This window comes from Gorilla gorilla, chromosome 8, assembly GCF_029281585.2.
Source record: "Gorilla gorilla gorilla isolate KB3781 chromosome 8, NHGRI_mGorGor1-v2.1_pri, whole genome shotgun sequence".
Taxonomy (NCBI): domain Eukaryota; kingdom Metazoa; phylum Chordata; class Mammalia; order Primates; family Hominidae; genus Gorilla; species Gorilla gorilla.
In genome coordinates, this window is record NC_073232.2 from 66553082 (window position 1) to 66624585 (window position 71504).

Genomic DNA, 71504 nt, shown 5'->3' on the forward strand with positions numbered 1-71504 from the left:
GCAGTGCAAGAATGGACTAATACACTTTGACTACAATTTTTTAAATTTATCCTTGTCATTTTATAAGTTTTCACCCCATGTATTTTGAAGCTTTGTTTTTACTTAGGATCCCTATATTATCACCTTCACTCTTTGTAATATTTGTTTCTCTGAAGCCTGTTTGTTCAATTCTGATGTAGGCAAGTTAGTTTTATTTTTATTGGTGTTAGCATAATACGTCTTTTTCTATGCTTTTACTTTTAAAACTGTTTGTGACTTTACATTGAATTTGAATGTCTATTGACAGGTTATAATTGGGTTTTTCTTTTTCAATCTAATCTGACCATCTCTCTCTCTCATTTATGTTTAATATAGTTATCTATTTTGGATTTAAATCTACCATCTTGATATTTGTCTCATATCCTCTTTCTTTCTTTTTTCTGTCTTTCCCTCTCTTCTTTTGGAAACATTATTTTCTATAATTTCATTTCACTCCACTGTTGGTTTAATCTCATGTCTTTTTTTTTGTAGTTGCTCTAGAATTTACAATTTAATCCTAATTTAAAGCAACCTTCCAATATTATCATACTTCTTATAAAAACCTTACAACAATGTTTTTGTCTACCTCCTTTTATCCCTTGTGCTATTGTTGACATATATTTTGTTTCTGTTTACATAAATCCCACATGCGTTGACATTATTTTTGCTTTAAACAAATATCTTTAAGTATGCTAAATGTAAAAAAATGGCTGTTTTACTTACCCACATATTTCCCATTTTTATGGTTCATTAATCTCTAGTGTATATTCAGATTCTCAGCTTGCCATCAGATATCATTTTCCTTCTGCCTAAAGAACTTACTTTTATATTTCTTGAGGTACATATCTTCCAGAGATAAGTTGTCCTAGAATTTTTTGTCTGATTTTATTTAATCTTTATTTTTGTGTGACATTTTTGCTGGCCAAACAATTACACATTGGCAGAGTATTTCTTTTAATACTCTAAAGATGTTGCTACACTGTCTTCTAACTTGCATAGATTCTGGTGATAGGTCTGTTGTGATCCTTATCTTTGATCTTTTGAACGCAATATGTCTTCTTTTCCTAGAGCCGCTTTAAAAATTTTCTCTTAATCACTGGTTAGTTAGCATGGTTGTCTTCAGATTTATTCTGCATAGCATTTGTTGAACTTCTTGGATTTCTGGATATATATTTATTACCAAATTTGTGTTATGCCATTCTTACATCACTATAAAGAAATACCTAAGACTGGGTAATTTATAAAGAAAAGAAGTTTATTTGGCTCACAGTCCTGCAGGCTGTAAAGGAAGCATGGCACCTGCATCTGCAGGGCTTCTGGGGAGGCCTAAGGAAGCTTACAATTGTGGTGGAAAGCAAAAGGTAAGCAGGCACATCACATGGCAAGAGCAGGAGCAAGAGCGAGTGTGGGAGGAAAGGTGCCACAAACTTAAACAACCAGATCTCATGAGTACTCACTCACTCATACTACTGTGAGGATGGCACCAAGCCATGAGGGATCCGCCCCATGATCCAATCACCTCCCAGCAGGCCTCACTTCCAACACTGGGGATTACAATTTAACATGAGATTTGGAGGGGACATCCAAACTGTATCACCAAATCTGGAAAAAATCAACCATTATTTCTTGAATTTTTTTCCTTATCTCTTTCTTCCTCACTTTGATTCCAATTAAGTGTATATTAAACCCATTGACATTGTCCCACAAGCCACTAATGCTATTAACTTTTTAAAAGTTCTTTTCTATGTGTCTTATTTTATATTGTTTCTCTTGCTATATCTTCTAGTTCACTGGCATTTTCTTCTAATTGTCTAATCTGCTGTTAATTTGATCCAGTATATTCTTCATTTCAGATATTGTAATATTTATCTCCAGAAGTTACATTTGGATTATTTCTTATATCTTACATTTGTCTCCTTACCATGCTCATGTTTTTCTCTACATTCTGGAATGTATAGAACATGTTTATTATAGTCGTTTGAATGCTTTTGTCTGGTTGTTTATTATTTCTTTCATTTAGGGTATGTTTCTATTGAGTGAATTCTTTTACCTGATTACGAGTTGTGTTTTTCTGCTTTTTGCATGCCTGGTAATATTTGATTGGCTACTGAAAATTGCTGGATTTTGTTGTATTCTTCTAAATGGAGTCATATTTTGTATGGTGAAACAACTAAGTTACTTGAAGTTAGTTGGATCCTTTAGAACTTATTTTGATAAATGTTCTATAAACTGTCCAGAAGGATAGCCACTACTCACATGTGTCTTGTGAACACTTTTTATTTAGCTAGTACAACTGAGTAACTAAACTTTGAATTTCATTTAATTTAAAACAGCCACATTTGGCTAGTGGCTACCCTATAGGACACTGCAGATTTCAAGCTTGCTTTCAAGCTTTCTAAAAGGTAGAGCCAGTAAGCCTTTATTCTAAGACTTATTTAGCTTCATTCCAAAGTGATACCCTTCTGAAGATTCTAGTCAATGACCTGTGTCTTGTGAGGTATTTCCACTCTGATGGATGGGACATGAACTATTCCCAGCTTTGTATGAGCCCTGGGGATTATTCTGCATATGCATTACTGGTACTTCACTTCCTAGCAGTTTCTTCTCACATATATGTATATCACTACTAAGCCCAAGACTTGAGAAGACCCCTCTGCATATTTCCAAAGCTTTCCTTCTGTGACGCTTCCTTCTCCCCAGCATTCTGCCCTGCAGATTCTGGCTTTTTGGGTCTCTTCAAACTCTGATCTCTGTGGCTACAAAGACAAACCACCAGGCTTTTGTTGGGTTTCCCCTCCCTGCATCGCAGCCTGAAAATTTCCTTCAGATAATAAGCTGGTAAAATCCTGGGACTTACCTTGTGCTTGTGCCCTCTCTTCAGGATTCCAGTCCTATGCTGCCTATTGCCCAATATCTAAAAATTGTTTAGTTTTTTCATGCAGAAGGAAGGGAAGACAGAAGAGACATGCCTTCGTGATGTATAGTTCAGTTAGTTTTGGTGGTTAATTTTAGTGACTGGTAAATTCAGCTAAGAGCTTATTCATGGAGTATGATAAAATTATTCATATCCTTTTGATACAAAATTCCCATTAACGGTTGAAAAGGCTTTTGGCGTAAATCAGAATGACCCAATTTTATGGGTCTACTGATGATGATACCTTGAAAGGACACATCTCACCTGGGTTGCTGGAGTCCCTGCCTAAGTGGCAGAGAGGAAAGACTCATACCTAGTAAATCCTCTCTACAGCCATCAACATAGGGCTCAGGTTTACTTAGAAAAACCCTTACCCTTAGCTTCTTAGTCCATTTTGTGCTGCTATAACAAAATACCACAGACTTGATAATTTGTAAACAATAGAGTTTATTTGGCTCATAGTTCTGGAGGCTAGGAAGTTCAAGATCAAGGGGCTGCATCTGCTAAGGGCCTTCTTGCAGCATCATAGCATAGCAGAAGGCATCACCTGGCTCAGGGGCCATGTGTGTGAGAGAGGAAAGGGGGCCACACTCATCCTTTCATCAGGAACCAACTCCTGAGGTAACAGTATTAATCCATTCATGAGGGTAGAGCCCTCATGACCTAATCACTTCCTAAATGTTCCACCTTTCAACATAGTTGCATTGGGCAATAAATTGCCAACACATGGACTTTGGGGGCCATAATCAAACCATAGCCTTTAGCATCTTCTGCCAACAGTCTGGAGGACTGAGACTAGAATGTAATATGATGTCGGCATTTTTTGGAGGGAATTTCTTCCTACTTTCTCCTTGCTTCTGGTGGCTTCTGCCCCACCCCTGACCCTTGCAGAGTGTGGGAGCTGGGTGGGCCCATCCTTGTCAGTAATGATAATATGCTGTAGGAACTCAGAGTGGTCTGGGTTCCTTCAACAAATTCATTTAGCTGGGTCAGCTGGTTTAAAGTTTTTGGAGCCTCAAGAACTTGCTCAAAGGAAGCTGTTGGAATTTTCTGGGACATTAAAAAATTCTTAGCGGCTAATTTGGCTTCCTAAAAGCCACCCGATTTGACCTTTAAAGCCACCTGTTTCAAAAACTCATAGAAAAATTGATTGAGATATGAACATGTAAAGCATCCTTTAGATGCTCTAGAAGTTTTGAAAGCTCCTCTGTGCTTCATAGTGTTCAAATTCTACCCACAGATTTAAACATGTGTGTGTGGATGTTTTGGGTAGTGATGCCGTTTACCTTTTGGAGCCATTTTTCCTGTGATAATATTTATTTCTCCATCTATGAAACTAAAATTAGATTCATTGGATTGAATGAGAAGAGAAATAAAATAACTATCTTAATTTACCCTCCTGGTCCTGAAGAATAGCACCCCTGTTTTTTCTTAGGTGACTTAAAAGTTAAAAGCACATCTGTACTAACCTGGCCTTCCCACTTGGTAAACAAACACAATGAAGACTGTAGTCTGAAGCTGAATTATCCCTGTGGTAATAAACACAGAATTCAGGCATATCCACCACTTTCACTTAATACAATTTGCCTAATGTCTTCATCATTTCATCGTAACAAAACCAAATAATACTTCAGTTCTAATTTGAGCTTTGGATGTTGTTGTGAGTGCTGGGCAAGACTTTTGGCCTCCTTTTCTTGGCAGGCATGACATTTCTCATCAAAGAACATTAGTTAGATGTAAGTACTTACGTAGGGGTTACATTGCAGGACGCCTGTTCTTGGATACCTGAGATCTCATCTGTGGGGTTCAGTCTAGAAACCACATGGGGGTTTGGGGGAAAGCACTCACTGTGACTTGGAACCGGAGCTCATCTACATGGTGTCCAACAGCTAGTTGGGTAAAGTGAAGAAACACAATCAATATGGCATTGGTTACTCTTCCAAAAAATTCTTCTTACTGGCTTCAACCTAACAATTTAAAATAAGAAAATAAAAACTCGACATAAGAGTTGAAAGATGTTTACTAGTTGCCTACCTTGTACCTGGCACTGTGTTAGCCTCTGGGGATACAACATGATGTGGATAGGCAAGATTGCTTCCTCCAAAACTGACCATTGCCTGAGTTAGGAAGACAAACACTTAAATAGGCAATGACAATATGTCCAATGATGGGAGAAGTACACAGTGCTGGTGGACTAAGAAGGTGAGGTGCGTGGTTAGGAGTTAAGGCATCAGGGACAGCCTCCTAGAGGGACATGACATCTAATCAGGGTACTTTAAGGTACATAATAGATATACAAGAGAAGGCTATCTGTTTTGGGTCTCTAGAAATTAGAAAAGACTGCAAGGTTAAACTCTGGAGAAATTAGACAAGAGAAGGTTATAAGGTTGGGATCTGTAAGAATTAGGCCAGAGAGGGCTGTAAGATTAGGATCTGTAGAAATAAGACATTAAAGACTGTAAGGTTAGGATGTGTAGAAATCAGACAAAAGGAAGCTGTAGGGTTAGGATCCACAGGAGGTAGAAAAGAGAGGGCTATAAAGTTAGGATCCTTAGGAAGTAAATAAGAGAAAGTTGTAAGATTAGGATCCATATAGTTTAGAAAAAAGAAGGCTGTAGATTAGAATCCACAGGGAACAGACAAGAGAAGGCTGTATGTTAGAATCTACAAGAAGTGAACAAAAGAAAGCTGTAAGTCATGACCCACAGGAAGTAGTCAAGAGAATGTTGTAGGTCAGGATCCACAGGAAGTAGTCAAGAGAAGGCTGTAGGTCAGGACCTACAGGAAGTAGTCAAGAGAAGGCTGTAGGTCAGGACCCACAGGAAGTAGTCAAGAGAAGGCTGTATGTAGGTCATGACTCAAGGGAAATAGTCAGGAGAAGGCTCTATGCAGGTCAGGACCCACAGGAAGTAGTCAAGAGAATGTTGTAGGTCAGGACCCACAGGAAGTAGTCAAGAGAAGGTTGTAGGTCAGGACCCACAGGAAGTAGACAAGAGGAGGCTGCAGGTCAGGACCCACAGGAAGCAGATAAGAGAAGGCAGTAGGTCAGGACCCACAGGAAGTAGTCAAGAGAAGGCTGTAGGTCAGGACCCACAGGGAGTGGACAAGAGAAGGCTGGAAGAGGGTGAGGTTTCAGGGACTGTGTGAGGGTAGAGAGGGAAGGGAGACTGGGAGAAAGAGAGGGCTCTGGTTATCTGTTGCTGTGTCATAAAGCACTCTAAAACCTAGTGGCTTAGAGTAAAAATAACAACAATCTTCATTGCTTTTCACAGCTTTGTGAGCCAGGAACCTGGTCTCTGTCAGCCCATGGATGGAGCTGAAACAGTATGGATGAGCATGCCTAACTGGCTGGCCACCTCTCCTTCTGATATGCTTTGAATATATGTCCCCACCCAAATCTCATGTTGAATTGTAATCCTCAGTGTTGGAGATGGGGCCTGGTGGGAAGTGTTTGGGTCATGGGGGCAGATCCCTCATGGCTTGGTGTTGTCTTCATGATAGTGAGGTCTCGTGAGATCTAGTCACTTAAATGTGTGTGGCATCTCCCCCACCACTCTCTCTCTTGCTTCTGCCTTTGCCATGTGACGTGCCTGCCCCTGCTTTGCCTTCTGCCATGACTGGAAACTTCCTTAGATCCCCCACCTCACTGTCCAGAAGCAGATACTGCTATGCTTCCTGTACAGCCTGCAGAACTGTGAGCCAATTAAACCTCTTTTCTTTATAAATGACCCAGCCCCAGGTATTTCTTCATAGCAATCATCACACCTGTAATCCCAGCAATTTGGGAAGGTGAAGTGGGTGGATCACTTGAGATCAGGAGTTCGAGACCAGCTTGGCCAACATGGTGAAACTCTACTAAAAATACAAAACTTACCTGGCCATCGTGGCTCCTGCCTGTAGTCCCAGCTACTCAGGAAGCTGAGGCAGGAGAATCACTTGAACCCAGGAGGCGGAGGTTGCAATAAGCCAAGATTGAGCCACTGCACTCCAGTCTGGGCAAAGAGTGAGACTCCTTCTCAAAACAAAAACAAAAACAGAAAACCAAAAAACCAAAAAACACACACACACAAAACCAGCCTAGTATACCCTCTCGTACAAACGGTCCCAGGGCCCCTCCAGACCATCTCTCCATATGGGCTGATGTGGCTTTCCTTATGGTGGAGTGACCTAGGATACACAGACTGCCTCTGTGGCCACTGGGACTTCAGAAGTGTGTATCCCAGAGGACCAGCAGAAGTGGCATGGTGTTTTCCCACCTTTGACGGAGGGGGTCAAAGTTTCTCACCTTCTGAGGCAGGGGGAGTTTAACACAGCCACAGAAGAAAGGGCATGTGGAAAGGGCTGGAAATGGTCTGTTTGGTCATCTTGGAGAAGCTCCAGGAAGCCGAGGTGTAAAGAAGCTGTACGGACAGGCAGGCGATGAGGCTGGAGAGGATGGAGACTCCAATGCATGATGACCTTGCAAGCTGTGCCCTGGAGCCCAGCTCTATCCTGAGGTGAGCAGGAACATTTTGGTACTTCCTGGATCAGGAAGGTGCATTAATCAGGACCTCAGGCTACCCTGTGGGAGCAGTTGGGAAGGAGGTCGTAATAGAAGTGGGAGCAGTGAAGAGATGCCAGCAACAGTCCTGTGAGGGATGATGGTGGGTGCAGATGGATGATGGACTGATAAATACCTGGAGGTATAATTGACAGGTTTGAGGCCTAACTGAATTGGGGGGCAAGAGATTGGGAGCAGGTAGGATGGCAACCAGGACTATGGCTTGGACCACCAGGCAGTGTACAATTTCTCTACACCCTCGCCAACACTTGCTATTTTCCATTTTCTTTTTGATAGTAGCCATCCATTGGGTATAAGGTGGTATCTTATTGTGGTTCTGATTTACATTTCCCTAATGATTAGTGATGTGGAGCATTGGTCAAAAGATTTCAATCAAGAGGTATCCGCCTTTTGGGAAACCAGCACATTGGACAGTGGAGATGTGGTAACTGTGTGTGGGTCAGAACAGATGGGGGCGCCCACTGAGATCAACTTGCCCTGTGCATGGAGATGTAGTAACTGTGTGTGAGTCAGGACAGATGGGGGGTGGGGGCACTGCGATCATCTTGCCCTGTGCAGGGGTCACTCCTCACACAAGTACATGAAGACTACAAGTGCAAGAAAGCAGCAACGAGGTCTCCACTACTGTCAGCACTGGCTGGCAGTCTCTGCTAGAAGCCAACTGTTCGATTAACTATTGACTTGGCCTGCTGACTCTTTCAGGCTACATCAGTGAGGAGGAATGGGCTTGTGAAAGCACGGGAATGCCGAAGGAGACTGGTGACATATATGGCCTTTGTAAATGGGAAAGAGGACCACACGAGCCAAAGGTTTCCAAATTCAGAGGAAAATAGAAGAATGATCACGAATGACAGGAAGGCAGGTGCTGACAATGTTCTCATGAAGGGGCCTAAGGGAGGGCTCTAAAGCTCAGGAAGGATGGCCACAAGGGATGGGAGTTGGGGCTGGGACCCAGGAGCAGGACTGATGCCAGACAAGGACCCAGGGAAATGGCATCCATGTGACAGTGCCCAGAGCAAGCTGAGGCTCGAGGAAAATTCTGAGACAATGCAAAGACTTAAAAACTAAACCACAGTTTGGCAAATGATGAGCACAAGAAGGTTAACTCCCGGTTTGGGGATAGTGGTTAGTGGAGCACCTTCATCCTCGGACATCTACTTGCGTAGGTCAGAGCCCCAGGCTTCACCCAGTTTAAAGTGTTACCCTAAAGTGTGGTGCGTTGACATGCTGAATACTTTGAACTGAAAAAGCAGCCCCAGAACCAAAGTCCCTCTGACCTTCTCTAGACCCTGTCCCACACCTCTTTGCCTCTCCCAAAGGGCAAGGAGGGGTTTTCTTGACTAAGGGAAGTTCCTCCAGAAGGAATGCAGTTGTCTTGGACTCCCTTCCCTAGCTTGTCAAACAGAGATGAACTTACAGGAAAGAAGGCTTGGAAAGAAGACTGGAGTGGATACCACACCCAGGACCCAGGGGAACTTTGCTCTAGGCCATTGTCTGTTCTTTGGACCCATTTATCTTCCCTAAAAAATCATTTACTCTTCCTCAGAATTGCAACCCCCAACTCCCTCTCCTCTACGAAGAGGATATTTAAGTTTCAACCATCTGGTTTTTCTTAGAGTTGCACACTTCGTGCAACTCCCCTGGGCTTGCATGTTAATAAATTTGTAGGCCTTTTCTCTGGTTAATCTGTCTATTGTCAGTTTATCTCAGCAGATTCAATTATGGAACCTTCAGAGGGAAAGTTTGAACTTTCCTTCAAAGGGAAGTCTTTATTTCTAACAATGCCCCTCCTCCCTTCTGTGGAAGAGTAGCCTCCTGATAGAGCTTTGGGGCACACCTGGAGGAGGAGAGGAAAGTGTGGCAGCAGGAAGCAGGCCAGGTGGCTCTGCACAGGGCTGGAGGCTGCACTGGGTGGCCCTCAAGGGCTGTCATGCCTTTCCCTGTTCACCGCTTCCACATGGAGAAAGTAATGCCTCTGAGTTCTTCTTGCCCCAGGTCCTACCTCCACATAACCTTCCACAGGAGGGTGTCTCCTGAGCAGAACTCTGGGCCTGGCAGCTCCTGGCCAGTATGTGGGGCCCAGATGTGGAACTGTGCTCCGGAGTGGCATTTGTGAGACTGGTTTAACCAGAAATTCCCGGGAATTTGCACCTCTGCATTGACTCTTTCCCACACTTGGAGAATCTGATGAGGTGAATTGGAAATAGGGCTGGGATGAATAACAAGTGTTAACAAGTGCACAGATGATTCTGAGGCCCAGGCAGGCTGGAGCATTCTGCTAGAAGCCAGCAGCTAAGGGAGGAGCCCACCCATCCACCTGGTGGAAGGGAAGAGCCCTCTGCTCAGGCGGCTCTGTGAGGTGACACTGAGGAAGCCTAAACAAGACTCTGGTGGTGACAAGCTCAAGGATGTGGCTCCGAGTTTGCTCCACTCACTTTGGACTTCACATCTGAATGATTTGGAAGACCTGTACAAACAGGTGTGTTCAACTTCATGGTGTATCTAGGCCAAAATGTTTCCTACATGCACAGAGTTCAGGTTTTGCCACAGAGCTCCCCTTTTGTATGCAAATGTTTTCCATCGTGTGCCTATGGCCACCCCTTGTTGAGACCTTGCATCCTTGCCGGTGGCATACTGGGGCCCCAAAAGTAGCCTGGGGTCCCAAAAGATAGTTAGGTCCCTTCTGATACCTGAGTCCATCCTTGTCTTAGGAAAGGCGTCATCAGCTTCCATTGTACATTTCCAGTGGCAGGGAGGTCAGTTATCCCTAGCAGTTGACATAATGTCAAGACGATCCTAGTGGCTGGATGTCGTGGCTCACGCCTGTACTCCCAGCACTTAGGGTGGCCAGTGTGGGTGGATCACTTGAGGTCAGGAGTTCGAGACCAGCCTGGCAACATGGCAAAACCTCGTCACTACTAAAAATACAAAAATTAGCCAGGTGCGGTAGTACGCACTTGTAATCTCAACTACTCAGGAAGCTGAGGCAGCAGAATTGCTTGAATCTGGGAGGCAGAGGTTGCAGTGAGCTGAGATCGAGCCACTGCACTCCAGCCTGGGCAACAGAGTGAGACTCTGTCTCAAATTAAAAAAAAAAAGATGATGCTCGTCCTCAGAGATGCCTTTCTCACATTGAGTGTCAATCATCTCCCTGCAACTCCCCCACCTAGATGTGCTGCTCTCTTCCTTTGCACAAGACATTGCTGTGGAGACATGAAGACATCCAATGCACCTCCCCAAAATTTATACAGGCTAAGCAGAGACTGACAGCACTTAGAATTCAATGCACAAATGGATCAACCACCCAGGGAAGCTTGTGAAGATGGAGATAGGGATTCTGGACTTCTCACAAGCCCCTGGTGATGTGGAGGCTGCTGCTCCAGGGACCGCACTTACGAAGTACTGGTTGAGTATTAAAGAGTCCACCTAGAAGTAAGAGGGGCCCAAGACCCTGGCATGGCCCCTCACTTAGTGGCTCTGTGACCGTGGGCAGTTACATCCCATCCTGGCACCTTTGTTTCCTTTACAGTAAAATGAGGCTAATGAGGGCCTCTCTCAAGGGTTTGCTGGGAGGACCAAGTCCAGGCTCAAGCTCCCCACTCATGGGCCAGCGCATGGTACATGCTTGACAATGTGCGCCCTTGGTCATGTTTAGTTGAACAACCCGGGACCTTCAACTGTTTCCTGGAGGTGCTCCACCTCCATGTCCTCTCCCCAGGAGACATTTAGAGGGGTCATACTCATAGAAAAGGGCCAGGGTACTACACAGAAGATGCAGACAACATCTGTAATTTCCACAAACAACATGTTCTCATAAATCTCACCACTGTCCTACTAAACACAATGGCAGAAATAGTGGTTTTGCTGGGCAACCTCTGTGAGTGAAATATCAATTCAGAAGCTGAAGGACGTATCAACCAAGGTCTATCCTGTGAGGCTACACTGGTTCAGCTTTTGTGCTGATTAGAAATGCTGATGAACAGTTAGCTAAATTAATATGCTTTGATATGGCAAGACAAATCTATTAGTATTTAATCAATGTCATCTTTGATAGATTAAAGCTGGGGAAATTCTGAATTTTTTCATAAATTAATGGACAGCTTTGTGTTTCTTGACTTGGCTCAGGTGCCAACCCCTGAAGCCAGAGCAAGTTAGGTGTTCCTCAGAGCAACCTATTAAATTACATAACATGTGGGATTGTAATTATCTTTCTTCTCTGTTAGATTTTAACTCCTTGAGTGCAGAGACCAGATCTTATTGTCATGGTACCATCAGCGCCCATCAAAGTGCCTGGCACAGTGCAAATGTTTGTAAAAGGGAGGGAGGAAAGAAGAAAGGAAGAGAGAGAAGGAGAGAGGGAGGGAAACAAGGAAGGGAGAAAGAAGGAGGGAGTGAGGAAGGAAGAAGGCATACACGACCTCCCTCAGGAGCAAATGGAAAGAGGAAAACATCACTGGCTAGTGAGTTGGGCTTCACTGGATGGAGACTCTCTGCTTGTGTTCCCTGGAGGCATTATGTGCTTCAGGAAGACAGGCCCATTGCTGTAAGGGAGTGAGGCGTCCTTCTAGCTGACTTGCTGGGAGCAAGTCTTTATGTGTTTAGTTCTACCCACAGCCTTGCCAATATTGGTTCTAAGGAAGAAGACCACTTCCCCAAAATAAGTTCCCCAAAGTAATATTTTCTCCTGTGGGGACATAGTTACTATAACCGTGGTTCTTATTGAACAGATGGACTCTTCCTTCGTTAGACAATTCTTTTCCTTGGGCCCTGAGAATTGCAAAATGAGATATTCCTTCTCATGTTTTAGTGAGATGAAAACAAAGTGGAGAGGATGCTTGAGGTGATTTGGAGGCAGGCCAAAATGCAGCTTTGTTCTTGTCGCTTGCACCCAGTGAGCGACTCCTGGGAACCAGATTTTGGGATAGTGATCTGCTTGCACTCCTGGCTGGTTGCGTGGCTGGCAACGGGTGTGGCCAAACTGAAGGGCATTGGTTGGGGGGAAAGGAGGGGGCATTGTGTGGTATTTTCACAATGAAAATCAGGTGTGGCTGCACTTGTTGGGAAAACAAAAAGGTATAAAATCTTGAATCCAAATCAAAGCCCCTGTATTTGTGTGAGTCTGGGACTTGGTTTACTGAATGCCTCCCCATCCTCCCAGTGTGGAAATGGCGCCTTTGCCAACAGGACAAGGACGATGCATCTTGCATGGTCCCCTGGGCCCTGGGCAGCATAGTCCTGGCAGCAGCTGAGGTTTCTAAACAAAGAGGGAGGCAAATTTTGCCCTGTGTTTCCAGTAGAACAAGAATTAAGAGGCTTCTGTAGAAGCCGTGGCATGGAAACCTATCAATACCCTGGGTGCTGGTTTCCTTCCTAGCCGGCTGCCTGCGAGAGGGCACCTGCTCTGAAGATCGAGCAGGGACCCCTCCCCAACCATGGAAATACAGGAAAATCTTGGTTTCCTTCAAGGGAAATTCCAGGCACCTAGCTAGCCCTGAGAAGCCAATGAGCAACTTGATAAGCAGGAAGGTAATAGTAACCTAAAACAACAGCTAAGGAAGCCAGAGTCCTGGGGTGTTTTGTTCCCTCTGGAAATTAAAAAGAACATCTCAACTTCTGACTCCGAGTTGTTTTTCAGAAACCCAGACCCCCACCAAATGCATCCACTGGCACAGAGACCTCAGAGAAGAGGGAGCTGAGGACTGAACTCTGAGCAAGGCTCTTTGTTCCAAACTTCTTCCTGGGGGGCCTGGGGGAAGTCCCACCCACAAGCGAGAGCTAACATTCCTTTCTGCTAACCCAAATTTCAAAACAAAGTTTCTCTTCCGTAACCAATTTGCAATTCAGAAAATGTTTGACTCCACCCTATGACCCGTAAGTCCCTGGTTCAAGATATCCTGCCTTTTTAGGCCAAACCAATGTGTACCCTCCATGTGTTGATTTACAATTTCACCTGTAACTTTGGCTTTCCTGAACATTTCCCTTGCCATTAAAAATCCATGCTTGCAAGCCACGGGGGAGGTCGGGTTTTAAGCGTGAGCTGCCTGATTCCCCTTGCTTGGTGCCCTGCAAATAAACACCCTCCTTTCTCCCACTGCAAACCTCAGTGTGGATTTTGGCTTTACTGTGTTGGGCCAGTGGACCCGTTTCATTAGGTAAAACTCTCAAACTCTTCAGTTAATCCCAGCACTTCCCTCCAAATCCCCAAAGGTCAGGAACTGATGGGGGGTGAGGGTGTGAACACACTTTCTTTTTGAGTGGAGGGCACAGGTACTGGTTACTAAATCAGGGCAGTCAGGACCCACTGGAAGGCCTGGCCCTGCGAAGGCATGGACAGGTGTTGAAGGGACAAGGTGGGATGCCAGACTCAGACTGTGGTAGACAGGGAGGTGGCTCTGTTAGCCCTGACCCCTACTGCCCGCAGAAGGAAGACAGGAGTCCAGGAAGAGAACCGTATCTGCAAACTTGTTTCACTTTTTAAAAAGTGGGCCTTTTCTTGATCAGAAAATAGCTTTCAGAGGCAAGTTTCTCCCTGTGAAGGAAACCCATTCTATGCAAATGATCATTTCTGCAAAATTGCCCTGGGCTGGTCCTTAGCCAGTCTGCCTGAGTTGACCTGAATGCCTGCTGAGTCTGAGCTGGGGGCCTCAGGGGTTTGCTCATCAAGGAGCCTACAAGTGAGTGGGTGGGTGTGGTTACAGAGGGACCCTTGGGACCAGGCGGTGCCCTTGCCACACCCACCTAATTTGCAGGGCCAGGGAAGAGCAGGGCGGGCCAGGAGAGGGAGGAAGGGAGGGAGGGAGAAGGGCTGGAGTAGAGTGCACCTGGGAACTGGCACGGAGGGGACCGGGCCAAGCAAGCAGCGCCCCTCCATCAGAGGAGAGCCAGGGAGCCCTTTGGGTGAGGTCGTCTTGGGATCCCTACTGCCTTCTGGACTTTATGGATCTAAAAAGGCTAAGTGTGTGTTGACGATCATGTGTGTGTGTGTGTGTGTGTGGGTGTGTATGTGTGTGTGTGTGGGTGTGTGTCGCTTGTTTTGGGGGAGGGGGAAGTAAGCTCCTCTGGGTTCATCTGGGGGTGGGGGACAGCCTGCAGTAACTCAAGAAATGCCTTCTGTGGCAAAGTCCTCTAGGTCGTCAGTGGAGATGATGCCCAGGCCTGGAGCTTCTGCACCCTCCTCTCCTGGGCTCTGGGGAGGACCATGAGGGCGCTGGCCTGCAGAGTGCGGGGTGCAGTCACCGTGAGGCCCTGGGTCCAGCTGTAGTCCAGACTCGTGGACACTCTGGGGCCTGGCGCGGGCCGCGGAGGCACGAGGGCCCTGCCTGAGGAAGGTGGGCGCGGAGAGCTGAGAGGAGCAGCGCAGCGGCATCAAGGCCGTCACGGGCACTGGCTGGAAGCCGGGGTACAGCACATAGGGAGCGGCCAGGGCGTCCGGTGGGGGCGGCTCTGGGGAGGCCCCCTCGGAGGACGGGATGGAGACCTTGACATACTTGCCCGTCTCTGGGTCATAGAAGGTCTTGATTTTCACCTGGAGTGGCAAGTCGAAGACAAAGTACTCCCCGGACTGCGGATCCTGGAGGACCTTCTGGGTGGCGGGGTACGCGGGCAGGGGTGTGAGGGACTGGGGGCCCCCGGGCCGCCTCCCGACAGGCTCCGAGAAGCCGGACACGGAGTGGCGGTGCACGGGAGGGGGCAGGGAACGGACCACGGGGAAATCGTGTCGGGGCCTCTCTCTGGGGCACAGCGGCCTTTGCTGTGTCTGCTCCAAGTCCTCCGGGCAGGGCTTTCCCTCCTGTGACTCGCCATGCTTCTCCTGACCCTGATCCGTCTTCCTCCTCTTACTTGCCAGCTTCTTTGCCCGCCGCAGGGCTTTCTCTGTTTTGGGTGGGACTGCAGGTGGCTTGCTTGCTGTCCTCTCTAGCTGTGCAGGAAGCTCAAGTCTCCCAGGGGTGCCTGCTGGGCTGGTGGCCACATCCAGCAATGAACCTCTTGGAGAGAGGGTCCGGAGGTCTTCTGCCGACAGCTCAAGTAGGGGGTCAGAGCCGCCCTCCCACACGAGGGCGTGGGTCAGGTCCTCCCTCCGGGTGACCCTGGCAGGACTGGAGCTGGCCCAGGGGCTGGCTTGATTGGGCTCCTCGGGAAGCAGCTCTGGTCCTCCGGGGGCCTGGGAAGACTCCTCCCAAATGTTGCTGGCAGCAGGGGAGCAGGCACTGCTCTCCCCCGGGGAGCCGGGGTTGGGGGAATTCGCCCTCTCACTGGGGACCAGTCTTCTGCCAGGGGGCCCTGCTCTGGGTGTGGACAAAAAGTGACTCTTGAAACCTGGTGTTTGCTCTTCCCAACAGGTTTCGGGCTGCCATGGGGGTGGCTGGTCTTCTATGTCGCCCTCGGGTAAAGCAATGGTGGGGATGTGCCATGGGGCTGCCAGCTTCCCTGGGTCTGCAGAACCGCTCTTGCAATTGCTTGCCACAAGGCCAGGTGCAGCATCTGGTGGTGGCTTCACCCTGTCCCCCTCTCTCACCAGAGGCATAGATGGGAAATTCCCCTTTGGGGCTGGCTGAGAGGCCTCCATCCTGGCCATGCTCGACCCCTGCCCAGGGTCCTCCATGACCTCGTTGGCCATGCACTTCACACGTGTGCCCCGTGTGTTAGTGGGTGTCGATGTACCAAGAATGTCCTGGTTTTCGGGGGCACAAAACCCAGGATCCTCACCCCATTCTGGCCTTGGCAATTCCTCCTCTTTGTGGCCACTGCTGAGGGAGTCCTCCAAGGACATGGTCCTCAGGAGAGGCAGCATGATAGGTTTAATTACAGGGGTAGCTCTGAGGGTGTTGTCTTTAATCGTAAACAGCATGTGCCTGTTTGAAGCAGAAGATGGTGAGGGAGTAAGGTCTTTGGCCTGTGAAAAGGTCGTGCCCTTATTTTCCCCAATCGAAGAGCCTCTGAAATTAGCTTCCTCTGCCGATGCCTTCCTGGTTCTTCCTCCAGACACACTTTCCCTTTCTCTTTGCAATGCTTCCCCCTGGCTGCGGTCTTCCAGGCATGCGTGCCCATTGCTTAAGGCACAGTACTGCGGCTCATCCTTCCCCATCACGTTCTCCTTCTCATCCTTCTGACTGTCACCTGCACTCACATCCTTCCTCCTGTCTTCCCGCTGGTTCTCAGTAAACCACATCTTCTGCTGATCATCAAATGAGGCAAAGGATTGATCTGAAGAGCTGGTGCTGAATTTGGCCTTACCTTTGAGGCTTGGCATAAAATCGGATTGGCTGTCACTGTAAAACACATCTTCCTCCTCAGGAGAGAGGGGCCCTGGGGAGAATTTCTGGTTCAAATGTGTGTTTTGAAGTCCTGCTTCCCTCTCAGGTTCTGTCTCTTGGGACACAGATCTGGAGAGCCCATTCTCTAGCTGGTGGGTCTTCATTTTCTCTGTAGCCCCTCCAGGCTCAGGATCCCTATTGCAAAGCCTCAGGGAGAGGTGTTTCCTGGGGCGGTGTTCCCTGGAGTCTGGACACCAGCCGGATCCGGCAGGACCCATCTCCAACTCTCCTTCCACCTCCTTGTTCTCATAACTGCTTCTCTCAGCAGCCTCCCCATTGACATAGAAGGGGGCTTTGGCGATAGTCAGAGCTGTGCTAAGAGTTAGATAGCTCTCTGCAGAGGGCTCACTGGGGTCAGCTGTAGGGTCCTTCTGGGGATTGATGTGTGATGCAGTGGGGTCATCAGCGGGTCTCCCCTTAGAAAGCTCATTTGGAGGGCTTTCCTCAAGCCCATTGGGGAGGATGACACCGTTGCTCACAGGTTCTTGCTTTCCATCAACATTAGCTCTAGTTTTCTCATCAAGCACTTTCAAGAGAGGTGAGGAACTGTATGTGCTCTTAACACGCTTCCGCACGTCCTTGAGGTTGAACAGCAGGCTAGGGGCTTTGGACTTGTAGCTGTCTCGAGACTGACATTCACTGGGCTCCTTCTCTTGGTATCCATTTAGCTGTCCTGGGGGTGATGGGGTTCGCTCTGCCGGCTGGCTGTCTGCTGAATCCAGGGCGTGCTTGCTGGGTATGATGGGGGTCAGGAGCTTACTGATGTTAAAGGGGGGATCATAATGTTCATTGGGTTCCACAGGCAGGTCAAGAGCATTGTTTTCTGAAAACTGTTCCTGGGGGTTGTGTTTTGTATACAAAGGTGGGCCTCTCCTGTTGGTCTGTGTCTTTTCTTCTGAAGTATCCTGTAGACTTTCTTTCCCTTTTTTGCCAGTCTTTGGCTTCCTCCATGGGGGCTGGGCTGGCTTCTCTTGAGAATCAGGCTGTGAGCTGGGAGCTTTTCCTTCCACAGCAAATACCTGGGCTCCTGGATCCCTGCACCCCCAGGGTACAGATGTGGACAGAGCCCCTGCTGCAAGTCTGTTCTCTTCCTGACTGCAGCTGGCCTGGACCTGGCAGGGAGAGACTGTGCACTCAGGAGGACAGGGTTCTCTTAGCAAGGTCGTGTCCCCATAGTGCTTGGGAGCTTTGCTTTCTGGGACGGTTCCAGCTGTCTCCTTTCTCTCCAGCAGCTTTGGTTGGTGGGCATTCCATGACTCAAAAGCACTATTTTCACTGTGCAGAAAGGTACCTTTGCCTCTCCCAGGCTCACCCGTGACTGGCTTGTGGTGTGGAGAGGGGAACTTTGACTCAGATAAGGTGGCCGTGTCATTGGCTGCTGGGAGGAAGCTGCTGGAGCCATGACAGGCCATTTCTGGATTCTTGGAGGACTCCTGTTCTCCGTGCTTCCTGCCTGGCTGGTAGCTGTTCTGATGGGTGTTGGAAACTTCAGCGGGCACCCTCCTGACTGTCAGAAAGGCAGAATCGAAGCAGAAGTTGACACTGTTTTCTGGAAGAGGAGCGAATTTGGGAGGATTTTTCAGAGCTGGAGGCTTGCTGGCAGTGGGCCTGCTCTCACAACGTTGGCTCTCGGTCCTGTCGAAAGATTTAATTAGTGTTGATACTTTGGAGACAGGCTTGTTGCTGCTCCTTAGGCCGGAAACTGGCACCTCCAGTCTCCTCTGGACTGGCGTTGGTGGGGGGCTGGTTTTGGGGTACTTTTCCTCTCCCTGAACGTACTTGGGTAGCTGTTGGAAGGTGGCCGCCCAGCCCGAATGTTCCGTGCCCTGTGACGGTAACTGGCTCCAAATGCCACTTTTCCTCTGGGTGTGGCCCACTGTTCTCTGGTGAAAAGTCCCAAACACCTGTCGGGTGATATCCGGGGACACAGCCAGATAGGAGTCATGGAAGGATGTGTCCTCGGAGATGCACAAGCTCCGGAATGCCCGGTCTGTTAGGCTGCTCACCTCCCTGTCTGCATCATCCAACACACTGCCGATGCTGGAGGAGTCGCTGAACGCGTCTGTGCACTTCTTATTTCCCTGCATCATCTGTTGGCTCCAAGAAAGCTGTCCTTGTCAGCCAGCAGGTGTCTCTGGTGATGATTCTGTCAAGGTTAGGTGTTTCCCTCTTCCCCAAAACTAGAGCCTCTCATTGACCAGATGCAATTGCAAAGTGGGGATTTTTTTTTTTTTCTCTGCAAAAGAAAAAGGTGCAGGGCGTGAACAAAGTATACAGCTCTACACAAGAATATGTGTTGGTCCAGGTGGAAAATGGTGCCTGTGAGGGTTAATTTTATGTGTCAAACTTGGCAAGCTTGCTATATGTCTAGACTGTAGACTGGTCTAGCTGTTTCTGTGAAGGTATTTTTTAGATGTGATTAACACTAAAATCAGTAGACTTTAAGTAAAGCAGTTTATCTTCTATAAGGCAGGTGGCCCTCATTTAATTAGTTGAAGGCCCTAAGAGTAAAAAGACTGAATTCACAAGCAACACAAACAAAAATAGACAAGTGGGATTACATCAATTCAAAAGCGTCTGCACAGCAAGGGAAACAATCACAAAAATGAAAAGGTATTCTACGGAATGGAAGAATATGTTTTCAAACTGTGTATCTGATAAAGGGTTAATATTCCAAAATACATGAGAAACTCCTACAACCGAATAACAAACAAAACAAAATGAAACAAAACCCCAAACCCGCTGATTTAAAAATGGGTAGAGAAACTGAACAGATATTTCTCCAAAGAAGACATAGAAATGGCAAACAGGTATATAAAAAGGGGCTCACCATCACTAACCATCAGGGAAATGCAGATCAAAGCCACAATGACATATCACATCATGCCTGTTAGGATGGCTATTATCAAAGAAAGAAAAGATGACAAGTATTGGTAAGGATGTGGAGAAAAGGGGACCCCTGTACACTGTTGGTGGAAATGTAAATTGATGTAGTCACTTTGGAAAACAGTATAAAGATTCCTCAAAAAATTAAGACTAGAACTACTATATGATCCAACATTCCCATATCTGGGTACAGGCCCAAAGGAAATGAAATTAGGATCTTAAAGTATCTGCACCCACATGTTCATTACTCACAGTGGCCAAGACAGAGAAGTGAACAAAATTTCCATTGATGGATGAATGGATAAAGAAAATGTGGTATGTGCATACAATGGAATTATTCAACCTTAAAAAAGCAGGAAATTTTTAAATTTATGATAACATGGGTGAAACTGGAGGACATTTTGTTAAGAGAAACAACCCAGTCGCAGAAAGACAAACACTGAATGATGTCACTTACTTGAGGAAGCTTAGTCAAACTCATAGAAGCAGAGTAGAGTGGGGGTTGTCAGAGGCTGGGAAGCAGGGAAGGGGGGAGTTATTTGTCAAAGGATGTAACGTTTCAGTTATGCAGGATGAATTAGCTCTGGAGATCTGATGTACAGCAGGTGTCTGTAGTTAACAATATCGTGTTATGTGCTTGAAATTTGCTGAGGACATTATGTTAAATGCTCTTATCACACATACACAAATAATAAATAAAAGCGGTGGGAGGAAATGTTTGGAGGTGATGGATAGGTTTATGCATGGATTGTGGTGATGGCTTCATGGGGTGCATACTTATCTCCAAACTCATCAAACTGTACACATTAAATATGTGTGGCTTTTTGTATGCCAGTCATACCTCAATAAAATGGCTTAAAAAAAGACAGTCCCTTGAGGAAGAGGAACTTCCGCCTTTGGATCATCTTTGGATTGGAGCTGTGTCATCAACTCTTCCTGGGTCTCCAGCTATTCCCATTTTGGACTTGCCAGCCTTCACAATCACTCCAGCCAGTTCCTTAAAATAAATCACTCCCTCTCTATAGCCACACATCCTATTGGTTCTGATCTTCTGCAGAATCAGACCCATACAGTGCTTGAAGTTCAGTGGTGTTTTTGCAGAGTCCTTCCCTGATATTCCCTGGGTGTTCCCTCCTTGCTCATCTCTCTCACTGTGCATGGTTTATTTCCTTCATGGTACCAAGCATGATCGAAGATTAAGTTTACATCTTTGTGGCCTATCCCATGATTAGACTGTCAGTGCCAGGCATATGGGGACTGCTGGGTTGTCTGTTCGCTGATTGCCCCTCATCCCAGAACCACCCTAAGAGGATACGCTCCCCAGAGTCTGCATCACCTGGGCCCCTTACCTCTGGGACCAGCCTGTGGGGGTGGCCAGTAGAGGTGCTGGCAGGAGCCTGGTGGGAGGGGGAGCCAGTGTCCCTGGCATTTCTCCACCCCTCCTGCCTTGTGACATGGGGACCACAATCCTCTATAGCTATGGCTCCTCCCCCAGTCTCTGACTGGGCTCCAGCAACATGCCCATTGTGCCCAACTCTACATCCCTGGGGACTCCCTAATTCTCTGTTACCTCTGTTATAGCCCTTTCCTTTTTTAAGTGGCAAAATACACATAATATAAACATTTCATTTGAATTAATTTTAAGATACAACTCAGTAGTGTTAAGTATATTCGTATGTTTGTGCAATCAATCTCCAGGACTCTTTCATCTTTCAAAACTGAAACTCTTTACCCATTAAGCAACAACTTACCATTTCCCCTCCCCCCTGGAAGCCACCATTTCACTTTTTGTCTTTATGAATTTGATGACTCCAGGAAGCTCATAAAAGTGCAATCATACAGTATTTATCTTTCTGTGACTGGCTTATTTCTCTAGCATAATGTCCTTGAGGTTTATCTGTGTTGTAGCATGTGCCAGAATTTCATTTTCAAGGCTGAATAATATTCCACTATATATGTGTGTGTGTGTGATATACATATACATACACACCCACATATATGTATGTGTGTATATATATATATATATAGCTTGTGTGTGTGTACATATATATACACCACGTTTTGCTTATGTATTCCTCCATTGATGAACACTTGGGTTGCTTCCAAATTTTGGCTATTGTGATTAATGTTGCCACAAATGTAGGTGTGCAAATATCTCTCAAAGACCCTGCTTTCAATTCTTTCGGGTATAACCCCAGAAGTGGAATTGCTGGATTATATGGTTGTTCTATTTTTAAATTTTTAAGGAACTTCTAGACTGTTTTCCATAGTGGCTGTACCAATTTTCATTTCAACCAAGATTGGGCAAGTGTTCCAGTTTCTCCACATCCTCGCAACACTTGTTATTTTCTGCTTTTTTTTTTTTTCTTTTTGAAAGTACCCATCCTGGTGGGTGCATGGTGCTACATAACATTCTCTTGTGGATCCTGTCTGAGGATGCTGCTTCCTTCTGGAATACTTACGGCTTCCCCTGGGACACATACCTCCCATTGCCTAGAACATTGCCTGGCCTGGGGGAGGGGATAAGAGAATGGGTACATAAAAAGTTACATAAAATAGCAAGTATTGACCCCAGAGTGGATGCAAGTGAGGGGTGTCTGGAAGAGTGGACATCTGGCAGGGTGCTGTTAAGTGTTCAGCTGGCAGATCAAACACTGCCAGAGAACTCCCATTCACAGCAGTAGAGCTGAGCAGGCTATGCTCTCCCCTTCTTGCTTGGCTGGCCTTAGTCACTGCCAGAGCTCCAGGGGATGGATGGTGAAGGCACTCCCATCAGGGAGGCCTGGCCACATGTCAGAAGCCCCAGATCCTGCCTGGCTCCACATCCCCTTGCTGAGTGACCATGGGCTGGCCACAAGCAGCCTCAGTGCATCTCTCTCATCTGTATCTGTGCTGTGAGATTGCAACCATTCTTTGTTTCTGTAGAGTGGGGATCATGTGGCCTCACTGCAAGGTTCCAGGAGGTTAGGGGTAGCATCCTGGCATAGGCTCAAAGCTGCTGGACTGTCAGTAATGTTTGTCTTTCATCCTGGCATAGGCTCAAAGCTGCTGGACTGTCAGTAATGTTTGTCTTTCATCCTGGAGGCCAGGCTTCATTGGGGTCTGTTGTTTCCGTCTCTTGACCACAACACTCTGGTGAGTCAGCAAAGCTGATTCATTGGCAGACTGACTGGTTTCTGTGAAAGACAGAACTAAGCTGGAGAAAGGATGGGACCTGAGTTCTAGTGGACTGAATGAGCTGATGAGTAGCTACTGACCTGCTCTGGGAAGGCCTCTCTGCACATGCTCCTCAGCCCTACCTTGAAAGGCAGGCTGCTGGCTCCCTGGAAAGTACACACTCATGACAGCATATGCTTTTTAGAAGGCTGCATACAAGGGGAGAGCATCAACCCACGTGATGGGTGGGGGAGACCCTGAGGGCTGGCTAAGCCCACGCCTTCCCCAGCAGAAGACACATGCTCCGGTCTTCAGACTCCCATGCAGCTAGCATGGCCAGAGGACATGGCTGTGGTCACAGGGATGGAAGCAGCCAGCCAGCAGTCTGTGAAAGTTCCTGCCTTTCTAATCAAAGGAGCAATTCCTGTTGTCTCCGCTGTGTCAGTGCTCTTCTTCCTGCCTTGAATGCAGACAAGAAGCCAGAAACTGCTTGATTTCTTTGCTGGGGCTGCCGTAACAAATGATGGCTCAAACATTGAAAATGTATTGCCGCACAGTTCTGGAGGCTAGAAGTCCAAAATTGAGGTGTCACAAGGTTGGTTCCTTTTAAGGGCTGTAAGGAAGAATCGATCCTAGCCTTTCTCATTGGCTTGAGGACACCCGACTTCTCCCTGTGTCTTCACATCATCTTCCCTCTATGCTTGTCTCTCTGTCCACATTTTTCCTTTTTAAAACCTTTTAAAATTTTCCAATTATTAAAAAATTTTTTTTCATTCTGTCACCCAGGCTGGAGTGTAGTGGCGTAATCATAGCTTACTGAAGCCTCAATCTTTTGGACTCAGGTGATCTTCCCACCTTGGCCTACCAAGTAGCTGGGATTACAGGTGCATTACACCATACCTGGCTAATTTTTCTATTTTTTGTATAAATGGAGTTTCACCATGTTGCTTTGGCTTGTCTTGAACTCCCAGGCTCAAGTAATCTGTCCACCTTGGCCTCCCAAAGTGTTGGGATTATAGTCATAAGCCACTGCGCTCTGCCCAAATTTTCCCTTTTCATAAGGACACCAGTCATACTGGATTAGGGCCCACCTTAATAACCTCGTCTTTAAGTACAATACGTCTGTAACAGCCTTATTTCCAAAAGGTCATACTCTGAGGTAATGAGAGTTACAATTTTTTTTAGGGGGTGCATGATTCAACCATAATATTGAATTCACTTTGCAGCCCTGAGAGACAAGCAATGGCCACTGAAGGCCAATCTGCAGAGGATGGCAGTGTGGACAGGTGAGGAGCCCAGGTCCTGGCCAGCACTGCTAAGCCATGAGCCCATGGCAGCACCATCCCACTTGAATTTATGTTATTGAGGCTGGTGTGGGGTTTGATGGAACCTGAGTGGCTTTGACCACTATGAGTCAGGTTTTCTGTATCCTGAGATCCTGTCAAAATGGTGAGGAGTCTCCTGATGTCCTAAATGCTGGGATTCCGATCGTGGCAATGGCTGAACTCAGTAATATTGGGGGTTTCTACACTTTGAATGAAAATAAGATAGTTTTCATTAAGATGAAAATCGGTTAGTTGGAGACCTAAATTTAGAAGCTTAGATAGAGTCAACCAAGCAGTCTCTACCCAATTAAACACACCCTCGTATTAGTAGGTATTCACTATTTGTTTTTTGAATGCTCAGCTTGCATCCTCTGAGAAAAAGCACTTGATACCTTGTGGGAAATTTCCTCTCCCCTTGGTTTTCAGTCTTGGTGGGGCTGAAAGTCAAGGTGCCTGCAGAGGCTCCCGAGGGCCAAGAGCAGGTGTGAGACCGAGGGCAGGCCCATGGACTGTAGCAATTCTCCTGGAGCTACACAAGGACGGAAGTGTGCTCAGGCTTCCTTGCTGGTGGTAGAGCTTTCACTACGCTCTGGGACATGCCTGGCCCCTGACATTTCCTGGCCTGGAACTTTAGCCGTCACCTTGAGGCTACAAGAACTCCATTTTTCTTTTAATACATATGAATTTCTGCCTCATTTGTTGAGTTTCTGCTTCTGTTGCTTGTGGCTGAAGAACCCTACCTGATCCTGGGTTTATATCCTCATTCTAAACAGTGGTGAAGGATGTTCATTGATCTTCAGAGCATTCAGAAAATAACCACATTACTTCTGCCTCAGGAAAAAGAGAGACTCCCTCCCCACGTTGCTAGCTTTATTCAGATAATTTCTTCAGTTCTGATTTGATATACCTGGGGTCAGATGGAAAGTCAGAGACTTGACCTCATTCTCCCCCCACCCCCAGCCCCCATGGTACCTTTCAGCATAATGGCCAAAAACAGAAGGTGTTTCTAGATGCCTACTCTTAGATTAGTTCCATACCTGTTACAGCACTGGAAGCTGCAGGTGTCTGCCGTGCTGGGTTTCAGGATCTGTAGTTTTAAAACGTCTTTTTATGCTTATATTTGGTGTCATCACTGCCCATCTGGAAAGAAGAAAAATAATTTCAGTGGAACCCAACTGACCAAAGGGCCAAGCGCAAGTTCATTGGAAAAAGTGTCTTTTATATTTTTTGAGACAGGGTCTTGCTCTATTGCCCAGGTTGGAGTGCAGTGGTGTGATCTTGGCCCATTGCAACATCTGCCTCCTGGGTTCAAGCAATTCTCCTTCCTCAGCCACCCAAGTAGCTGGGATTACAGGTGTGCACCACTATGCCCAGCTAAGTTTTGTATTTTTGGTAGAGATGGGGTTTCACCATATTGGCCAGGCTGGTCTCGAACTCCTGACCTCAAGTGATCTGCCTGCCTTGGCCTCCCAAAGTTCTGGGATTACAGGGGTGAACCGTCATGCCTGACCCAAAGTATCTTTAAATGTCAGTTATACAATGATGTAGTTGGCCTTCAAAAATGAAAAACAATCCATACTTGAGCTCAACAAAGTTCCAAAAATAGGCATATTTGACCATAAGGTCAATTTATATCCCTTCTAATATCCATTAATTTGTCCATGGCCCAAGACATTTTTAGAAACCTCTTTTAAGCCTTTCAGTTTTCTAATATGATTGACCCAGTTGTGAATTATTTTTTTGCAAATAAAATCTGACTCAAGGCCCTTTTCCCACTGAACTGGGTTTTGCAGCAAAGAGAACTGGAGCAGTGAAAGTCAAGTCCACTCAGCAAGTGGCAGCACAGTGTTAGATTCATTGTTGGCAGGAGGCTTGAGTCTTCTGACAGCTAAAAGAACCAAAAAGCTGCCCAGGAGGATATTCAGAATGCTCAGAATGAAGAGTGAACTAATTAAAATAAATCCACTCTGCACATTTTAAATGCAGACCTTTGGGGTTTCCATAAGACCTTTCCCAGCTTATAGCTCCTGGATATTAATCTAGTTCAAGGTAGTTTATTAATAATATTAATAATCATAATTGCTTGAATTTGTGGTGTCTATTTCTTTGGAGAATCACAGAGGTGCTCTGTGTCTACCACCATACGGCGAGGCCCCATCCCTGACTCCCCAGGCTGGCTTAGATGGGCCTCCTTCGTGTTCCCAAAGCATACTGGGTTTACTTTTCCCATAGCTCAGCTCTGTTGTCACTTCATACATCGTGACCCATATGTTTCAGGAACTGATGATCGCTGCTTTCCCTCCTCACTAGAAAGGAAGTTCCTTGAACCAAGGAAGGGAGTCTTGTATACTGAACTCAATAAATGGAAGCTCAGTCACTGTTTGTGGTAATGCTCTGAATTGGGTTATCTTTATTCTGATTTTTTTCCTGGAGGGCAAACTGAGGCACAGAAAAGAAGGGAAAAGATAATAGGAATTTTGTTGAGAAAGACTCCTGGCCTTGGGTCTTATGGCCTTCCAAAAAATTCAGATCAGTCCATTTGCATCTCTAAATAATAAGGCCACTCCCCTGGCCACAGCTCCACTGAGATCTGACTTAGGGATGAGGATGAAACCCATCTGGTGCCACACATGGATGAGACGGAGGTGCAGAACGACATAATGGCATTTATTTTGTGAATGGTTAGGGCACCCCTCACCCTGTGCTTGGGCTTTCCCCCTAGGCAGTTGCCTCATGGACTCACTGACATTGCTGCTGGCATGAATTTTCCAGATGCCAGTGAAAAAACTCTCTTGCTTACCACTTTGAACCATTTGAAGGAAGCCACTCTGAACTGGTGAAAATTCTTGCTCATAGAGCACTTTGCCAGTGAAAAGGTGTGTTCCCTTCAGGCAGCATGAAGGAGGATACAGTGCACATGGCAGGGCCATGTTTTAAACAAGATCTTGGAACCTGGTCATGAATGCATAGAAATAAACATCGATATTTAATTATGACCTGGTCAGTTCCTATTTAAGTCTGTGGCCTTCAAAGACTGTTCTCTTAAATGCTTCATATCTCCCCCCTACCTCCATTATTTCTTTACCCATTTCACTCGGCCTTTAATGTCTGGCCCCCACTCCTTCCTGATGGATGTTCTGATGGCATTTTTGCTCCTTATCTGACTGAACTTCTAGGCCGCAATCTAGACTCGTGGCCATTGTCTACTTAAGATACTCTTTCACTTTGACCTTTCCTTCTCCCCTCCCTGTCTGGATGTTTAGTCTCTTCCTCTCCTTGACTGCTGGATTTCCTCTGCTCCCAGCCCTGGAGCCTCTTCTCTTCTCACTCTACAGTCACCACGCAGGCGATTGTCCCCACACCATGGTCCCCGCAAACATCCACACACTGAGGCAGCATCCAGGCCAGGCCATTTGCCTGGCTGCAGTCCACGCCTCCACCCACCCACCAGGCAACTCGGTGCCCCTGTCTCACAGCCCTTCCAACCCACATGTTTAAAGCAGAGTCCATGAGCCTTCTGCAAGCCAGCTTTCTCCCTGGGGACCTCAGAAACCTGACGTCACCTTCGACTTCCTCCTCCTCCTCCTCCCAGTGCCTTTCCCTTTGACATCCATTTCCTAGTTCCCATGAGTTTCATCTCTGAAGGTCTCTTCCTTACACACCAGTCTCCATCTCCACGGTCACTGTGTGGACCAAGCTGCTCTCTCAAATCCTTGGGCCACTGCAGCAGCCCATTCCTGCCCTGCACCAAGAGGCTGCTTTCAACACTCAAACTTGTTCATATCAACATTTTGCTTAGAATCTCTCGATGGCTTTCCAGTTTTAAGGAATGAAGATCAATCTCCTTAACACAGATCCTCTCTTTCCAAACACACCTTGCACCATCTTTCCCCTCATGCTTGGCTTTCCAACCAACCTGGTCCTTGTCCAGCTTCATGCCACCCTACTTCCTGCCTCAGGGCCTCTGCTCATGGTGTTCCCTCTGCCTGGACTTTTTTACTTCCATCCTTTCATCATTACCGGGTTAACTCCAACATGTGCTTCAGAGCCCAGTTCACATGTCCCTTTGATGATGCAGCTTCTTCAGGCTATTCCAAGGCTGCCCGTTACATCCCTTTATCATGGGCTATACCCATCATTTTGCAGCACTTACCATAATTATAATTAAGCATTTAACTGGGTGATTTGTTGTTAAATGTTTGTCCCTCCTGCTAGCCTGAGTGTTTATTGGTGGCGGGGTCCATGTCTGTTTCTTTTTCATGCAGCATAGCGCACAGTGCAAGCAATATCTGTTAAATAAATGAGAAAACCCTTCCACCTGTCATGATATTACTCACACTTTTGACAGGCTTAGCAGAACTTATTTTATTGACAGTCAATTATAATCCTATAATCACAGAATTATCACAAATTTCAAATTAGTGAATTTGAATCCAAGTGGATTTTATTTACTTTTTGATTCAAAACCCCTCAAATATTTAAAATTCCCCCCATGGTAAGAGATGGAAGCAGGTGGACGGGATTGTTCTTAGAGACTGTTGACAAGCTGGCTCCAGGGAAGTTGTCCCTCAGCAGCGTGGCATGTACTGTGTATGTCTGGATTGCGTTTCTATCAGGGGGAGATGAAAAGAGACTTCATCGTGACTTCGCCATTTCCCAGTTGGTCTCTCACACTGCTCTCAGTGCTCTAAGTTGGGGAGTGGCTTTGATGCCTTCTGGAGGGCCAGCATCCAGCAAACTTTTGTTGAGTACATTACCTGGGGCTCTGTTTACAGCCACAGTGTGAATGGTCATTAAGTGATGCGTTATCTAAATTATAGGGTCAGTGGATGAAATGCTGGCTTTGCCCTCTGCCTCCAGGCAATTGTGCAGGACTCAACAGCGCCATGTTCTGCAGACCTCCAGCACTTCCTCCACTGACCCAGGCCAAACTTGCATCAGATGGAGAAGGTTCTGCAAAACACCAGAGCACACTAGGGGAAACAGGATCCCTGGGCAGGAATTTAAAAATGGACTCTCCATTTGAGCCCCTGGAGAAGAGCGAAGGGTCTGCCATGCCCACTGTGAATATGTGCATGGGTGAACTGGTAGTGCCCTGTAGCCTTGGAGCCCTGAGAATTACACTCAAGGATGTGTATTTTCTTCTCCTTATTGTAGGGTCATCTTTTTGAATCAGACTACATCAAACAAACTCAATCTGAACATGTATCCCCATGAATCAGCTTTTCCTTGAGATAAGCACCGAAATACCCTTTGCACAGTCATTGCTAAATTCTAACTCTTCCAAAATGTTTTCTCACATGATGCTTTTTTTCCATGCCATGCCTCATGATGCTGTTATTATTGACTGGGATGTGCTGCTTTTTGCGGATACAATTCTCTCCCCCTCCTAATCCTTTACAAATGCCTATGCAGACCCTCAAGTCCCTCTTGGCAGGGGAGCTCTGCCTGCTCCCACACCCTCCTTCCTCCAGGCCTGTGGTGCCCTGTGCCAGGGAGGGGCAGGACCCATGTGTCCTGGACTAGATCCTTCAAGTAGTAGTCCCTCTGCCTGGAATGTCTCTTCTGTCCTCGGCCACAACTGCTGACAACTTCCTCCTCTGTTCTGTTCCTCGTAGAATCTTTTCTTCCCTTTTTATCACTTACATTGCTTTATTCTTCCTGCGCTGCGGTGAATCTATCTCTCCCACTAGACTTTGAGATCCTTGGTGTGAGGTCCCTGGCTTGGTTCATCTTTTACCTACAGGGTGCCTGGTGCACCCTGCTCACTGGGAAATGTTTTCAGCTCTGGTTGTTGAGTGTACTTCTTGGATCCTGGGATGTGATGACAGAGGTTTACTGCAGTGTGCAAAGGGACAGAGGTCCATGTTGCCCTTGTCTTCCTCGGGGCTCCTGGCTGGCAGCCAACCCAGGCCTGAGAAGGTCATGCAGTCCAACTTCCGCTGATCTATCCCAGACCCTCATGTGTCCCAGGTTGTAAGGACGGGAAGTGTAGGGGAGAAGACTCACAACTCCTACATGCCAAGCCCTATTGCAGGTGTCCCCCACATAACTGAGGAGCTTGTCAGGTCCACAGGACCAGAGCCCCACTTGGTGACGCTGGAGGTCCCAACTCAGGGACCACAATCACCCATGAGGAGAGACAAAGCGCCCTCAGAGGGAGGACCCAGATATTCCATGTCTCACAGCTGGTGAGTGACAGAGTGGGCTTGGGGCCGGGTCTTGGTGGTCCTGGGGACACTGCACAGAGGGAACAGTTGGTGGTCTGGCATGGTCGGGCTGCTAGATTGAGCAAATTAAAAATACAGGACACTGAGTGAAATGTGAATTTCAAATAAACAATAAATACTTTTTTAGTGTAAGTGTATCCCACGCAATATGTGGGATACACTCATACTAACAAAATTATTCATTATCTGAAATTCAAATTCCACTGGACGACGACTTCCTCCTCCTCTTCTTCATCATCATCATCATCATCATCACCATCATCATCATCTGGCTACCTGAGGGTCTCACCAACTTTTAGCACTCAAAGTGGATCACAATCAGAGGAAGCCAATGCAGTGAGTCAATACTGGGATGACACAGTGACAGTCACGGCTCATGTGTATGCATCACCCTGTAGTTCATGACACATTTCAGCATCCGTGATCTTGTTTGATTCTCATGACTCCTCTGAGGCAGGTTGAGTGGCCTTGTCACCATCTCCTAGGTTGAGAAACAAAGGCACAGAGAGGTGCAGGATGTTGCTCAGTGTCACACAGCATGTAAAGACAGGGAAGAACTGGGGATGAGTCAGCCTGGGCTCACCACCTTACCACCTTCTGCTTTCTCCAGGAGGAAACCCTGAACCTCCGGCCTGTGGACTCAGGCTTCTTTAGGCGTGTCCTGGGAGGTGTTGCCAGCCCCACTTATGGCTCATGGGCTGGAGTTCATGGGAGAATTGGTGTCTCTGGGGGAGAAAACGAGGGTTTCATTTCACTTTCACGTCATGTACTAAGGATCTTCTCAGCTGAGTTCTCCCAGACATCCACAGAAGTGAAACTTTTGATTCAGCCTGTAAACATGAGTCCTTCCTGTTTGGGGAGGGCTCTGGTGCTGCGGGAGGCTCAGGCAGCTGGGCTCTGCAGAGCTGGGGGCTCCCCTGCAGGCCCAAGGTGCACCCCTGAGCTGCTGAAGATATGTTCCATTTTCCTCCTCATCCCTGCCCGTCTTTCCACAGGAAGCCACTGGGGTTTGCTTTGTTGCTGGGTTTGACCACTTGCCGGTAGTGTGGTTTTTGAGCCCAAGATCTTCGGGTGAATTTAATTACCTTAATTGAATGGTGCTTTCACTTCTTAGAGAAGGGGAAACAGGAAGACAGTGGAGATGGCAGGGGTTGGCTTTATCACACCCAGAAGGCTCTAACAAATTGGAATTGATTCCTCTTGCTCTTCTTTCTGGGTTGGTTTTCTGAGCCATCGACTCAGGCATGTCTGACGAGCAGTTCAGTGGAGTGAAGTGTGACAATTCCTCCCTGTCTATGCACAGCCTGGAGCCCTGCTCACAGATGGTCCTCCATCCACAGATGCACAGCACACACAGCCTCCACCACCCCACGCCACAGGGTGCCTTGCTGGTCAGTTTTGGGCCAAGCTCTCGACCTCTCTGTGCAATTCTAACAGCCCTCTTGCTTTAGAGGGGAATGTCCTTGTCTATGGTCTATGCTTTATGAGGAGAATGTCTTAGCTTGAACTAAAATATCATAGGCTAGGAGACTTAAAATCGACATTTACTCCTCACAGTTCTGGAGGCTGGAAAGTCCAAGATCAAGGCACTGGCAGACCTGGTTTCTGGTGAGGGCCCTCTTCCTGGATTGTAAATGGACACTTGCTTGTTGTATTCTCATACAGCAGAGAGAGAGAGAGTGAGTGTGCACATGTATTAGCAAGCCCTTTTGTGTCTCTTCTTATAAGGGCACTGATCCTATCACAGGGGACTCACCCTCATGACCTAATTACTTCCCATAGGCCCCACCTCCTAATACCATTCCACTGGGGTAATCTCAGTGAATTTTAGAGCACACACATTCAGCACATAGCAGCCAACAGTGAAATGGCAAAATTTACTTCCTCAGTTGAAGTCCTTCAGGTGAGGGCAGCAGACACGTGTTGAGTGTCTGTGAAGCAGCAGGTCAACCCCTGCACCTGCCCGTGCTCACTTATTCCTTGATAACACTTGGCATGATAGGCTCCCCTCATCATCTTACAGCTGATGAAACTGAGCTGTGACTGGCTAGGTCAGTCGCTGGTCCCTTGCTTAAGGCCTGGGAGTGCTGAGCAGGGCCTCCCCAGTCCTCGGCCTTTGTGCCCTGCTCTCTGGCCCCAGGTTGATGCCTCCTCAGCATCTCCCATGTGGGGCTCGCTGTGTCTTTGTAACCCCTTTTACTTTTGGAAATCAGAAATTATAAGTTCACTTAGACTCCTAGAAGAAAGCGTAAGATCTTGTAAGCATGACTTGAAGCTCATTTATGTATCGATCCATTCAACAACTACTTATTGAACACCTGCTTCATGTCACCAGTTTTGGTGCTGGAGATATAGCCATGTGCAGGGCTGACCTGGGCCCTCTCCTCACGTAACTGGATGGATCCTGGGAAGTTACTGCTTTGTAAAAGCACAATTACCTCTGATTGCCTTAGACTGGCTTCCACTGGGCAGTGCCTCTTATGTGTGTAAAGCAGAGATTTGATATGCATAAGGGTCATTGTGCATCCAGTCTGGCCATTTTGGCTCCACTAGCCTGATATTTGGCACATGGGAGAGGGGTGTCAGCCTGCAGCCTGGCCTGGCTTGACTGGACCCAAACTCAGGTTATAGACTGGGAAAGCCAAAGGCTCTCAAACTGACTCTGAGGCCACTGTGCCCTGGGAGAGAACAAGTTTGGCTTTGGCCAGCCCCAGGAACATGATGTGGTTGGGTGCCATGATGGCAGTGTTGGCCTGGTGGGAGTCTGAATCTTCTACAACCACATTACATGTGCAGGAGCCTCTAAATCTTGTAGCAGGCAGAAGTCCAGGATGCCCCAGGGGTTGTGGTTGAAGAAACCAGCTTGCCTGGGCTTGTCAAACCCACAGAACTGGATATAAGCAGGGGGTGGCAGGGGCTGCTGCCCTCTGGGGAGAGACTGGAGGAGTGATGCTTTCTCTGTGAGCTCAGCCCAGCCTGAAGCTGACTTCTGGCCTGGGTAGCCAGTCTGCCATGTCTGGATGGGTCATTCCCCAGAAGCTTCCAAGTGCTGCTCAGACCCAGGGCTGTGCCTACAGTTAGAGGCCAGGGAACAAGGCACAGGGAAGGCCGGGCTTGGTCTAACCCAGGACATGAGGGTGACCAATACCTGGCATCACAGACCCAGGGAGGGACCCTTATGGCAGGAGAAATGAGAAGTCACAGGAGAAAAGAAGAGAGGAGGAGAATGGGGCTGGGTTCAAGCAGTCTCCCACAAACCTGTCCCCTCCTGGTTCCTGTTCCCTGATGACCAGGGCAGGCCAAGCGATGTTTAATAACCAGCTCTCTGGGGCAAAAAGCACCGGATTTGTAGCACTGGCTAATTTCTTGCTGCTTCCCTGACATCCCAGGCAGAGTTGGGACGAGGTGTGCTCAATGGGCCTTGCGGGGTGCAGGGGGCTCTGGTGTGCCTCTGCATCCCAGCAGGCTCCGGAGCTCGCACTGCTTAAACTTCGGTAGAGTCTCACTCCACAAAGGCTAACCTGCGAGCTGTCAGCAGCACCTCTTTGCGCAGTTTCTGACCGCTTCTGGAGGTGGAGCATTATGGAGGATCACTCCTTGGAACTCCTGGTGGCCAGATGGGCTGGACTCAGCCAGACACCGTCTCTGGACAGTCCCTTCCACTAGGAAGGAGCTCAGGCCTGGCACTGCCAGCTGCTCCACGACACTCTCTCAGGTGTTCTCTGCAGACCTCAAGGGGCCCAGCCTCAGCAGACAGATGCTCCCTAAGTAAAGAGCCCTTGGCTTCTCCTCGTGAGCTCAGAGGTGCCCTTGGCTTCTCCTGGCGAGCTCAGAGGTGCCCTTGGCGTCTCCTTGTGAGCTCAGAGGTGCTTTATAGGAGCAGCCATGCTGGCATCACAGGTAAAAGTAGGAGCAGGAAAGATGTGGAAGGGAGAGCATGTGATCCCAAACAACTCTGTTCACCCTGTCTTCCTCTCCCAGGGTTGGGTGAGTGCCAGTCCTGCTCCACTGCCCAGGGGAGTTGCCTGAGAGGCAGAGATTTTGGGAGAAAGCAGGGTCAGCCTGGCAGCCATGGTTCTGCTACTCATCCTTCTTACCCTTGCACCTCCTTGTTGCACCCAACCCAAACTGCAGGGCCACCCCCACTGCCAGGCCAGCTGCTGGAGAAGGGACACATGGCTCCTTCAGGAGCTCTGGGGCCATGTGAATGGTGGGTCCCCCTGGAATCTGGGCACAGGTCCTCGTGCTGCTCTCTGCCCTTTAGCCATGGTTGCTGAGTACAACCGTGCTTGAGGGACATGGCATGTGAGAGCCTTTCTCATCTGCAAGTGGACCCCACGCCATGCACCTGGCACAGGTGCTCCCAATAGACTTTCTAAGTCCCCACATCACTGGCACTGCCCAAGTCTCTGGCCAAAATCACCCCTGGCTGAGAACTGCTGTTAGAAAATCAGGGAGGGAGCACTAGCCCAGCACCAGGCTCTTCCTGCCTTCACTCATTCATGTATTCACTTGCTCTTCCCCTCCACATTTCCTAGGAATATCTTGCCCTGGATTCTGGAAATGGCAGGACCTGACATGAGAGTCATCAAATAGGCAGTACCAGCAGTGCGAAGAGCGGAGACCCAGCTCTAAAGTGCTGTTGTCATGGGTGTCACTTAACTGCTACACCTGGAAAAAAGGGATAATAAAAATCAGCCCAGCTGTGCCCACCCCTGGGACTGCCCACTCCCAAGGTTGCTCCCCATGCTGGACACAGGAATTTTCATGGAATCGGTCCCTGTGGCAGGCACTGCTTGAGAGTCTCTTGATGCTGGAGTCAGCCAAACCACCAGGTCCTGGATCCCCACCACAGCAGGGAGGATGCCTGGACTAGAAGGAGGTTCAGAAAGCCCTGACTATTGTAGCCCCGTGCCTCAGGGAGGTCAGGGTCAACAGGGAGAGAGCGAATGGCATACATGTCCTCCTCTCCGTGTCTCCACAGAGCAGAGGTTTCTCCTCTACATGTAGTAAGAAATGCATTTACATCATGGCACAGAACATGCTTGGAGACATATGTATCATGGAAAACCAGACAAAGCAAAGCTTACCCTTCTTATATGTACTGCTCCATCCTAATCTAATCTATTCGTTCATTTAAAAAACCTCTTCACAACTTAGTGATTTCAGGACTCAGTAATGACTTATGATCTATAGTGATTTAAAAAAAACTCTCTGAGACCAGAAATTTTAGGCATCCCTAATTATGCCCAACTTATGGGTACCCTGTTTCTGGTAATGCTAGATTTTCATCTGGATGGAGAATTGGAGACCCAAGGCCCAAACACAGTGACTGATCAGATTCACTTGGGGAGGGGAGGAGACCCCACCCCCTGGTGGCAGGTCCATGGGCTGGGCCTTGCCTTACTGCTCTAGCTTAAGTTTCCAGTCTCCACACAGTGCCTATGCCTAGCATGGGGCCTTTTATTTGCTAAACAAGTGAGTGAATGAGTAGGTGAGAGAAATTTCTCTTAACCACTGAGTGGGTAATGAGCACCTGGTATAAAGGTACTTTATAACCTAGTATTATTAATATTTATTATTTAATTAGTATTCACAACAGCCTCATTACACAGGAGTTACTCTTGTTCTTTACAGAGGAGAAACGTGTGTAGCGCAGAATTTAATACCTGGTGGTGTGGGGCTGGAACCTGGGGCTGCCAGAGAAGTGGTCCCTTTCACCTGTCTTTAGACAGCCTCCTCTAGCAGCTTCTAGAATGCCAGCTACAGGTTAAAAGTCTCTGCTCAGCACCACACTGTGCCTTTGGGGACCCACCTGCCCCTGGCTACCTTGCAGCCTCCATACTCCTGGTTCTTACCCACAGGTCTCCTTAGAGCTCATCTTGAGACCTATGGCCATAAGATGTCCTTCTATTCCCCATACCCCATGACACCTGGGATTCCATAGCATGGGGTGCAAAGAACTTGAAACCCTGCCCTGGCCCTTACTTACTGGGGCACATAACTCTCCAGTTAAGAGCTTCAGAATCAGACAGCTTTAGGACTTGCCACTTAACTTGGCCACTTAACTTGTGTGAGCCTCAGTCTCACTTTGGTGACCTTGGGGCAAATGGAAAGGCAGACCCAGCAGCTTGATGCTTGTGGAAACCCCTTATGGATCAGGAAGTGGGTGGTGAAGGGACAACTGTAACCTATGACCAGATTCCACCTTGGAGAGCCTTGTCTAGACAGAAGCCCACTTGAGGGCTCCTGGAGGAAGAGACATTTGTTTTTGCTGGGATGGGGGTATCCCCTCAGGAACCATCCTTTCTCCAGCCCCTGGGAAGGGAGCCAGGCACTAAGGGGAGGGGAACCCCCTGAAAGCAGCCCTGGAGGGTGCCAGCCTTGGCAGAGAGAGGAGGTTCAGGCAGGACTCCTGAGAACTACGGGAGGGCAGGGTTTCTACAGAGTCCATCGCATCGTCTATAGACCAGGTTCTCCATATGTAAACTGGTGCCATGAGGTTGCGTGACACAGGCAGAGAAGCAGAGCTGGAAGAGCTGTCACCAAATGTTAGCCCCCTGGCAGTCCCAGGCACCCATCCTGTTGATGGCGCTCCTGCGACCTGTCCCTCACTCTGTATCCATGGCCTCACTCAGTGGGCGCAACAACTGGCATATTGAGTAGGGCTGACGCAAAAGGAATTTTAGGTGGAGAAATTGAAGGTCAGAGAGGTTAAGGAACTCACTTAAGGTCACACAGCCAGAGAGCAACAGAGCCAGGATTCAGGGCCAGGTATCTCCAGAATGCAGTGAGGCAGAGAGTCAAGAGATGAGATGGTCTTCTATCTGCCACAGATTTGTGCAGGGCGAGGAGTGGGTAGCAACCCCTCTCCTAGCAAATTCTCAGTTATCTCTCTCTGCATCTGGTCCCGCCAGGGAGCATTTGCTTTAGTAAAGCTAGAGGAGGCATGTGTAGGACCTGGCTGTCCTGCAGAGGTCATCTTCCCTGGCCTGGAAGCCACAAAGCTGTGTGCATCTGGGATAAGGAGAAGGGGACCTCACACAGAGCACCCCTGGGAATTCCTAAGCCTCCCACATAGGTCTGAAGCTGTGCCTGGCCTTCTCCTGTCTCTGCTGGAGGCTGGAAAGTAGCTGGTAGATGACTGCTGTCCTTTCTCCAACCAGCACAGCAGGGGTGAGGCGGCTCAGCCAGGGGAAGGAAAGGGGAGAACAGGCTCCTGCAGTGCAGTGTAAGGAGCTGACCAGCACCCAACTGCTTCATGGAATTCCTCATGGCAAGGAAAGCCATTCAGATGTGGCCAGCCTGGTTCTCCTTTTCAAATTTAAAGCTGAAAGATGCTCCTTTAACAACCATGTTTATTTCAACCTATGGCTGTGTTGATGTGAAAAACTTGGCTCCTTGGAGCATCTCCTGTTGTGTCTGAGAACAGTGCCAGCCCCTTGCCCCCCTTTCCCTTCTTAAGGAAGCATCTTCATGCTTTTCAGAATGCCCTGGGGGCTGGCTTAACAGTGCTTGATCCCACTCAGGACTCAGGAGATCTGCTGGCCCTGAGACTGCACCTGGAGAAAGCTGATCTGGGTCTTGAGTGATGGGAGGTTGCCCCTGCTTCAGGGAGGATGTACTAACAAGTCATAGTCTCTTGGGCAACTCGGGTCTGATGCTTGTCAGTGGCTGTGGTTTGTGCCGTGTCTGCCCTTGTCCTGAGCCTGGTTCAGAGGTGGGAGTATCATTTTCCCACTCAGGCTTGACCTCCCATCCACCCCATGTGCTGAAGGTGCTCAGATCCATGACCTCTTCCGCACAAGAGGGGAGGTGGTCACCATGTGTGGTCACCATGGGGTTGGGGTCAGTCCTGTATGGTGCCAGCTGCTCTCCCACTGAGTTGTGAGCATGAACCAGCTGAACTCTGAGGCATAGGACTTTCTCCTTGATGACTCTGGAAGGTATAGGCCCAAGCTGGAGTTTAAGTGGGAAGAAAAAAGTCTCTAAATAGGACAGTGGAGTGAGGAGAGCAGTTCTTGTATTTCTACCACGTGCTGGGAACTTTTCATACATTTGCTCAGTTAATGCTCACAGGACTAATGTGGGAGCTGTTATTATTCCCATTTTACAGAGGAGAAAGCTGAGGTCCAGGGGGCTTGCTGAGAAGTGTCAGGGCTGACCTATGAACCCAGATTTGCCTGTCCTGTTGCCCCTTCCGAGCCACAGGCTTCCAAGTGCAGTGTGGAATCCCTGCAGCACCCTGGGCAACTTCCCAAAGTCCTGAGGAGCTGGGGTGAAGCCTGTGCACCTCTCTAGGCATACTCAGCTTTCCTAAGGGAGGTTTTGACTCTAGTGATGGGATAGCCTCCTTTCGAGAGAATCTATTGGGAGCTCTGGGTATCAGGAGGCAGTGAGTACAAGACATGGGAGTTGCATTCAGATCACAAGCCCCTTATTCACTGTGCATCTTTGGGCAAGTTACTTAACCTCTCCAAGCCTCGGCGCCTGCCTCCGTGAGGGGGCTCACAAGACCTACCGTGCTGGATGGTTGAGAATGAGACTAGATACTCCAAAACTTTGCACACTGGAGGTCTGCAGCCAATGATTTCCACAGAGGAAATGGTGGGCAAACTGAGGGCAAGAAATGGCTTGCATCTAGTGGTTGTAGCCCAGGGGGCCTGAGCTCTCACCCCTTGACCTCTGCAGTCTTCGGCTGATCTGCCTTTGAGGGTGGCAGACACAGCCAGGTGAGAGGATGAGCTGGTGGTGCTACTGTGGCCTGGCAACCCGGGACACGGCAAGCCAAGGGGCAGCTCCAATGTGACCTGGGATGACCTGGCCCTCACAGGCAGGCTCAGTGGTGCCAGATCTGGAACCAACCTCCTGACACAGTGGGGAGTAGGGAGAGAGCCTCAGAAACTCCTTCAGAGGCTTCCCAAGCAAATTGGAGAGCCTCCCCTTCCCCCTGCCCTCCTCAAGCTTCAGGTGAAGGCTTTGAGGTGGGAGATATCCCAGATGAAATCCTTCCCTCCAGCCATCCTTGCAGCCCCTCAGTAGCTCAAGCCCACCTGGGAAGGGGGTTAGTAGTGAAAGAAGGGACTAACTGAGGCAAGGGAAGACAGCCCAGAGTGGGGTGGGCCAAAGGATCCCCTGTGATTGGCCAAGCAGAGAATGGAGGACGCAAGGAAGGCCTGCCCATCTGCCATGTGTCATGGCCCAGAAGAACGTCCCTTTCCCCTTCATCTAAGACAGGGAGGTCCCTAAGTCTGGAGAGGAAGCTATTCATGGTTGATTGGTTGTTGGGATTTTCTTTCTGTCAGACTTTCCCCAGGCTGTCTGACCTGGGCTTAGAAGGGAATGCACTTTGCACTGAGCTGGCTTCAGTCTTTCCCCTGAGAACCCAGGTCAGCTGAGTTCTGCTCTTGCCTCCCCTTGACTTTAGGAGGCTGTGGATTAATCACACTGTATTCTTCCCACAGGCAGCCCCTTCCAGGGAATGTTCCAGAGTGATACCAATGACTTAAATTGGGGGTGACACATCTGAACATCAGCATGTGCTCTACATGCTCCATGTTTGGGTCTTGATAGGCCTCCACTGATCCTTTGTCCTTCCCACTCTGTCCCATCCACTAGCTCATGCCATGCAACCCTTGGAAACCAAGTAGAAATGAGGGGGTGTCTGAGATTTTTCCAATTAACTAAATGAAGCATATGATTGAGATAAAGACTATGGACTGGCTGGATTTTGTGAAATGAGGTTTAAACTCTCAAATGGAAATAAAACCAAAATCCACTCCAGCCTCGATGGGCCCTGTTGGGGAGCAGCAGCCCTGTGTGCCCCTGTAGCGTGGCCTTCTCTCAAAGCCCTTTGCTTCCCTCCAGTAACCCAGGGCATATGGAGTAAAATCCCAAGAGCCAATGAGGAAGACGGCCCAGTTCTGGTGCCACCAGCAGGCTTGCGTTCTTGAGATTTCTGGCAGAGACTGGAGGAATAGGGCTATTTCAAGACATGAGGCCTCCCCTCTTCAGTAAGGGTCTCCAGGGCTTCCTTAGGGTCAGGAAAAGACAAAGACACTTACTTCTGTCCTGGCAAAAAGAAATCAAGGTGGGAGGATGCAAGGCCATCTCTAGCCTTCCTGTCTACTCTGAACAGCCTTCTCTCCCCAGGTTCCAGGAGACCTAAGCCCCTCTGCTCCAGGACACAGCATTCTACCAGGCCCCTTCTTACCCACCGCACACAGTTGTTCCCTTCCCAGTGAGCTTCTGGTCATCCAAGAGCAGACAAACTTGTTCCCAGAGACCCAGGGGCAGATGTGTGTTGGACTTGGGTCACCCGGGGAAGGCTATTTATAAATCACCCCGATAAGCACAATCTGCCCTGCTCGGCCCAGGCCACATGGACACGCTGTGTGTCTGGTGATTCTACTGCTAAGCTAACCCTCCCAGCACCGTGACAGCAAACTGGACATTTCCTGTATCAGTTAGGCCTAAAAAGTGGGCCCTGGAAGGTGCAGGAGACTCAGGAGCCAGCCAGTCACTGGTCCTGAAGGGTCTGGCTTACAAACTATTCTAACAGCAAGAACTTTCACTGCTTTTTTTTTTTTTTTTTTTTTTTTTTGTATTAAATTGACCCATCTCAAGATGTGTTCTTGTAACACAGTGGTCAGCAAACTTTTTCTGTAAAGGGCCACATTGTAAGCGTTTTCAGTTTTGCAGGCCATATGGTCTCTGCTGATATAGTGTAGAAGCAGCCTTAGACAATATGCAAATGAATGAGTGTGGCTGTGTGCCAATAAAACTTTATTTACAAAACCAGATGCTCAGACCACAGACCAGAGTTACCAGCCACTACTGCAAAGGGAACTCAAATGCTGGAAAACAGGACCTCATTTACTACACACATCTGTTTAATCTGCTCCCCAGGTTCCTATACTTACGGAGCTACCTGAAAGGCCTACACAATGATTTTTCTTAAGGCTATCTAGCTTTCCACACACATTGACCACTGCCGTTCTCAATGTTCAATTCTTCTCCACCAGAAAATAAAAGAGGTAATTTTAGACTTAGTCAAGCATACCCTGTGGGAGTCTGGTGGGGGCCCTCCCAGGGTGTGTAAGAACAGGCAGCCTGTGGCGGGCTTTGTTTTGGGGACACACATGCTCGCAGAGCCCACAGGCCAGAACGTCTCAGTCATCAGTTTTTCTCTTTGTTACAGCTGGTGTGACCCTGCCTGGCCCAGCGCTGGGGGAGCTAAGAAAGCCAGCCTCCCTCAGCCCTGAATGCTGAAAACCTGGGACCATGGGGTGCCCCCCATTTGACAGCACAGTGGCCTGGGCACATCTGTGCACTCAGCCATGTGGGAGCAGAGATCCCTGACAGATGACACCTAAGGACAAAGTCACACATGTACACGGTTCCGGGTACGTGGTCCCCGAGGCCCATCCAGCACACCAAGAACCTCAGCCCCAACACCAATGGGCTCCCGGCACACACATACCACCCTGCACAGCACCCTGGCACCGAACTACTTCCTCAGCACAGCATCGGCCCAGCGGGAACATCCCTTCCGCCATGAACTTGAGCCTCCCTGCCCACGCTAAGGAGCCAGACAAGTGTCTGGGCTGTACCTTCCGCTCTCTGCGTGTCCAGCTGCTCAGGCCTCCTCGGGAATGGGAGAGAACCCCGGCTCTGCCCAGCAGCCAAGACTTCTTTCCTCTTTATCCAGGCTGCCCAAAGGTGATAGCAGAGTGGATTCAGGACCCAAGCCTCCTCTAGCTCACAAACCTACCCACCTGAGGAAGATCAGTGACCAGAAGCCGGCCAGACACGGGAAGTCCGCGAAGCTTACCTAAATAGAGACCCAGCCGGGGGAAACCAAATGGTGTTCTTGGTGGGGAAGAGGCAAACAGTCCGCACTGCAACACCCGCGTGGTGTCAAGTAACAGTCAGATTAAACAAACAGCCTCAGCTGCTATTTTTACTTCCAAATCAGCCACGAGTAACAGATCACTTGGGGAGTGAGAAATGGCTTGCCGCTTAGCCGGACCCTAACCACGATTCCAACTTCAATCCAGAATGATTGCTAAAGCTATTCCAGCACCTAGAGTCAAATAAAAATATCCCGAGGTGGGAAGGAAAACATTTGTTTAGGGAAACATTAAAAACGGGAGAGTGTGTGCCTTGGAGCCAGAGCCCGGAGCCCTGCTGATGTCCCGCGGCAGAAATAGCCCGTTTCATCATCGGCTCTGGACGACCGCCGCCCGCATTCCTCGAGTAAGGAGACGTCCTCTGCTGTGCTTTTGGAGCAGAATAATATGCAGCTAGGGGAAGGCCAGGCTGGGTCTCAGGGTGAGAGTTACAGAAGGATATGAAATAATCGGGGAAGAGGCAAGGTAAGTGTCCACTTGGTAAGCTTGGCTACAGCAAGCCCAGTTGTTTGCAAAGTCCAAGCACCAGTGGACAAGTCCCGTTCTGCCAGGCTCCCCTCTCCACCTCTGGGAAGGGCTGGCCTCCCTTCAACCCTGAGGTGGGCTCATGCCTGCCTTCCCAATGGCTGCTTTCTGTCTCAGGCTGGGGTCACCTGCTCCCCAAACTGCCCGCAGATCCCCCAACTTTTTCCACTGGCTTTTCCTTGGCTTGTGCCATGCCAGCTCCCAGAGTGCCTTCCTTACTCTCCCAAGCTGGCCCTAGGATAGTCTGCTTGCTACCAGGATTTAATGCAAGAGTGGTTTTTTTTCCCCCTTTCTCTCCAAGGTTCTTTTTTATGCTTCCCTGACTGTGGCCTGAGAAAGCGGAGATGACTGGCCCCCACTGGGTGTCCTGCTCTGTGCAACGCTCAAAGCCTCTGCAAGTTTGCAGTGTGCTGTGTCTTTGGGTCTATTTGCAGACTGTCCCTTCTGCCCCTGTGGGCTCTTCAAGGGCAGCAACCTGTGTCCCAGCCCCAAGCTGGGGCCTGGCACCACCTCCAGCCTTGAACCAGCTGACAGCCAGGGCCACAGGGACCCAGGTCTATGTACTTTTGTCTAAACCAAGTCACAAAGAACAGCTCCTCCTTGCCCTGCAGACTAAGGTGTGAGATTCCAACCAGCAGGAGCATTCAGACCCGCCTCCTCCTGGAAGCCTCAAGACTTGCCTTTTGCCCTGAGAGCTTCAGAACCTTGCTGTGGGGATGATTACTTGCTGCTTCGCACTCAGAGATGCTTTGAGGGAGGCCCAAAGTGAACCCCTCAATTTTACCCACCCACCTCCCTACCTCCCCATTTGCCAAAACAAACGCATGCCAAAAGGTCAGACAAAAGCCATCAACTTGAGATGGGAGCCAACATTTAAAAAGTACACACGATTTTGAGCCCTGGCTGCATTATCTCCTAGTCAGTTGACATGTCACATACTTACCCTTCCTGAGCCTCAGTTTACCCATCTCTAAAGTGGAGAGAATGCCTGTGCTCTGTGGGATTCAGGGTCAGGGGAGCTCATGTACATGAATATGCTCGTCTATTGCAAAGCTTCCCAAAATGTTAGTCATTTATTTGTTATTTTTTCCCATGATTTTTGCTACACCTCAACCATCTGTATCAACATTTACTTACTATTTTCCTTTAAAGAAAATTTAAATTGACTTGCTTTTTTTCTTGAACAGAAGAACTTTATGGAAAACAACAATACTTAATAGATCATGGATTTGATATATTTGTTAATTTCCCTCCCTCCCAGTACACATTGAAACAAATTTACAGTCAGTTCATATGTCATCTGTTTGACCCAAATCATTTTGTTCCAGATGTTAGAAAATGTTGCATAACTAAACCTCATTTTATGGAGGAGTTTGCTTTGGGGTGTGAGTAACATAAGCTGAAAGCTTCGGCAGGGCCCCTGGTCTTCCTAATTTGCTTTCCTCCCCTCCTCATCACCTTCCTTCCCCAGCTTACGTTTCATTCTTCACAGGTGGAGAGCATGACCTCATGTCTTGTTTAGGATCCTAGAAACAGCAAGCTTTGCTCTGCAGCAGGAGCGAATGGTGTTTGCTTGAAGTGGCTGATTGAGGAAAGAGCACCGTGGGATGGCTGGGGAATGTTCCGGGGGCCGGGCACTGGCGGGTAGCTTTGTCAATGACATCAGCAGGAGGGGTAGGGAGAGAATAATAAAACACAGTTGACCCAGCAAGAGCCTGTCCTAGGAGCAGGCAGCCCTCAGAGCTTGGCTGGAGGCTCCAACCAGCAAGCCTGAGCATAGCTGACACCTGCAGAATCTAATTTCTCCTGGATGTCCCCCCACCAGCCCTGTGTAATAGACTCTATGTCTGTGCCAGTTACAGCGGGTATCCTGATGCAGACCATCCCCAGCCAGAAACACAGCCGCAGAACTGAGCCCAAGCTCCAGACCAAAAACTGAGCCCAAGCTCAGGGTCTGCATGGCCCAGAGCTGGCATCTGTCCGGGGGACTGGCCCAGGCAAAGTGACCACTGTCATCCAGTCCAGGAGCTGTGAGCTGCATGGAAAGAATGTGAATGAAGACACAACTCTAAATGTGGAACCATGGACGTTATGTGAGCCAGTGTGCTCCCTAGCCGTCCAGAAAAACAAGGCCCACTTGTACATTCTGCAAGAGCATAAATAAAGCTGTCCTCAGGCGGCGTGCTGTGGTGGCCCATCCTTGCAGTGGCTTCACTGGCTGCACCCCTCAGCAAGGCCTCTGGAACACTGTGAGGGCAGCACACCCACCCAACAGCGTGGGTAAAAAACGGTCTAGCTATGGCCTTGCCGCACGTGGTGATCGCTAACTTAATTTTGCAGCAAATTTAATCTGCTCTGTATTGGTATTAATTAGAAATGTTCAAAAGCTGGTAATAAGGGCAGTGCAGAATGGGTCCTTCAGGCCAATTTCTGGTTCTGGGTATTTGAAGCTCATATCCCTGCAAATAACAGGAAGCCACTCACCTGATTCTTTTAACTTTGTGTCCTGGTTATATGTGACTTCCTGTCGGGGAACGTTTCTTCATTATCACCCAGCTTTCCTTTAGGAGTCATTTCTGTAAAGTTCTTCAGGACGGTGGTACATTTCCATGGCTTAATAATAATAATAGCAAGTGAAAATGCTAGCCAGCAAATATAGAATGCTTACTTTGTGTGCCACATGGTTCTAAGTCCTCACATCAATTAACCCACACCCTATACACCCCTGATCATAGGTCCCTGCATGATTTTTTCCCATCCCCATGAATCACTATCCATTGGGGAGCTAGGGAAGGATGAGATATGGAGAACTGATATTTCCTGAGCACTCATTATGTGCCAGGAAAACACTTTCTGTGCTTTGTTCCACAAAATACTCAGTCTCCCTGTACGATGGCAGCTAATGTTTCCTTTTTAAGGATGAGGAAACTGAGGCTTGCAGAGGTCCCAGGATGCCACAGCTAATAGCAGCACAGAAGATGCAGACGAGGGCTCACCTGCCCACCTATCCAGTTAGTACTCTCCCAGCCCAAGTGCAGGACACAGCCACCTATTCTCCTTGCCTCTCCCTGCAGAGAGGGCAATGCCTGCAGGGCACCTCCTTAGCTACCGATTTGTTATGGGGATTCTGTGCCCACTGTGAGAACAGCACGAGTGTATTTCCAAGCCTGATGGCAAGATGGTGCCTCACTGGAGGAGCCCTCACTTCAGGGGCTTAGGCCCAGCTGGGCTGGCTGCCTGCTGAGGGGCCTGAGCCGGAGGACCTCTCTTGCAGGAGCACTGGGTTGGTGGGGTGTTGCCTGCTAATGTGTAGCTCAGAGGGGCTAGAGTTATGGGGGCAGGGCCCTGTTTGTAGCTCAGAGCTTGAAAGAGCCCAGGTTGCCGAGGCCCGTTCTACAGGGCTGCCCCTTCTCCCTATCTGACCAGCCTGGTGCTGGGATGGCGATAGTCACATTCAACTGAGGGTCACCTTGGCTGAGGCCTCTCCTCAAGGCTGTTCCTTTAGGATTCTTTGTTTAGGACTTTACGACGGAAGACTTAGACATAAGAAACAGAATCTGTGAAGGAAATCCAGTTTATTAAAGTGCTACCAAGTCTCACAACAAAGCCATGGCAACCAGCTGGGAGGTCGGCTTCCTGGTGGATCTGGGTGTAGTTGCTCCTCTCTCCACACTCAGAGAGATCTGGAAGCCCAGCGTTAAGAGGAGCTACTCCCTAGAGGACGGGTTGACAAACTTTTTCTGCAAAAGGCCAGATGGTAAATATTTTCAGCTTTGCAGGCCAGTGGGTCTTTGTCAAAAGAGCTCAGTTAGGCCATGGTAGCATGAAAGCAATTAGTGACAATCTACACAAATAGGAGTGACTAACACGGTAAATAAAACTCCAGTTTCAGAGTTTAAAAGAAGAAAGTTGATTTTCATACAATTCCATGTATTACAAATATTCTTATTTTGACATTTTCCCTCCAATTATTGAAGTGTGTACAACCACTCTTAGCTCACAGGGCTGTCCAGAACAGACAGCACAGGGATTTGGCTCATGGACAGTTTGCCGACCTCTGCCCTAGAGCCACTTTGTCCACTTGAGTGGCCACCAACCCTGTGTGGCTAATGAGCACTTGAAACATGGCTGGTCTGAACCAAGATGTTCTGTGAGTGTAAAATGCACACTGGATTTCCTTAGTACAAAGAAAACCTTGGAAAATATCTCAACAATATTCTGTATTGATTACATGTTGACATGACAATACCTTGGACATTCTGGGTTTAATAAAATATATTGTTAAAATTTACTTTCACACATTTCTACTTTTGGAATGTGGCTCTAGAAGATTTGAAATGACATATGTGGTGTGGGCTGTATTTCCACTGGACAGTCCTGGGCTCTGCTCCTGGTCACGGACCCTCACCCTCATTGCCTGGTATGTCCATTAGGCCAGACTTGACTTGGGATCAGGGCTGAGCTGCTCATGGTGAAAGAGTTTCAATTTCTCCACCGCGATTGCTCTGAGTTCAGTTGTTAAGCAGAAACTTTCACAAGTGTATTCCTAGATCATGGGTATTGTTCCCATTTGCTTCCACCATTGTTTCTAAAATTTACTGGGCCTTAAAATGAGACTTTAAGCGCATGAAGAAAAATACGGTGAGCATTGCCGTTTTCCAGGCACCTCCAGAAGCTGCATGCTGGGTTAGCAGTCTCATACACAGTGTGGATTGGATCTTCACAACCATTCTGGGAGGGAGGCATTCTTACCTCCATTTCCAGATGCAGAATGAGGTCAAAGAGGTGAAGTCCCTCACCCCAAATTACGTACTTGGCAGCAGAGCTGGTGTCAAAGTCAGGGTTCCCTTTCTCCTCAGACCACTCTTTTCCCTGGTGCCATGTCACTAACATGGTGGTGGAAGCAGGGCCTTCTTGGAAGAGGTGCTTCCACCTCCAGTGCAGAAGCAGAGCAGGGATTCCGTAGAGCAGCCTGGCTGAGGGGAAAGAGACTGTCAAGGCAGGGCTGGAATGCAAAGCCCAAGCGTGCTGTTGCTACTCTGCACCCCAGGTGCCACCTGTTCTCTTTCCCGTAACGAGAACAGGGAGCAGGGAGAGGAAGACCACTGTGTACCTGTCCCACACCCACTGTGGCTGCAGGGTTTAGTGCAGGATTGTTTTAGCCTCAGAGGTGGACCAAGGTAAGAGTCACCAGCTCCAGCCTTACGGGCTTCTTGCCCCTCTCTGCATGCAGCTCCACCCTGCCCCAGGGCCTTTGCACCTGCCTATCGGATCCTCTGTTCGGAGCGCTCTGCCCCGATCCTGACATGGGTGCTTCCTTCTCACCGTTCAAGCCTCAGCTCAAGTGTAACTTCCTCAGAGAGACTTTTCCTGGCTATCCTATCTAGAGACCCTCACCCCGACCCCAGCTGACCTCTGTCACACCCCTCACTCTATTCTTCATGGTCATGATCACTAACAGAAACCATCCCACTTCTTTGTTCCTGGGCTGTGCTCTGTCTATGCACTCCCTTCTTCCAGAAAGCAATTCCAAGACGACATCTACTTTGCCTGCCTCATGTTCTTCCGTGCACTTCATGTGCAATGAATGAGTGTGAGCAGTGGTTCTCAAGTCCCCCGAAGGAGGAAGCACCGGTTGCTGGGGCCCTCCCTCAGAGTTCCTGCTTCAGTGGGTCCTCTGTGGGGCCTGGGTATGTGCATTTCTAATAAGTCCTCAGGTGATGCTGATGCTGCTGGTCCAGGGGTCACCCTTGGAGAAGAAAGAGCACCTGTTCCTGGACAGGCTGCACGGACTCTCTTCCACGCTTGCTGTGGATGATTTCCTGGGAGCTGCTATTCAAGAGTGGCTTTCTACTTAACTTGACTCAACAAATATTTACTGAGCACTTCCGGTGGATCAGGCACTTCTGTTTGCTTTCCCATTTGTAACCTCCTTTTCTCCTCACTACATTTCTGAGGTGATTTACTGGCAAGAGAGCTGAGGCTTAAAAGGTTGAATAAATGGTTCAAGGTCACAGAACTAGGCATAGGTGGGGCTTCGGCTGGTTGCAGGGGGTTCTGGCACCTGGCTCAGGTGGGTTCCCATCCTGCCCTATTGCTGTCTGAGATCTGGCCTTCCAGGAGCCTTTGGGTATGGCTCACAGGTGCCAGGTATGCCCAGCCATCTATTTCCACTTCTCTGTGTGCTGCTGGGCAGAGCCACACAGAACTCCAGGTGGTACAGCCAGGAGAGTCTGTAGCTGAGCTGCTAAGTTTGTGAATTTTGGCCACAGGGTCTTAAGCACTGCACTCTCAGATCTACCTCACACCAGCTGTGTGACCTTGGGCATATGACTTGATTTCTCCAAACCTCCATTTGGTACCTATGTCATATGACTGTTGCAAATATTAAATGGGATGATGCAAGTGCTTAGCATGGGTAGGTACAATAAGCTAATGAAGTCATTTTGTCATAACTGTGATTGCCTTGGCTCTCTTGTGGTTGGGTTGGAGGGCAATAGCAGGTCTGAAATGATTGAGAACTTGGGAGCTAGGGGCTGAGGAGGCGGTGAGTGGAGGACCAAGAAGCTGGGTACCTCCCTGCCATGCAGCATTACGCAGCTGTAGAAAGGAATGGAGACCATCTCTCCATCCTTGCAGGAAGTAATTCCCAGGACCAGGGGGCGAAACATGGGTACAGTGTGTTTACCATTCACTGAAGGAGAGATTATAGATGTATGCCTATTTATATGGATTTCCTGATATTAAAAGAAAACCATAGAATAATTAAAAAATGATTATGGGGAAGAAAGAAAACAGGATGGTGGGATAAGGAAAAGGAGCTAGATCTCCCTGAATCTACCCTTTTTTTGGGTAGATTTGACTTGGACCCATGACATACCTTCCAGAATTTTAAAACTAAATTAAATCAAAAAATTAAAAAAAGAAGCACCTAAAAACTGAGAGCAAAATGAAACAAATGAACCTAATGCATAGGTGGCATGATTTCACAAAAGGAAATTATATCAAATGCTTTTCAAATAAGTAATTTGATTTAACCCATAATGGGAATATACCTGAACACAAAATTATGAATTTTAAATAAAATCTTAAACTGTTCTTAGAAATATTGATAGATGACAGATAGAGCAAATAGGTAAGTATGGGTTTTTTTCTTAGAAATATTTAATAGGGACTTATAAACAGAAGGCATGTCTGTGTCTCGGGTGGTGACAAGACAAAATGATGGATCCCTGTGCCCCTACCCTCAGACCCAGGGCTCATATACCACAGGGGAGGGGTGGCTCAGGAGGGATGTGTAAGACAATTGAAGTGTGACAACATCAATGTTATTTGAGCTAAGGGCGGGATTTACAGTCAGCTCCTGCTCTAACTCAAGGAATAACAGATAAATGGGAAATCTTAGAGAACTTCCTGGAACACGGGCTTGTCAGAAGCCAATGTGGTGGATTAGCTTAAACTGGTAAGTATGTTCATGTCATTCAAAGCAAGATTTTTAGTGTTAGAGAAAGAAGATGCAAATATAAAACCAAAATATTAAGTAACACTCTATGCATATATTTGAATATCAGTATGAACTCTTAATTACTTTCTCTTAAAAAATTATTTCTTAACTGATAAGATCTAGAAGCCATAACCAACACAACAGCAATGAGCATCGTTTATACCTAGATTTTTGTCTCTAGATACCATTTCTCATTAAAAAGAACAGAAAATGTGTAAGAAGAGTCTGGAACTTTGGCGTCACCAGAAAGGCAAGCAGGCTGTGAAAATCTCCTGGGATCATGTGATGAGAGCCAAGGAGCTGACTTTGGGAGGCTCCCACTAGGAAAGATGACGGAACAGTGTGTACATCAGTAGGGATGAAAACCGGAATGGATAGAAAACACATGCAATGTGTTTAACTCATGAGTTCATAACACTACTAAGAAAAATAACAGCTCAGACAGCATTCCTTGGTCCCTTAGCAAGACTCAGGGAGCAGCTTCATTCTCCTGAGAAGTGGGCCAGGGTTGGGAACTTAGCCTGACTCTGCTATGTGAACTGTACCAAATAGTCCAAGCCACTAAGTGATTGATGAAGGAGGGTTTCTCTAAAAGTAAAGATAAAGATGGAAGGCAAACTAGAATATTATACATTTTCAAGGCTCTGATGAAATCGCAGCTTAATACAATAATTGCTACTGGGTTACCTATGAAAATATACAGGAAGTGTTCTTGCCAAAACACCAAATCTCAACAGAACAAGCCTCTAAACCTTGATTTAACTCCCAGATGACAGGAAGAACAGGAACAGAGGAAACAGATAAATGACACTATAAGGGAGTAATTGGCAGGATCCAGGAAAATTGGAAAAATCTGTGGAAAATTCTGTAGGACAAGAGCCAATTTGTATAACAAACACATTGTTGAATATAAGGCAGGTGAGATCTATTGATTAAAAGACGTTAGAGACACATTGACCAAATGTCATATATAGACCCTCTCTGCATCCTGATTCCAGCAAAAATTTATAAGACAACCAGGGATATGTGAAGGCTGCCTAGGTATTTGATTATATTAAGGAATTGCTGCTAATTGTTTAGAAGTGATAGTAGCATTATGTTGATAAAAGAGGCTTTACTGTTCAGAGAGACCTACACTAATACTTATCAATGAAAGCCAACGCCTGGGACCTCTTCAAAGTAATGCAGTGTACGGAGAAGTGGTTTGAGGTATAGTTGAAGAAATTTTTCTGAAGTTGGGCATTTGTAGTACTATCCTCTTTACTTTTGTGTACATTTGAAATGTTCCATAATTTAAAAAATGGAAAATTCCCTGGGGCAGCGAGGACAGAGAGGGTCAGAGGGAGCTGACGAGGAGGTGGGAGCTCCTGGGAAGGAGAGAGACACAGCCAAGGAATAAGAGAACGTGGGTGGGGCCCTGCGGGAGCCAGGGTGAGATCTGAGACTGTCCCTCAGGCCACATGGCAGAGGAGGTGGCCCGTCCTGCAGACTCCAGCCTGTCTGGTCACCTCACTTAGGGTTATTTGATATAAAGTGGCTTCAGGGAGGCCAACAGCCCTACAAACATTGGCAAGTACACAAAACATCAGAAACAATTAAACATCCAACTTTACAGATTGGTTGCCTGGGGCTGCCCTTATAAATTAAAAACTTAAAAAAGGAGAAAATATTTATGGTAGACTGTTGAGTAACCAAGTAAAAAATGGAGGTCATATATTAATGTAAAAACATGAATATTCATGCAAAAATGTATTTATATATTAAGATAGTCTCAAATACTGTATCACCAGGCATTAGAGACAAAATGCCTAAACAACAAATAGTGAAGAAAAATATGTGTGTGTGTTGATTTCTTCTTTAAAAAACAATGCATTTTTCATTGAGGTGACTTGCAGCAGAGTGAACACCTGGTCTTACTTTGGACGAGGGACTCTTTCCATTTCCCCACCCCACAAGGGTCCCTGAGGTTTTTCCTGCTGGACCCACATGAAGGTGAGTGGCTAATTTCACCTGTGATGTTAATGCCCCTAGAATGGATGTATGGGATGGTGGGGATAAAAATACCCCAGTGCAGGTGGAGTTTCTCTAGAAAGCCCAGAGCTATCTACTTTCTCCCAAAGGCTGGTCAGTGGACTTTCCCCAGGGGCCAGTGCTGTGGCCTGGTGACCTGTGTCTGGGGCAGGGGGATGCTTCTTGGAGCCTTGCAGGTCCCAAGTTTCCTTTATGGCATTGTCTTTGCTTCAAAGGGTCACCTCGGCCCCAGCAGGGAGGCAGAGGTGCTTGTGTCCACAGATGGGCGGCCCAGCTCCTGCACCTTCCACTTTGTCAGAGCTGCGGGGCTTCCTGCTGGGGAAAGCAGTATGGCAATACCCCTGCCCTCACACACTAGAGGAGGTTCCTTTGCATTCTTCAGGCCGGAGCCTTTTAGAGCACAGAGTAGGAAACAGTTACTCACAGTGGGATGGGCCTTGCATGCTGTGCAAGGTCAGGGCAGAGCCAGACTGTGCGCCCTCTGATGAGCAGGTTTGCAGGCCACAGTCTTCTCTCTGGGGTCGCTATCTGACATTCGGGTCTCAACTCCTCCAGACTAGCTCTGCTTCTTGAAGTTTCGAGAGGCTTCCAGAGGCCAGAATTCAGGGAGCTCTGAGGCTTCCATGTAAGTTTCTGGGCATCCACTCGTCGCTGTTCCTCGGTGTGGTGCTGTCGGGTCTGCAGAGGGCTTCCTGTCACTGTCTCTCTTGCACTGGTTCTTGGCACAGCCCCAGCAGCCTCATCACCCTCCACTTTCCAGCCTTGGGAGCATGGGCTTGGAGACTTATGGAGAGTCACATGGTGAGTCCAGTGAATAACAGCTGGTGCCAGAGCCCAGAGCTGGACGTGCAGCCCCTTGGCCAGGGGCTTTTCCCTCGGTTTCCCACTCCTGGCCTTCATGGAGGGTCCTGTACATGCCTTTCTTGCACACCCCTGGCTCTGAGCTCCAGACATGCCTAGTATAGCCCAGGGCCAGAGGAGGCCCAAAATGCCACAGGTGTGTTTTGTTCTAAAATAATTTGAATTGATAGCAGCATTTAAAAATCAAGAGATTTTTGTGTTGATTGCTCCATTTCTGGCTCATTTTAATGGGATATCAGGCACCACAGGGTGGCATTCTCATATAGGGGCAGGGGCTGAGCTGAGCAGGGCTGTCCTTCAGACAGAGCCTGTGCCTTCCTGTGAACCACCTGCTACCTTCACTCATTTATAGAACCTGCCAGGCCAGAAGACTTCTGCATTTGTGGCTCTATTCTTGGGCTTCGGCTGTGTTGGAGACAATCACTGGATCACAACAAAGCTAACCTGCCTCCCGGTCTCACCTCAAGCCAACTGCAGTGCCAGATGCCCTGACACCTAGTCCCGTCTTCCTCCCAACACTGCCTGTGGCCATCCCTGAACACGGGGAGCACTGGATACCACATCGACTTGAATTAAGTTCCAAGAGGACATAGAACAGGAAACCAGGAACTCTTCTGCTCACATTAATACTACATAAGGCTTATCTTCAGAAACGTTTACCTGCTGTGAGCAGATACGTCTTCATGGAATATGAAATCCACCCAAATTTATTAAGACTGCCTGTGTAGTAAGTAGTGGGAACTCAAACTGAGCAGCCCTCCGTTAGAGTCTCTTTATTATTATCGCGTTATTTATTTATATCCTACCCTAAGACAGACATGATGTAATCCAGTAATTAAGATTGTTATGATTGAATATTTATTAAGCACCTACAATAAGCCAGCCACTGATCCACATAAAATGAGTCTTTACCCTCAAGAGCTCTCGTCTTGCTGCCAAGGGGAGTTCAGCGCCTTGTGGAGGGGAGCAGGGGGGTGTTTAATGGATTTGTCTTCTCTGAGAAAGCCTAAGAAATGAAGCTGATCAGAAATTGATCTGAGTTTAGTCTTGCTGTTCAATTTGAATGAAATGAAAACGATCTATCGCTGGCTTAGGAGAGGACTGGGTGTGCGGAGGGGCTCTCCCCAAAGTGCCCCAGCCAAAGATGGAGGCCTCCAAGACACAGGTGGGTGGCAGCTGGGTGAAGGTCTGAGCTTTAAATTTATCCTCAGGCTGAGATTGGGCTGCTCTTTTGTGCTTCTTATAAACTTAGCCGTGTTCTGGCATGTTGCAAGCTAACACTTGCTGGGTCCCTAATATGTGCCAGGGGCTGGGGCTGCAGAGGAGAACCAGGCACAGCCCAGGGCCTCCTGAAACCAGCTCCCCACAGGATGCCCTGCAGGCTCCTTTCTCCCTCTGCAGGCCTCCGGTGCCCCCCACAGCCTGTGGCGGCTTCCTTGGCCTCTCCTCTTTCTGGTCTCTTTCTATCTTCTTGCTTCTTCCTCTGCACTGGGCCACTTCTCCTTAAAGGGACCTGCCGGCTACAGCCTGTACTCTGCTCCCTCTGTCACTCCTTAGCCTGGCAACACTTTTTTAATTCTACACTAGAGTGAAGAATAAACAAATGAATGAAGCACGGAGGAGTCAATGAATATGCACAATTGTAAATGTGTACCCAGCATTGATACAAGAACTTCTGTGACCAACGTTCTTTGCTCACAATTGTTCCCTAGATTATTTCTGTGTTTGGGAAGAGAGTGGAATGTCCGCTAGGTTCTTGTGTGCCTTTGGAAGGAGATGTTTTGAAAACTGACACAGACATGTCATGCTTCCCTTAGCACCAGCCCTGACTCCAGCATTTGGTTCAGATAAAATCTACTTTTCTTTTTTTTTTTTTTTGGAGACGGTATCTCACTCTGTTGCCCAGGCTGGGGTGCACTAGCATGAAAATAGCTCACTGCAGCCTCAAACTCCTGGACTCAAGGGATCCTCCCACGTCAGCCTCCTGGATAGCTGGGATTACAGGTGCCCATCATCATGCCTGGCTCATTTATTTTTATTATTTTTATTTTTTGTAGAGGGAGGGTGTCACTTTGTTGCCCAGGAGGGGCTCAGACTCCTGGCTTCAAGCGATCCTCTCGCTTGGACCTCCCTAAATGTTGGGATTACAGGCATGAGCCATCGCACCAGGCCTGATAAAAATCTACTTTATCCTGAAAGGTGCCTTAGTCATTTCCACAAAATATCAGTTTTGTAAAAATGTTATGATTTTCTTTTTAAATTGTGGTAAAATACATGTAACATTAAATCTACCATCTTAACCATTTTTATTTATTTTATTTTTATTTTTTGAGACAGAGTCTTGCTCTGTCACTCAGGCATGTCGCTCAGTGGCACGATCTCTGCTCACTGAAACCTCTGCCTCCCGGGTTCAAGTGATTCTTCTGCCTCAGCCTCCCGAGTAGCTGGGATTACAGGTGCCTGCCACCATGCCCAGCTAAGTTTTGTATTTTTAGCAGAGACGGGGTTTCATCATGTTGGCCAGACTGGTCTTGAACTCCTGACCTCACGTGATCCACCCGCCTCGGCCTCCCAAAGTGCTGGGATTACAGGCGTGAGCCACTGCACCTGGCCCTTAACCATTTTTAAGTATACAGTTCTGTAGTGTTAGGTACATTCTCATCGCTGTGCAGAACTCTTTTCACCTTGCAAAACTGAAACTCTGTATCCGTGAACAGCTCCCCATCCTCCTTCCCCCAGGCCCTGCAACCACATTCTACTTTCTGTCTCTGTGATTTTGATGACTCTATGTTCCTCACATCAGTGGAATTACACAATATTTGTCTCGTGGTTGGCCTCTTACTCTTTGCATAATGTGCTTAAGATTCACCCATGTTGTAGCATGTGTCAGAACTTCCTTCCTTTTACAGGCTGAGTAGTATTCTATTGTATGGGCAAACCACATTTTGTTTCTCCATTCATCTGTTGATGGACACTGCAGTTGCCTCCCCTTTTGGCTATTGTGAATAATGCTGCTACAAGCACCAGTGTACAAATGTCTGTTCAAGTCTCTGATTTCATTTCTTTTGTGTAAATACCCAGAAGTGGGATTGCTGGATCAGATGGTAATTCTGTGTTTAATTGTTTTAGTAACCACCACACACAGTGACTGCACCATTTTTCATCCCCACCAGCAGTGCACAAGGCGTCCAATTCCTCCACATCTCACCAACCCTTGTTATTTTCTGTTCTTTTGATAATGGCCATCCTAGTGGGTGGGAGGTGGTGTCTCATGGAGGTTTTGATTTACATTTCCCTGATGATTAGTGATGAGGAGCATCTTTTAAAAAATAGTTTAAACAAGCATCTAAACACAACTTAAAAGAGAGTCCTCATGCTAGGACATGCTGTGTGGTCAGGAACTGTCTTGTCTCACTTTGTGTAGATAAGATGGGCACAGACGGCCAAGGGCGAGAGCCTGGGTGACCCACTGTGTGGCCTCTTTCCTTTTACTCAGTGCAGAGCTTCCCAGCTTCAAGGTGTTCTCTGTCACCCGTGGAACACCCAGCACTGTAGAGGCTGTGCTCACCCCTGGTGTTTCTGCCTGAATGGGGCTGGAATGGTGCTCAGCCATATAGGGAGAAGGTTCCAAACCCTCCCAGGGGAGTCTGAGATGCAGCCAGGCAGGGGTCCGTGTGAGATCCTTGGGGTCAAAGAGGAGACACAGGCCCCCATGGAGAGGCGGGTGAATACCTTGCCTGTGGGCAGGTTTCTCCTGGTGCTGGCAATGAGGCCACTCTGGGCAGCCCACTTAGGATCCTGCTTCCTGATGCCATCAAAAACCCTCAGCAGAGGCCCCAGTTCCAGGCCTTATGAGGTTTCTATTGCCAGGCTGCAGGGTGCCTCTTCCTCATGGAAATTGAGCTGTCACTGTTACCCATGTCCCCACTTGTGGGGGTGGGACATTTGCTTTCCTATACTATTTTTTCGATTGGAACTGGTTGTGAAGCTGCAGCATCTCCCAAATGCCTCTGAAGACAGGACTTGCCTGGAGGCTTGGTACAAAACAGATGACCAGGTCTCTCCCAGGAATGTCTAATTTGGTAAATCTGGGTTGGTCCCAACAGTCTGTTTTTTTGTTTTTAAGCAAGCATCCAGCTTATCTGGAGTCAGGAAAGACTACCCTGAAGTGTGCAGAATGGCAGTGTGGTCTCGGCTTCCCTTAGGTGGTGACCCACTGCCCTGTGTCCCCATAACAAGTGCCTCTCACCACATGGTACTTCACTCTTCACCAGAAGTTCTCTAAGTTCTGCATTCTAAAAAGTTCTAAGAGGTTCTTTCAGTGTGGGCCCCAGGCTGACAGCATCAGCACCTTGCAGCTTGTTATGCAGATTCTCAGGCTCCACTGCATCAGAGACTCTAGGGGTGGGCCCAGAAAGCTATGTTTTTACCAGCAAGAGGGTTTTCTATAACCTTTGGTCTTCACAGTACCATTCCACACATTGCCTCCTGCCACCGTCACACTTGGTAGGTGGGGAGACTGGGTCCAGGGGGCGACGTGGTTTGTCCAGAGTCAGACAGCCAGTGGGAGACACAGCTGGAACCCAGGCTGAAGTCCAGACTCCAGATCAGATGCCCTGTGAGCCCCTTCCCCGGAGATCACAGGGGCCTGTGAAGACAAGGGCCTGGAGCCAAGGGGATCCAGAAGGGTCTGATCCCTGGTTCTGACTTCACTGCAAGGGACATGAGGAGCCAAGAAAGAAAGCAATGACATATATACCATACAGGTATGCCTTTCACATAAACTAGATTTATCCAATAAACATATAAACAACCTCCCACCTAGGACACCCCTCCCCCTCAAACAAAACCCCAATTAACTAGGGTGTAAGAGTCTCAATTACATCAAAGAGGAAGAACTCTTAAAGGATGGCCTTGCTAGGCAGGCCAGTCATGGATGTGATGTCACCACCACCAAGGGCATCAGGGAGAATGACATCTGCCCGAAAATGAGACTGCCATTGACCATCGTTTTAATTTAGAGCAAGATAAAGCCACTAAACCCAGGCCACACCCTTGGGGAACTATTTTAATAGCCATTGCTGTCGAAATGCCGGGCCTGCCCGGAGTGGAGAGGAAACCTCCAGCGCGGCTGGGCTTGAAAGAGAGCAAGACTTAACGCAGAGCTGTGACCTCAGGGAATGTTTTCCACCTCCTCTAAGGAATGCTGGCCACCCCTGCGCTCCCTCCTCACCCTCCCGGATGGCGGGACGGAGAGGCAATCAGAGAAGAGAGCTGGCATCTGGCATCAAATTCCAGTTTGGCCTCTTACTAGCTGTGTGGGTGTCGGCAAGTTATTTATCCACCCTGTACCTCAGTTGTCTTCTCTAGGAAGCAGGCATAATATGGCCCTGGTATTGTCGTGTTATATTAAGCATAGACAATGTGTAGGGAACTTTTAGCTCCATACTTTATCTGAGGTTGGCGGCTCAGTTAGGAGAGTGATTTGTTTGTACTCTTTGAAAGAGGCTTTTTTTGCACAGACCCTGCCTCTCTGGGTCCAGGCTGATGGGTTAGCAACAGACAGCAGTGCCAGGAGGCTTCTTTGTCTCCAGTGAGTCTACTGGACCCAAAGCCATCACTACTGCCTCTCAATGCGTCCCTCCACAGAAAGGTGAACATGGCCCAGTCTTTGATCTCGTTTAAGTCACAGCACAAAGCTTGTTGTCTCCATTTTCCTAGTGTCATTTCCTCCTAATTCAGACCCGACCATCATCTTTTCCTTTTAAAATTCTGTTGGGTCATTCCATTCTTAAAAATTTTCCATGTGCCCTTACAATTCAGTCATTTGAGCAGTGGTGGTGATAAGGGAAATGCTTACAGGTGTGTGTGTGTGCATGTGTGAAAGTGTGAGTGTGCGAAAGTGTGTGTGTGCATGTGTGTCTGAGTGTGTGTGCGTGCACTTCTGTGACATGGGCAGTTTTGTGGGTTAGACTTTTCATGTCATCTTACCAAAAAGATACGAAGCTGATTTCTACTATTGGGGCTTAATTTTCTAAGGCCTTTACCCTGAATTCTCTGTAGATGTCATTATGTATGCCATAAAAAATAAATGTATCCTCTAAAATGTTCCGTATTTTGGAAATGCTTCAACACTGAGAGTTGGTCGTACACACAAGGGTCTCGGATGGAGCCATAGGCAGCTTCATGGATGCCTCTAGGAGGTCATCGCCTCTCGTCACTCCATACCCAGGGAGACCAACGCCCTGAGGGGAAGGAGTCCCATCCAACGTATCCTGGAGGTGGAGGGCAAGCCAGGCGTTTTTTCTTTACAGCACAATTGAGTGGGACTGGCCCTTAGAATGACCTACAAAGAGACCAAAGCAGGTGGATATCGGCCACTCTTCCTCCGGGGCTGTCTAATGCACGCGAACTCCATCACTGCCCAGAAAAACCCACTCCCCAGTTTAAAGCTCCTAAGAGTGCTGAACATAGCCTGCGGACCCAGCCACTCATCCAGACAGTGTTCCTGCGCTCCCTGGATTCTGGGTACCGGGGACCCTGAGATGCACAGGCACAGGCGGCCCCCACCAGGCTCAGCACGCTGCCCCCTGTTGGCCGCTGGCCGACCCTGCAGGTTGTGTTGTATTACCAGGGACCCTGCAGGCCTGGGCACTGGGGCAAGGCAGTCTTCTCCGGCTGTGGCTGCAGGTGGGAAGGGCTCGGCATCCAAGGGAGAGATTGCCTAAAGTTCAGGGAGCCGAAGAGGGAGCCAGGAGGTTTCCCTAGGAGGTGGGCTGGAATTTGGCGGGTTCAGGAGGTTTGGGGTGTTGGAAAAGCATTGTCATGACCTGCCCTCACTGGGGGAATATGCTTGGGTCACACACTTAAAGTGGTGAGGAATTCCTACAGCTGGTGAAATAAAAATGTGTACTGCAAGTTAAAAGGGCCAGGAACCTGTCTGTGTCTTTCTCTGAGTTGAAGGAGTCCTCTTCTTGCATTTCCTTTCTCCCTTCTTTCCTGAAAAAATGTATTTTTCTCATCATAGGCAATTTTGGGGGAAAAAACGGGAAAGTGGGGAAAAAAACTGCACCCAGGAATGTTGCTAATGGGGAAGGCTATGAACGTGTGTGGGGCAGGGGTATAGATGGGGACATCTTTGAACCCTCTGCTCAACTTTGCTGTCAATCTAAAACTACTCTAAAAATAAAGTTTATTGATAAAAAAAAAGCAAAAACTTCCCCCATAGTCCTGTTTGCCATTTAAATGCAATTCATTTATAGTTTTTACTTCCTTTTTTCCTATAGTTATGATCTGGATAATTTCATAACCTTTTTTTCATGAAACTTTATAACAAAAGCATGATCATGTTACTATGAATTCTTCTGAAACACATTTTTTTTTTCTTTTTTGAGATGGAGTCTCACTCTGTCACCCAGGCTGTAGTGCAGTGGTGTGATCTTGGCTCACTGCAACCTCTTTCTCCCTGGTTCAAATGATTCTCCTGCCTCAGCCTCCCAAGTAGCTGGGACTAGAAGGGCACACCAACACACCTGGCTAATTTTTGTATTTTTAGTAGAGATGGGGTTTCACCATATTGGTCAGGCTGGTCTTGAACTCCTGACCTCGTGATCCACCCGTCTCAACCTCCCAAAGTGTTGGGATTACAGGCGTAAGCCACAGCAACTGGCCAACACTATTTTTTAATGGCTTAATATTCACGCGATGGGATTTTGATGTTATGTGGCTCTTTACAAAACGTCACGATGAAGATGTTTATAGGTAAAACTTATTTAGACTTATTACCTTCAGATATGTTTGCAGATATGTAATTACTGGGTCAGAGAGACACACATTATTAAGCTCTCTATGCATACATGTTGCAAAATCACTTTCCACTACCACCACCAGCAATGAGTAAGCCTTCCTGTTTGAGCCCATCTTTGGCAGCATTAGGTATTTTCATTTTACCAGTTCTTGCTAGTACGGAGCCTCAGCTCCACAGAGACACCCCTGGTGATGTCAGAGGCCAGATGTAGAGTGCTGAGTAGGGTGCCTGGTGAGCACATGGCATGTGGATTGGGGGAAGTGGTCTTTTAGTCACCACCAGGGCACGGCACCCTTCTTGGGTTCCTGGTTACTGATAGGGAGACCAAATGGAACAAGCCTGGGTGGACACAGACCCTGAGCTTCTCTTAGAAGGCAGCACAGGGTGCCCTGTGGCAGCGATGTGTAATGTGGAGTGCCGCTTAGGGCATAGTCCTAGGTTTGAATCCCTTCTCTGCTATGCTCCTGGCCATATGATTGTGGGCAGGAGGTCATCTCCTGAGTGTCTGTTTTTTTAATTTACTGTGAGGCTAAAAAGCTCCCAAGCAGAGCTATTTGGGGAAATGAAAAGGTGACATTCCCACAGGAGCACTGCATGTCAGGCTAGCTCTTTTCTTTGCTTTGTTTCCAAGTCCCCCAGCAACCAGGTCACAGCCTACACCTAGATGCTTGACCTAAAAAGCACTGGGTGGCCTGGCCTTGCCTGCATGTGCCATGTTCTGAGGTCTCTATGTGCTGGGAGCTCTGCAGCAAGCAGGAGTTTTCATCGTGGGGGGTGAGGGACAGCTGTGTCTTCCTTTCCAGCTCTGACAGGGCCTCGAATCTGGGAAAGTGTCAGGTGGTGAGCTTTCCATCATTCTTCCTCCTCATCTTTGGGATAAGATCCTGAGATGCAGGCTGGTAATTGCTCAGGAAAATAAAGCCTCCTTTTTAATCAGGTGCTAAAAGTGCTTTCAGCAGCCTTGTGCAGGGCTGCTGACAGAAGTAGTCTCGGGCCAATTTTGTAACACTTCAAACAGCAGAGGTAAGATTGCTTCTGGAAAATTAGTGCTCCCTGCCTTGATTTGCTTGAACCACTTAGCACAAGTCAACCCCAGAGATGGGAAATACTGATGCGTCTGTAACTCAAATATTGCTGCAGTCCTGGCTGAGAACTTAGGCAAACCACCTTCTTGGAGTGTTGCTTTCAGTTTCTTCATCTGTAGAATGGGGATAAATGGACAAAAACTACAACTCTTCAATTAAGAGGATGGAGGGAAGAGGAGAAAAAGTCATGGCGTTTATCATGCTGCATGCTTCTCCTGTTCTATTTCATTTGATTTTTCCAAAAATTCTAAGGCAAGAGGCATCATTGTCTAGGATTTAAGTCCGTCCTGCTGAACAGCCCAAGTTCCCTTCCCAGAAAAGAACTCTGTAAATGGCAATGCACACAAACTCCCTGCTAATGCCGTAATTACTCAGGGATGCTAAAGGAAAACTGGCTTTGCCACCCACAGCCAATGTGTTTCTTAATCCCCTTGTGCTCAAATTCCTCCTGCTGCAAGCAAAGCTGATTGATTTTAGCTTCTGCCTCCTAACAAGGTTGCTGTGCTGCCTGTTTCTCTCAGGTGAAAAGCACTAAGCAGATTACAAAACCTCCCTAACACTGGAAGCAAAAATGTGTTCAGAAAATGGAAACTTGCCCGGAGTAGCCAACTGAGGCTGCACAACTGGGGCGGCATGGGAGTGAGGGCGGCGACTCTCTGCCACCTCCCTCCTGCTCCCCAGTGCTATGGTTCTGCTGCTCATAGATAGCATCTTAGGTCAAGCAAATGGCTAAATATAGACAGTCTCCCAGCTAGGCTGTCATCGGGGCTGTCAGCAGCACTGTCCCAGGTTTTCAGACTTAGTTTCAGGCTTCAGCTTGACAGCCAAGCTCAGTTACGGGGTGGGGCTTTTGTTTTCAAGATGAATCCCACCTCCCCTCCACTCCAATTTTAGGACAAGGGACAGACCCCACAGAGTGCCTGGAAGGCAGATGGGGAGTGGAGTGGGGATGGAGAGAGTGTTGGTCCCCGATGTCCACATGTGGCTGAGTCTTGAAGATCAAAGTCTCTGACTCCTATGCCCCATGGGCCTCAGGGAAACACTGCTGCCCACTGGGAGCTGTTGGGCCCATCAGCAGAGCCAGCATTGTCATTGTCTTACCACCAGCAGCTTGGGATCTTGGGCAGCCGCTGAAACTCTTTGGGCCACCAGTGGCCTCATCTGCAGGAAGGAGTAGCGGTAGCTTCACACTGGCTGCTATGGTGCATAAGGGGAAGTGAGGCCAAGTCCATGTGGGTGAACCGGAGGGCCTCACACTGGTGGAGTTCGTGTATACTGAGTATGTCACACATGTGCTTTATGATCAGCCCTGCCACACAGAGATCCATTTCAGTGCAGCCAAAATGTTCTGAGATCTCTATGTGCTCAGAGCTCAAAGCTCAGAAAAATGGTGAGCTCGGGGTGCACAGTCAATGTAAATGGGACTGAAAGCACGTTTGATAGTATCACAGTCTCCCCCTCTCCCCATCTGCCTCCTCTCCAAAGCGATGATCAGCTGTGATGTTCCCTGGTCTATTGGTTGAGAATTCTCAAGGAAGAAACCAGTTGAGGCAGAGATGCACAGCTGGGTCTGGGCAAGGCTGAGGGGGTGGGGCTTAGTGGGAGCATTCCCTGATAGAGAGGTTGAGAGATCCAGGGCTACTGTACTTTACTGCTCCATCTAAAACTCCAGGAGTGTTCTTCCGGGCCAATGGCACATCCTGGATTTGTGCAGCCTACAGTCTGTGCAGCTGATGCAGTGGACCCTCTTGGGCCAACTTGTCCCTTGCAGATACAGCCTGGGTGTATGCAAACTTCTTCTTCACTCTTCTGGGCCCACTGGCTCCTGGGTTAGGGGAAGGGACTGAAAGGAGCTGAGTTGAAGTGATTTATTTTTATTAGCATTCATTCCCTCTATCCAGTGGTGCAGTGCAGTACAGTTTGTTCACATGGATTTGAATCACCCATTTATTCTAGAAGAATTTGTTTTGTAACCACCATGAGCCAGATAATAGGGGATACAGGAGTGCACAAGACAGACAGAGTCCCTGCTTTCTTGCATTTACATCTGGGGGCTGGAGCAGGGGACTCCAGAGGAGAGCAGAGAGCAGACAGGGCCAGGCCACATGAAGCCTCAAAGATGAGGGCATGGGGTGTGCATTTCATTCGGTTACAGGATGCCAATGGTGGCTCCAATCAGGGGCCAATACGATCTACTACTACACTTTAAAAAGACTTCCCTGAATGGAAAGCAGGCTGTTGTAGGATGAGACTGAGCAGGACAGTCAGTCAGAAAGCCACTGCAGGGGTCTGGTGGGAGGAAAGGTGGCCCCGAGGCTCATGGAAGGCAGAGAAGGGGTCATTTGGGACAGAAGTTTTTCTTTTCTTTATTTATTTTTTATTTATTTTTATTATACTTTAAGTTCTAGGGTACATGTACACAACGTGCAGGTGTGTTACATATCTTCCAGTTCTTCTCAATGAGTATGTATTACTGGCCGAAGGCTTGCCTGTGAGAGATGAGGAAGATGAGCTTGAGTGAGACTCCTAGTGCTGAACCCTTACTTTCTCTGTGAATGTGGGGGTGTCACTTATGGTCTGGTGAAATTTTGGGAAGCTGGCACATTCTCCAGCTAGCACATGGTGACTGGGCCCATGTGCCAGGTACAGCCCTGAGTGATTGTCACATATTGACCCTTTTTAATCATCATGGTAATCCTAACAGCGAGGTACTATTATTGTCTAATAATTTGCTTAAGGTCGCCTGGCCAGTAGCCTGGGCATCCTGGCTCCTTTGGAAAATCAGTCTCACCAGTGGCCATTGTCCTTGCCTCAGGTCACCAGCTTAAGGGTCTTGGCTCACTCCCATTGCTGCGGGATCAGGTCCATAATTGAGAATTTGATATGCGCTTTCCCCCCTCAAACATAGGTTTGTAATTCCCCTGTGAGTTTCTAGAAGCTAAATTAACTACCCCAAATCCTGTCCCTTAAACAGGAGGTAAGCTTTGCCCTGGAGAAGGCATGGGGTGGCTGGACTGCTTTGCACGGGCCCCTCTGCTGAGGAGAGGGTCTCGCCCTGGAGATTCTAGTGGTATCTTTGAGCCCATTTGGAAGTTTCTGCAGGACAGGAGGGCTGCCAATCACAGTGTTCCCATCCAGATGTCTCCATGCAGTGGCTCTTTCAACTGCTAAGGAGCAGGGAGGGCTTGTGGGATCAGCTGACCATTGGCTGTGGTGGCTACTCTGATCAGCATCACCTGAGGGCAGAAGAGGAGAGAGTACGCAGGGAGAGGAACATGAGTCGAGAATCTACCAAGCCCTTGTCCTTTACCGTACACTGAAACTTTGTCCCTGTATGTTTTTGCATGGACCATCGGGCCAGCTCTCTGTTCACAAAGGCCTATTCTTCAAAAAACAGTGGGAGTGTCAGCTCAGAGCCTTGGGATGGGCAGTTCCACACATATGTGTGTATTTGCAGTCCTCCCGTGGGCAGTCAAACAGTCTGAAGAAGGAGGGTAGCATTTGAGGCAGTGTTGGAAGAGAATGAGAATGAGCTGGCTAGTGCAACCTGGTATGCAGGTAAGGGAGGAAAAGGGTGAGAGCCAGGCACTGCACGCTTGTGAGTTAGGAACCATAGTCTTTGCCTTACAGAAGAAGAAATGGAGGCTCCAGCTCACCCCAGCACTCAGTGGCAGGGTGAGCCATGCACCCAGAGCTCCCAGGACGGTGCCTCCTGCCATGTGCCCCCCTTGGCTCCCACACAGCCTTCCATTGCGTTGAGTGCTTCAACAGCCTTTGAAGGCCAGGTTTTTTGCTTGAATATATTGCCAAATTAATAACTTCAGAACATTTCAGGCCGTGTCGAAATAGTAAATTAGGACAGGACGGGCTATATATTCAGCGCAGAGAGCTGAAGTACCATTTTATTACATGTGCCATGGAATTAAAGGCTTAATTTTCTTTTAAAAGACGGTGATGCATCATTTCCCACAGCCAGGTAAAAACAGTTAGCAGAAATGATTTATCCTTCATTCCATTTAAACATCAGAAACCAGAATCCCTGGATCTTGCTCTCCATTATTTATCTCTGCCTGGAGGGCACTTGAGACTTTTACCTGCTGTCTAACTTGATGGACACAGCCAGGCCGTGGGCATGGTCGGGAAAGAGGGAGGCCGATAGCGGCAGCCAGTGCCTGGCTCGGGCAGCAGCCCTTGCCTTTGGGATGAGGGATGTGGCTTCCCTCACATGGGCTCTAGGAGCTGACAGGCTGCATTTGACCCTCAGGCTGGGCCACAGGCTATCTCTGTGTTCAGACAAGTTCCTCACAGAACCTGGCCTTCTCACCTACAGAATGGAATAATGGCAGAATAGAATAATGGAATAATGGCCTCCTTTTGGGGCTGTTATAAGGCTCTCATGAGATTGCAGGTGGAAAGAAAGTGGGCTTGCAGTGACTCTTGCACAATTATGTGTTATTTGCAGGAAGAAATCATTTTCTTTTTCAAAATAAAAGTAACATATATTCATTGAGAAGCATTTGGGAAAAAAATAACAGCAAAGAAAGTAAAGAACATGGTATCATATTGCCCAGCGGTGGTCAGTGTTATTTTTTTCTTTTTTCAGAATACTTTTTTTTTTTTGAAACAGAGTCTCACTCTGCTGCCGAGGCTGGAGTGCAATGGCATGATCTCAGCTCACTGTAACCTCCACCTCCCAGGTTCAAGCAATTCTCCTGCCTCAGCCTCCCAAGCAGCTGGGTTACAGGTTCCTGCCACCACGCCCAGCTAATTTTTTGTATTTTTAGTAGAGACGGGGCTTTGCCATGTTGGGCAGGCTGGTCTCGAACTCCTGACCTCAGGTGATCCACCCACCTCAGCCTGCCAAAGTGTCAGCATATTTTTAAAAAACAAAATTAGGTTCAGAGACATTTGCAATTTTACATTCTGACAGAACTTCATTCTATCATGATTCTGGAGGCCAGAAGTCCGAAGTCGAGGTGGAAGCAGGCACCCTCTGAAGGCACTAGGGGCACATCCTTCCTGGCCTCTTCCAGCTTCTGGTGGCCCCATTTGTTCCTCAGTTTGTGGCTCACGTTTCCCCACATGATACCAGAACGTGAACATTTGCCTGGTCACTACTGTCTACAAACTTCTCCCTTGTATGGCTGCATGCTATTCCTTCATGTCAATGTGCAGATAATCCATACCTATCTCTGATGATTGGATCTTTAGATTTTTTCTTTTATGAACACTTAAAAAATCCTCCCACAAAAGTAAGAGGTACGTATTACTAGCCCATTTTGCAGGTTGTTGTATTAGTTTCCTGTGGCTTCTTTAACAAATTAACACAAATTAGGTGGCTCAGAACAACAGAAGTTTATTCCTCATGGTTCTGGAGGCCAGAAGTCTGAACTCAAGGTTTTGGCAGGGCCGTGCTCCCTCTGAAGGCTCCAGGGGAGGATCCTTTCCTGCCTCTTCCAGCTTCTGGTGGCTTCCGCGGCTGTTGCCGCATTGCCCCAATCTCCGTCCCCATCTTCACCTGGCTTCTCCTGTCCAGGCATCTCTCTCCTTTTTGCATGTCTCTTCTTATAAGGGCACATTGCCACTAAATTTAGGGCCCTCCTGGATAATTATGATATTCTCATTTCAAGATTCTTAGTGTAATTACATCTGCATTACATTAGAGCTTTGGTCACATTTATTGTCTCATTTAACCTCCCTAGCAGCTCAACGAAGTAGGCCTGTTATCCCCATTTCACAGGTGAGAAACAAGACTGAGTGAGGTTGAGTGACTTGCTCAATGTCACACAGCTAAGGAGGGCATGGAGCTGGGATTCGAGGCTTACTAAAGCCGTCCCTTCTAGGCCTGAGCAGGCAAAAGGCTGCAACCATGCTTCTTCCTTCTAAAGCTCCTCAGTCAGAGATGGACTTCTTCAGGTAGAGGTGCTTGAAGGCTATAAGACTCAGAGGCGCGCACATGGTATGGTCACTGATGTGAAGGAATCCAGGGTTCCTCACCAGTAGCTGGGCCAGAGGCTGCTCCTGCCCTGGAGAAAGACTTCTGCCAGCTCCCAGGCCCCTGGTGCAGAGGGCAGGCACCTCCCAGCACAGAGCTGTGGGAGGGGCTGAGTAAACCAGACAGTGTGCTGGGATTTCCTCTTGCCCAGCTGTGCCCAGCACCGGATGGGCTGAGGGTGGACCCTCGTCCAACTCAGCCACTCATCAGTAGGGTCCCTGTCCCCCTGCATCCCTGGCACTGTGCACAGCTTCCTGCCTGCCCTCTGTGTGATGGCCCGAGGCTGAGACGCCGCCCACTAAGTCCCTCCAACCTGGCCTTGCCAAGAGAGCAGGAAACTCAGACGTGCACAGAGGCCCACTCACCGTGACAGCATCCCCCCGAGACGGCAGGCTCAACTTCCCACGGATGGGCTGCGGTTGTGTGCAGGGTGCCCACCCTGGGCACTCACACTTCCTTTCTCGGAGCCGCAATGAGGCAGCAGGAAAGAATCTGCTCCCACCCACTGGGGCCTGCCCTTCGCCTCAGACACCAGATATGACTTGGAAGCCAGCTGGGCATTCCTATGTTAGGCCTTTCAGAAAGAGACCACAGCCTCGCTGCTCAGAGAGGCCCCAAGTGCCCTGGCACGGCCCCCGCCTTCCTCTCAGGGCATTGCTCTTCTCTGTAATGCTCCTGTCCCCCTGGGACTGGGCCTCTGACCTTGGTGAAGCCCTCGGCCGACCCCACACCCGCCCTCTGGCTCTATTCATTTATAAATAGGCCCATTTCTCATCTTGCTCCGGCCCAGAGCTCCACACCCAAGCAGCAGATGCAACCTTGGGATTCCCTTTCCAGCCAAGGGCAGAACAGGACCCGACCAGCTCTTGGGCCTGAGGGATGAGATCACAAATTCTCCTGCAAATAGCAACTCACACTCCAGTCAGAAACCCAAGTCAGCTTGCGTGTGAGTTACTTCCTTGTGGCTGCTGTCACCAGTTACCCACATGCTGCACAGCTGAAAACAACAGAACTTCATTCTATCATGGTTCTGGAGGCCAGAAGTCCAAAGTCGAGGTGGAAGCAGACACCCTCTGAAGGCACTAGAGGCCCATCCTTCCTGGCCTCTTCCAGCTTCTGGTGGCCCCATTTGTTCTTCAGTTTGTGGCTGTATCACTCCAATCTTTGCCTCTGTAGCCGCATTGACTCCGCCTCTTCTATCTGTCTCAAATACCCTCTTTCTCTTAGACAAGGACACCCATCATTGCATGTAGAGCTCACTGGGATGACCTCCTCATCTCAAGATCCTTAATCACACCTACAAGGACTCTTTCCCAGTAAAGTCACCTTCACAGATTTTTTGGGATCTGGACCTGAACATATCTTTTTGGGGGCCAACATTCAGGCCACTGAAGCTTGTTGTCGGAATAAAGTTTACCGAGATGGCCATGGATAGATGGGTTAAACCAGGATGCTCAGGGAAAGAGATATGCCACAGAGGAAAGCAGACATTTGGGGTGCCTGCTGCTGCGCCGTCCAGGGCACCCTGGGCAAGGTAAATCATGCTGAAGGCGACTCTTTAATGATGAACTAACACCCACTAATCTGAGGGCTTGGGAGCAGGCTTGGTGTCGCCTTGGGCCCAGCAGCATGAGTTTGTGGGTCAGCTGCCCAGCTATCGGCTGGATTAGTGAATCGTCAATAGATCCGGTTGAGCTGAGACAGCTGGAGCAAGCAGACCACACATAGATTCGTGGCAACGTGGCATGATTTGTAGCTTGGCTCTTGGCCACCACGCCACTCACAAAGCCTGGTCAGCTGTCACCGTGTCAGGCTCTTTGCTGAGTGACGATGACCTGAGTGTAGCCTCCTGGGGCATGGTGCCCTGGAGTCACACGGACCCCCCCACCCCATCCTCCACATCGTGCACTGCCTATGGGACCTTCCAGAAGCTCAGGCAGTTTTCTCCTCCATAAAATGAGAAGGAAAAAACCCACTTGTAGCACTGTTGCCATTGCAAAGCTAGATGTTATGTCGGGGCCTGCCCCAGGGCCTGGCACACTGTAGGCCCTCAGGAAATGGTTGCTTTGATTTTGGGGGTTGGGGGGCACCATCACACACTCATTCACACAAGCTGGGACATTTCCACTGCCTCCCTTCCTCTCCCCTCTCCCCAGGTGCCACCTACCTCTGGCCTGCTCCCACAGCCTCACCCAGGTCCCTGCAACTGCAACCTGACCACTGTCCCTGCCCCGGTCTCCCTGCTGTTAGCCTGTGTCATGCAGCAGCCCTGCTATTGATGCTCTGGTTTTGTCACATTCCCTGCCCAAGTGTGTTAATGATTTCTCACCCCTGCTGGATAGGAGCCCCTCAGAATCAGCCCTGCTCACGTGGCATCTCATATCACTGTCACTGATCCTCTTTCAGGTCTTACATCCCAGCCCCAGGAGCCCTGCTCAAGGCTGCTGCCTCCCTTCCCACCTCCTCTTTCTCTCCCCCTCTCCTCTCTCCCTTCCCTCTTCTCCCTTCTGGTACCCAGCAGACAGCCATGCCCCTTCCCTGTGCTGCTGTGCACCTTGTGCTTACTGCTCTGCTGAGCCTTTCCAGGGGCCAGGCACTGCACAAGGTTCTGGGATTTTGCAGTGAACACAGCATTCCAGCCAGCTTTCCTACCAGACATTGAAGGTCACAGGCCAGGGCACAGGCTCTGGAGCCAGAGTGTCTGGACTGAACTACCTGTGTGACTTTGGGCCAATCATTCCACCCCTCTGGGATTCATTTTCCTCAGTTGTGAAGTTCTTGCTTCTTTGAGTTGCTAAGAATTATCTATGCAGAGCACTGAGGATGGTGCTATGGGTGTTCATCTGTGTGTGTGAGCTTTCTCCATCATGCAGCTCACAGCCCAGGGGGAAGTCATACAAACAATTCTGACACTCTTTAATGAGGGAAGCATAGGGCACAATGAGAGGAAAAGGAGGGGCACCTCGTTAGCCAAGGGCAATGGATGTGGCATCCACCTCCCTGGAGAGGCCATGAGCTGCTCAGGGGCAAGGACCGTGTCATAGTCATTGATATCTTCCGGGGCCTGGCATCATGTGGGCTCCCAGAATGCAGCAAAGGTCTGCTGAATGAAAGAATGGATGGAAAGGTGGATGGATATGTGAATGGATGGATGGATGAATAGATGAATGAAATAAAGAATAGGTAGATGGACAGATGAGTGGATGGATGAACAGATGGATGAATGAGTGCATGAGGGGATGGAGGGACAGATGAATGAACGAATGGATAGACAGGCAGTGCATTTGGGAAGCGTTCCAGGGATGCCAAGTCTAGGACTAGGGGAGTGGGCAGAGAAAAACTCAGAGGCATTTCCAGGATTCACGACAGGCGTTGCTCGC

General features: G+C 48.3%; 1 protein-coding gene across 1 annotated transcript; it reads right to left on the minus strand.

Annotated features, from left to right (window-relative positions):
• Positions 1 to 9358: 9358 nt before the first annotated feature.
• Positions 9359 to 42417, minus strand: C8H10orf71 (chromosome 8 C10orf71 homolog). The gene is made up of 3 exons (XM_063710082.1): positions 42238 to 42417; positions 25212 to 25314; positions 9359 to 19043 (listed from the first exon to the last, which is right to left on the minus strand). Exon 3 carries the CDS (start codon positions 18895 to 18897, stop codon positions 14590 to 14592), a length of 4308 nt encoding a protein of 1435 aa, XP_063566152.1. The 5' UTR covers positions 18898 to 19043; positions 25212 to 25314; positions 42238 to 42417; the 3' UTR covers positions 9359 to 14589.
• Between the last annotated feature and the right edge of the window lie 29087 nt (positions 42418 to 71504).

Bases quoted from the DNA above. Each gene is read 5' to 3' on its own strand.
- C8H10orf71 (XM_063710082.1), bottom strand. From the start codon at position 18,897: ATGATGCAGGGAAATAAGAAGTGCACAGACGCGTTCAGCGACTCCTCC.